General features: G+C 35.2%; 3 protein-coding genes and 1 pseudogene across 30 annotated transcripts; 1 reads left to right on the forward strand and 3 right to left on the reverse strand.

Moving 5' to 3' along the window:
• Positions 1 to 7,697: 7,697 nt before the first annotated feature.
• On the forward strand, positions 7,698 to 29,069 carry LOC147391537 (uncharacterized). Of its 28 annotated transcripts, none has more exons than XR_015182676.1 (14): positions 7,698 to 7,968; positions 8,834 to 8,945; positions 9,067 to 9,306; positions 10,211 to 10,368; positions 10,492 to 10,667; positions 10,872 to 11,440; positions 11,548 to 13,392; positions 25,343 to 25,402; positions 25,616 to 25,734; positions 26,685 to 26,828; positions 27,635 to 27,732; positions 28,040 to 28,160; positions 28,286 to 28,357; positions 28,722 to 29,030. XR_015182676.1 is itself a non-coding variant. In XM_086458099.1 (14 exons), the coding sequence occupies exons 5-9, from the start codon at positions 11,573 to 11,575 to the stop codon at positions 25,694 to 25,696; spliced, it is 327 nt and encodes a 108-aa protein (XP_086314225.1). In that variant the 5' UTR covers positions 9,846 to 10,368; positions 10,492 to 10,667; positions 10,872 to 10,961; positions 11,368 to 11,440; positions 11,548 to 11,572; the 3' UTR covers positions 25,697 to 25,734; positions 26,685 to 26,828; positions 27,635 to 27,732; positions 28,040 to 28,160; positions 28,286 to 28,357; positions 28,722 to 29,069. The 28 variants fall into 28 exon arrangements, 11 of the variants coding, with proteins under 11 accessions (XP_086314225.1, XP_086314227.1, XP_086314228.1 ...); XR_015182677.1 differs by having other exon boundaries at positions 8,894 to 8,945; XM_086458099.1 differs by lacking the exons at positions 7,698 to 7,968; positions 8,834 to 8,945; positions 9,067 to 9,306 and having other exon boundaries at positions 9,846 to 10,368; positions 10,872 to 10,961; positions 11,368 to 11,440; ... (2 more) ...; positions 13,288 to 13,392; positions 28,722 to 29,069.
• Positions 29,070 to 29,401: 332 nt separating this feature from the next.
• On the reverse strand, positions 29,402 to 33,243 carry LOC147391538 (condensin complex subunit 2-like). The gene is made up of 6 exons (XM_086459078.1): positions 32,677 to 33,243; positions 32,522 to 32,577; positions 31,282 to 31,347; positions 30,743 to 30,882; positions 30,330 to 30,440; positions 29,402 to 29,467 (listed from the first exon to the last, which is right to left on the reverse strand). Exons 3-6 carry the CDS (start codon positions 31,325 to 31,327, stop codon positions 29,402 to 29,404), a joined length of 363 nt encoding a protein of 120 aa, XP_086315204.1. The 5' UTR covers positions 31,328 to 31,347; positions 32,522 to 32,577; positions 32,677 to 33,243.
• Positions 33,244 to 34,560: 1,317 nt separating this feature from the next.
• On the reverse strand, positions 34,561 to 37,228 carry LOC147391539 (G-type lectin S-receptor-like serine/threonine-protein kinase LECRK2; annotated as a pseudogene).
• Positions 37,229 to 40,943: 3,715 nt separating this feature from the next.
• LOC147391540 (G-type lectin S-receptor-like serine/threonine-protein kinase LECRK3) lies at positions 40,944 to 43,791 on the reverse strand. Its single transcript, XM_086458687.1, has one exon. It carries the CDS (start codon positions 43,419 to 43,421, stop codon positions 41,052 to 41,054), a length of 2,370 nt encoding a protein of 789 aa, XP_086314813.1. The 5' UTR covers positions 43,422 to 43,791; the 3' UTR covers positions 40,944 to 41,051.
• Between the last annotated feature and the right edge of the window lie 15,897 nt (positions 43,792 to 59,688).

The raw sequence follows: 59,688 nt of genomic DNA on the forward strand, positions 1-59,688 counted from the left end.
TTCTGTTATTTAGGTTCAATTATACAATATATATTAGTTGGTGGGAGAGTTTAGAACTAGTGCTGAGTAGATGAAACACTTTTATCCAATCGAGCTAATGGAGGAAGGATCAGGGGGCATGGAAACTTCAATAGGTCCTTTTAGCATTTGTGTCACCTTTCTCATTGAAGGCCTTAAAGATGGATCCTCCTGAATACACCAAATGGCCACCATGATAATGCTTTCCAACCTCTTACAATCATTATTTGCTTCTTCAACATTCTCCACAACAAATGGAGCTTCCTTTCTACAAAAAAAATCATGAGCCCATTTTTTTTGCTTATCGTGGGAGAATCCGAGACTCTCCAATCTCGAGATGTGCAATTTTGGGGTGTCCACAGTGGGTATCCTCAGCCTTCGGGTGAGACTATCCCACTATCACACACACCGCCCCCTTGGAAAGTCCTACGTGCAACTGGTTGAGTTGAGCGTCAACCAAACCCTGGAGGGTAGCCCTAAGGAATTTTTTGCTTTGTGGGGTTTCGAACACTTGACCTAAGGCAAGGCTTGCCACTAGGCCAACCCTTTGGGGTTAATTATAAGCCCAATTTGATAGTACCTCTTCATCTTCCTTTCCCACATTTCTCCTACAACAAATGATCTCCACTAACACGATTCCAAAATGGTAAACATCTACCTTTGCCATGATCTTAGTTGTTGTCACCGTTCTCTTGAATTACTCAGGTGCCACAAACCCTCTAGTCCCTCTGATACCTGTACTAGTTCGAGTTTAGCCAATCGTCAAAGTCGAAAGTTCTCGCAACAAAAATTCATCTAGAAGTATGCTTTGAGGTTTTATGTCACAATGTATTATTTGGGAGCTGCATTCTTCATGAAGGTATGTAAGCCCTCGAGCAATCAGAAAGGCCATTTAAATTCTTTGGTGCCAGGCCAGGCCTTAAATTTCTTCCCAAAAGGAAACTTGCCAAGGAGTCATTTCACATGAACTCGTATACCAACATCCTGTAAAGGTCAATTTTGTGATAAATCGGCTTTGATCACGATTCCATTATTGAACTCACAAAATAATTGGAAATAAAAAATAAACACAAAGATTTTTACGTGGTTCAACAAACATGCCTACTTCCACGGGTTCGGGGAGTCATTCCAATATAAATTTGAATTTATTAGGTGACCTCCTCACCTCGGTGTCCCCCCTTCCTCCTCTCTGTCCCCCCTTTTACAATGGCCTTTAACCTTTTAAATAAAAAAACTTTAAAAAGAATTTTAATCCTAATTAAATTACAATTGACCATATTAACCATTGTCCAAATTAATAATTATCTAAAAGGGGAAGAATCCTCTTAAATTGGGATTTTTCTCTAATAAAATAGAGTCATCTTCAAACAATACCATGTGTCTGCCTCAGGATGTGTGTTGATGGTACGAATGAATGGTCCATATGAAAGATAATTTTATCACTCCACACATCCTATTAGTGCCCTCGTCATAGAATCCAAGCAGTTGGACTTAAGTTCCTATGATTGGTCCAACTGATGGCACTTATTTCGATTTTGAATTCCTTGTCGACTTCTTGTGCCACTTTTTCCAACTTCTTAACAGCAACAACACTTCCTGTATCTGATTCTAGAACTCCTTTATAAACTGTTGAACAAATACCCCTACCCTATTCTTCTTTGAACCATCAGTAGCTTCTTCAAGCTCTTTGTAAGTAAAATCCCTTAGGTTCGCTCCAATCGTGCTGGGATTTGGCTGTGTTTTTAGTTGCTTCTTTTGGTATGAGCCATAATAAATAGCCACCAAAGAGAGTAGTAAGTTCAGAAACCTAGAGCGGCCTAAAAGAATTGATCCTGAAAGGATCCGACTGTCTCTATTATTGTTCTTATTTCCATCCAAGCCTTGAGGAGGAAGATCAAGTTGAGGTAATGGAGCAAAAGGATTAGAATTGACTACCTTGGTGAGAGCCTTTCCTTCAATACTATCGTCTATCATCCCATTCGATAGTGGGAACCTCTTTGACCAGCAAGTGTTGGTTATTTTAATAAATAAAATAAAAAATATATTTTTCTAAAAGTTTTATTTTTTTATTTTGAATGAGTTCTCTCTATATTTATTGTTTATCTAAAGTAAAACTTGTACCTGAGAGAGAAATATTGATGGTGCATGTCTTTGTTAAACTATCTCTCGTCTTTTTACTCTTGAATCTTCTTAGATATTTTTGTCCCACATTGCTTAGAAGTAGAAGTGTACTAAACTTTATAAAGGGTGGTTTTGGAACTTGGGTTGGGCACTAAGGGGCACCCAAGTATTTTCTCCAAGTGGGGAATGCTACAGCGAGTTAACTCAATAAAATACGTGCCAAGTCGGGATGTGCGGCGAGGTGAGGTGTCTAGTGCACTCAACCCAACCTTTCGTATGTAGTAACAATTATATAACGTTATGTTATTACTCTATTTTAATATTTATTTAATTTTATTTATGCAGATACACTAGATTTCCTTCATAAATATTTCATTCCTTCTAAGAGAAATACACAAGAAGAAGAAACAGATACTTTTATTTTACAGAAAAACGATTGCTTGCTCTCTCATCCTCTTTATTAAATTTTTGTTTTCTACATAATATTTAACTTTATATATTGGGTTTTTTGGGAAAAAGTTTGTACTGTGAATTGGTAGATTCCTACCTTTGTGCGAAAGGTAAATGATTATAAATTGAGATCAATTTGTTGTATCTTGGGGAGTCTTGCCACAAATTTAGTTGCAAATATTCCAAATTGTTGCAGAGGCGTGAAATGTTTTAAAGAGAATGACATTGTACGTGCCTCAACTCGATATCAATCCGGAAAACTTTTTGGTATAGGTCAGAACATATTTACACGAATTGGGGATTGGGATTTTTTGCTTCAGGTATTATCCAAAAAAATGTTATTTACCTATTTTTAAATTTCATAATCTCTGAATTTTTTTTCTTATATCATAACAATTTTAAGACTATTTTGCAAATTTGAGATAATGGACTCAACTGGACAAAATAACTCCTTTGACAACAACAAACCCTTTCAGTTTGAAGGACTTCATTACAAAAGGTGGAAACAAAAAATGTTCTTCTATCTGACAACCATAGAGTTGCTTATGTTTTAGAAGATGAACCTGTAAAAAATTGTGAGTATGAACCTACTAGATCGTCGATCTCTCGATGTTGGAGAGAAGCTGATTTTTAGTGCAAAAATTACCTTTCGGATGGGTTACCTGATGATCTTTATGATTATTATGCTTCATACTGGATTGCTAGGGATAATTGGGATGTTTTACATAGAAAAACATGGCTTGGAAGAGGCTAGATCAAAGAAATATGAGGTAAGCCACTATTTGAAATTTCAGATGGTGGATGAAAAATCCATAGTCTCATAGTCCCATGACCTACAAATAATTACTCATAAAATCCTACTAGAAGAAATAGTTATCGATGAACAATTTCAAGTTGTTGTGCTCATCGATAAATTACCACCTTCTTGAAAAGACTTTAGGAATACTCTTAGCTACAAGTTGAAAGGGTTTTCCATGGAGAGTCTTATTATTTGTCTTTGAATTGAAGAAAAGGCACGTTGTCAAGACCAAAAAAAAAAATTGGTTCTTCTATGAAGATTAACCAATTGTCAGAGAAGTAGATTAAATCCAAGGTATAGCTTAAACCAGTTAAGAAAAAACTGAAAAGTAAAAAAAGACACATAATAAGAAGTCTAACCATGTTCATTACAAGAACAAAAACCCTTCAAGATGAGGTAAGGACTATGGTGATGCTCTACTATGTTTGTAACAAAACCGGACATCTAGGCCAGAAATGTCGGACACGTAAGCTTGCTAAGTAGGTAAATATGGTGGAAGAGCCGCTAGTAGCTATGATTGCTGAAATACATATGTTCGGTGGTTCCGAAGGGTGGCGGGCAGACACTAGAGCTTCTCGACACGTCTATTTTGATCGAAACTAGTTCAAGTCCTATTCCTCGTTCGGCGACAAGTAGGTACTATTGGGAGATTCATATACAGCCAAGGTACAAGGCATTGGGGACATTGAACTAAAGTTACCTCTGGGAAGACTGTTGTTCTAAAAGATGTTCTTCATACCCCAGAGATGAGGAAGAACTTAGTTCAGGTTTTTCACTTAATAAGAACAATCCATTGGGGCTGATCAATATATAATCACAAAGAACGGGGTCTTTGTGGGTAAGGGATATGCTTGTGCTGGTATGTTTAAATTGAATATAGAAAATCCTAATCAAGCTTCTACTTCTTATATTTATACCTTGTCTTCCATTAATGTGTGGCATGCTAGGTATTGTCATGTTAACAAAAAATATGTTAAAAATATGAACACACTTGATCTAATTCCATCCTTAGGCAATGATAGTTTTTATAAGTGCGAATCATGTAGTCAAGCAACTAGAGCACCTCATAGGAGTGTCCAAAGAGAGTCTAAGCTTCTAGAATTAGACCACTTGGATATTTAGGAAATGGAAGGAATTCTCACTAGAGGAGGTAAAATTTATTTCATAACTTTTGTAGACGATCATTCTAAATATACTTGTGTATATTTAATGAAACACAAAAGTAATGCATTTCAAATTATGAAATTATTTTTCTTAGAAATAGAAAATCAAAAAGACACAAAAATTAATAGACTTAGAACTAATAGAGGTATGGAATATGATTCCATAGGTTTTATAAAGTTTTTGGAGTCTTTAGATATTATACATGAAACTTCAGCTCCGTATTCCCTAAGAAATGAATGGAATGGCTGAGTTTAAAATCGAACTTATACTAAGTTAGTAAATGCCTTGCTAATTAGTTCAGGAGCACCTAATAACTTATGGGGGGAAGCACTTTTAATAATTTGTTACGTTCTTAACAGAGTTCCACATTTTAAGACTAAAATAACTAATTACAAATTTTGGAAAGGTAGAAAACTGAATATAGGTTATTATGGAGTTTGGGGGTGTTTAGCCTATGTAAGGTTGACTAATCGAAAGAGGCCTAAACTTGTAAATAGAACTTCTAAGTGTGTATTTATAGGGTATGCGTTTAATAGAAAGGCATGTAGATTTCTTGATTTATCCAACAATATTATAAGTGAATCCTTAGATCCTAACTACTTTGAAGATAGGTTTCCTTTTAAATACAAAAATAATGGGGGTGGGTTCTCAATCTCTTAGATTAGAAGGGCCATCTCATCATAGGATAGAAGAACTTAGGATTGAAGATTCTAGAGATTATAAGATGGAACCTAGGAGGCGCAAAAGAGAAAGAGTAGCTAAAGACTTTAGTCTAGATTTTTATGTTTTTACTGTAGAAGGGGATCATTCAACTATAAAAGAAGTCGTGTCCTCTTCAGATGTTCATTTCTTGAGAGAAACCATCAATGATGAGATAGAATCTATAATGACCAATAGTATTAGTTGATTTACCATCAGGGTGCAAATCCCCCCATAGGATGTAAATGGATTCTTAGAAGGAAATTAAAGCTTAATAGGTCTGTAGATAAATTTAAAGCTAGGTTGGTAGCTAAAGGAATCAAGTCGAGAGAAAATATTGATTTATTTGATACGTATTCTCTAGTTTCCAGGATTACATCCATTAGAGTCTTGATCAATATAGTTGCCATCTATAATTTGGTTATACACCAAATGGATGTTAAAACAACTTTTCTAAATGGGTATCTTGAAGAAGATATCTACATGGACCAACTTGAAGGGTTTAAAATTTTCGGTCAAGAACAGAAAGTGTGTAAACTCGTAAAGTCGTTGTATGGGGTTAAAACAAGTTCCCAAACAATAGCATGAGAAATATGACCAGGTAGTTCTATCAAATATTTAAAATTAATGAAAATGATAAATGTGTCTATTTTAAATATTAAAATAATTTTATGTGTTTTGGTTTGTTTTTATGTATATGACCTTTTGATTTTTGTTCAAATTTAGTAGTTAAAGAGACTAAAAATTTATTGTCTCAAAATTTTGTTATGAAAGACCTTGGAGAGATCAGTATGATGGTTAGGTTGAGTCATTTAAACTCTTAATGATGATATAGCTCACTATAGAATAGAGTGGCTAACTGCAAGACATTCTTCATAGTCTCATCGAATATATCTTGTAGTGTCGAATAGGATGAGTTTTTAAACTCTTAATGAGTTCTAAAACTATGTTGTAATCTTATTTAGAGATGGACCAAGCAGAACAAGACCCAAATCTTGTAGCATTGTCTCGCCAATTCAAAGCTACTGCCTTGGAGCTAATCTCTGTTCTTGAGCAGGTAAAACATTTGAAATGCCCATAATTTCCATGCAAAGTGTTCTTTATCATTTTACCTTTTGACTTACTAAGGGGGATTATCATCTATCATCCTACATCAACGGTCTTTTCTAGGCTTTCTCAATGTGTCCAGCTTACTCATTGGAGATGCCATTCCTGCTATTAGGATTTTATTACCACTCCAGGGCTTTGTTTTCTCCGTTGTTTCCTTGACTCCAATAACTTGACCTTTATTACCCAGTTTTGTGTATTTTTATTTTTATTTTTTTGTGATTGATATATTTTGGGGGATTTAAATATACCCTCCACATTTTGGTGAATATTTGAGATACTCCCTTATGTTTTCACCAAAATGTGGAGGGGGTATCTCTAAATCACCCATATATTTTTAGGGTAAATAATGAATTTGTACTGTGTTATATTATATGAAAGAAATTACATAACTTAAGGAATAGTCAATCCATGCTTATAAAAAGTTTCTATCTACCTTTGTTTTTTTCCTTTTGAAAAAATTCTTGTTGAGTTTTCCATGGGGGCAACAACCTCTGACAGGGCAACAGCCTGGAGGAAATAATGAAAACATTCAGGAATTTTTTTTTGATTTGAACATTAATATTTTTTTTTAGATGGATACAAGATATATTATTAAAAGAAAGGAGGTTGAGAAAATCTACCAGCAAGATAAACCAAAACAAATGAGGGCATGAAACACACAAAAGCAAAAACACAAAAAAGGCCAAATATGGCTTAGTTATGCTCATTACAAACAAGATGTCACTTAAAGAACAAAATTCTCAAAACAAAATAGTCCCAGTCCTCAAATTGCTTGCACCAAAAGTTCATCTCAAGATTGTTCTTGTACACAGACTAGTGGATATTTTTGTTGCTAGCTTTGAAATAAGCTTCGAGGAGAAGCTATCTATGTTGGAATCAGTAGATTTGAAAATAAGGCTTTCAAAAGCCACTGAGTTAGTTGACAGACATTTACAGGTAAATATTGGGTTAAATTACAATCGTGAATTAGTGCACCTGTGACTTTTACAGATAGAGATACTTTGCATGCATATAATAGTTTCCTTGTAACAGTCAATTTGTGTAGCTAAGAAGATAACACAAAAGGTTGAAGGACAATTGTCATAATCATAGAAGGAACTTCTTCTGAGACAGCAGGTTTGCTCACTCACTTAAGCTTTTTAAGTGATTTCCATTTTCTTGAAAATAGGTGGCCAATGAAAATAGCTCTGAACAAACATGTTACATTCACTACGTCAAAATCCCGAATTTATATAAAATTTTTTTGTTGGGCTTGGCCCGTGGAATTTTAAAATCCAAAATCCGCGGCCCGTGGATCACATTTTCGTCTTCTGTTTCTCTGACGTTTTCATCGATCTCTTCGTCTTTCTCATCGAACGACTGCATCGCCTCTTTCTCATTATCTCTGCCTCTCTCACTGTCATCGATCTCTTCGTCTTTCTCATCAATCGACTGCATCATCTCTTTATCTTCGTCTCTTTCTTATTCTCTCTGCCCTCTCTCACTGTCATCTATCGATCGATCAACCTCTCACAGTCTCTGTCTTGGTCGACCTTGCCCTCTCTCACTGTCATCGATCGATCGATCGACCTCTCACAGTCTCTATCTCGGCCGATAGATCGACGCAGGTACTTCTCTCTCTCTCCTCTTTTTTCAATTGCAGAGTGCAGATCTGCATCTCCATAGACGATCTCTTAAATTATTTTTTTTCCTAAAATTCATCGTCCTCAACGAGGGTTTCTTCCCCAATCTCTTTCTTTTTTTCCCTCTCAAAACTTAACTGTAGGTGTTATTTTCACCAAACATGATTACTTTAAAAAAAAAAAACGATTGGATTGAATCGGATTAGGATTGATGAAATTTTAACCGGATCAAATCTGGATTGTAGGCTGAAATTTTCAAATCGGATTTGGATTGTAGGGTGAAATTTTCGGATCAGATCTAGATTATATGGTGAACTGATCCGTTGCCAGCCCTACTCTTGTGCAAATTATTTTAATTTTTTTATTTCTGGGAAATGCTCACATTCTTTGCAAGCATGTGCATGCGGTGATCTTCATTACATCTTTCATCAATTAACAACACAACTATGTTGATTAATGGAGCTTGAAATATGTACTCTTGCGTGGATTGATCGTAAGGAAGTGAATTCATAATCTCAATTGGCTATGTGTGATTGAGTAAATATAAAGTTTTACAATTGTGAACATGTAGTAAACATTCAATAAAGAACCCAGCAGTATTAATAGTAGTTATGTTCAAAGGAATGGTCAATTGGTTTATTAGAGGTGTTAATCGTTTGATGGAATTTATGTGGAAGGGGTATACTGGGTTTGGTTGGTGCAAAGGACTGTATGTGTAGGGGTTTTGGGAAGTATGGATGCCTTAAAATTAGATTTTTGGGTTAGCATGCCTTACAATTAGATTTTAGTGTTAAAAAGGATGGGTATTTGGGTATGTGAGGACTGCTAGTATGTGATTTTGGGACAGCAGGGTTTTAGGACTGAAATTGGGGGATCGGCTGGGATGGTTAACAAAAGTCACTTTCTGCAGCAATATGGTGCAGCAAGGTCAATTTTCAGCTGCAAGAATCTTGGGCAGCAAGGTATGATTGATGTTTAGAAACATAAAAAGATCATCTTAATTAAATTCTTTCAAGCTTTTTTTTAAGATACCAAGATCAAATGGCTATAAATCATCAATCAGGATGATTTTTTTGTGTTTAGGTCCAACATCAGAACACGTGGCATTTTTTTATTGGAATCTACACATCAAAAAGTTTCCAAGTTTTCTTACCAAATAGAGAGAGAATCCAACGCCAGCTCAGGATTCTTGAGCAACCCAGCAATCAAAACTAGAATCTGAAAATACCAAGTCTCCAAACAGAGCATAACAGCTGAAGCTTTAGATAACTTCAAGAACTCTGGCAACCCAGAAAAGGCTTGTATAGAGAATCCAGACCACGTGTACTTACATCGTTCACTCTTTATTCATAATTTCTATATACTATTCTTACTTTGCATGTTATTTGCCATTTTTGGATTGGTTGTGGTTAGATTCCTATCACTAACATTATTATTCAAATCTTATCCTATTACAAAATTAGATAGTTTGTCACTATAAGAGATTATGGCAAGATACATTTTGTTTTCAATTTGTTGAAAGTTTCATTAAACTATGTCGTTCGATTCATTCAACTTGTAGATGTCTTCGACGCCGATGATTCCAAGTAAAGAGTGGATAACGGATATATGAAATGTGTTGTCATTGAATCTTACGAGTCATTTAAACTTGTCTTGAATGCTTTGGTTGTTGGTGAAAATGAGAAAAGTTTGTTTTTCTTCCTTTTTCCTCCCATGATTATTTAATCATTTCTATACGAAATATATTTTCCATGGTTATTTATTTTTCATAATAGTTTCTTTCAAAATTTCAGACTTCAGATATATATATATATATATATATATATATATATATATATATATATATATATATATATATATATATATATATATATATATTCAGTTATATGTCATTCTTGTATTTTAAAATGTCAAATAAGCATTGTCCTGAGAAAAATGGTTGCTTTGCAGTTTATGTTTCTTATAAATTCAATTTTTCTGCACAGTTTTATGTCTGGATGTTGCTATTGCCACTGATATTTTTTGGTTTGGCCACGGACATTGCATTACCTATTTCAGCAAATTAGTATCGAAATGATTCTTTCCCTGCAACTGGTCTAGAGTATTGAAAGAACATTGAAAATATCATGATGTGTTTTAAAGATTTTGAGTTAGATATATATTTTAAGTTCAAGAGAATAGTTCCATTTTGAAATCTGAACAGATCCCCTTGTAAAATGAATTTCAGGAGTCTTAGAGACTACACATTTTATGGAGGATTTCACTGATAACTTGGCATGCATGAGTGCTTGTCTAGTATATTAAAATGGATTATTTGTTCGTGCTTTTCCTTCTCGCTTGCTTTTCTTCCAAACTTGGCTAAGAGGGTGTTCCACCAGACTGCAGGTTAGTTGGGTCAACTACTTTCAAATTTAGTTTGATTTTTATGTATTTGGGACATTTGAGCTGCAGAAATATGGAAAACTCCATGACAATTTTTTTTTCTTATTCTTTCTCCTCTATTCCCAGTGTATGCTTGAAGATATGTCACTCCATGCTTCCTTGTCGAAGGTTGGAGGAGAATTCCAGTAAATGGCAGATGGAATATCACCACATTTCATCTTTTCCTTTGTGAATTAACATTCGTTCAGCTGATCCCAAATTTTCAACACGCCTTTGTTGGAACATAATTTGTTTAGCTGAAGGTAAAGTATTTTTAGTTGTCATCAAGTTATCAATTGAGTGAAATTAATTACTTTATGCATTATGGATGAGTAGTTGGCATGAGAGTGTGGTTTAGGATTAGAATTTTCAACCTTGAATTTTACTATTTTTCAACTCACGGATGTTCTAGAAGATCATATACTTACCAATTTTTTTTTGGGTCTGTTGTTTTTTGAACTTGCCAGGCGAGTAATGATCGCTAGAGTTGTTAAATTGAATAATTTGCTTCTCAGCTTACTCCAACAAGTTGACACGAATCAGAATTCTGGCTTGGGGTAGGTTGTTCTAATGTCAAGAAAGATAAGATCTAAAGGAAGAATTGCGAGTTCCATTTCTTTCCCCTGACCTTACCGAGCCCTCCTCTTCTCAAACTGCAAGAATTGATATAAAAGGGCCTGAAAATCATCTCAATCAGGGATTTGGTTATTCGAGCCTAAAAAAAAAGAGGCCATGGAGGTCGTTCTTGGATACGGATCGAACAGGATGGGAATTCAAAGGTTTTAGAGGCCACTGACATTGTTCCCTAAATCCCAGAGATTTTCGGCTTTTGGATCCTATGTTCAATTATCCTTCTACAATATTAGGCCGAGAGATGGCAATTGTGGTCAGTTTTGAACAAATAAGGTGTATAATCACAGCCGACAAGGTTATTTTGATGAATTCCTCTTGTTTTCACCTCAGGCATTCTAGCTATTGGAATGGGTTTTCAGGTCCACCACGAAATAGAACAGCAATCAATAACGCATATTTAAAGGTCATCTCCTTGCATTAACTCGACAAGTTGTCATCCATCTTCCATCAATTTCCCTCTCAGCTACGTTTTGTTTTGCTCTCGTTCTAACTATTTGAATGGCTCTTCAGGTCTACGACTGACGATGATGGAGACATGGCTGGGGTCACTATCAAGTATCAAGTCGAGATATGGGTAAGAATTGGCCCAAAACTGTGAACCACTTGGCTACATTTGGTTGGTCATAACAATTGACTAAGTATTTATGACCAACACATCAAGTTTTCTCATTTATAATTAGGCAACTAAGTATTCAGATTGATATTCTGAATTTTCTAACTTATTTTTCACTTGCTTTCCAACACTATCTAGTCTCCACAACCCACATCAAGTAAGTGCTTCATCTTAAATTTATTCAAATGAAATATCTCAAGGATTTAGAATTTTAACAATGAAAAACATGATTGGAACAATTGACATTTTTGCTTAATTGCCTATTTGGAGATATTCCTAGCTATTTTCATTATGTACACTATTCTTATGTATTGTATTCGTGAGGTCCTTTCTTCAATTATATATTAATGTGAATGAACCATAACTTTGTAGACTTATTCCCAATAAACTTGCACCACACTAGTATATATTCCTTTTCAGTTTTAGGCTATGGAGTACAAGTTTACATGTTGAATTTTTTGGACCACAAATTTTCGTAAGGTCACTGTTTTTACGATATTAGTTCAGAGGAAGAGTACCTTTCACCCACTAAGACGGGTGGTGGAGGAAGGGGGAGAGGAGGCCGAGTGATCAAAAGTGACAGTTTGTAAATCTGTTGGAAGGTTTGAATCCTACCTCTTTCAATACCAATCGATTTCGTTTTTCTCAGTTTTTAAGAAATTCCTTGATTGACAGTCGGAATGTTTTAGAAGGGACCTTTTTTGGTACATATTTGTAAAAGAAATAGTTTTTACCGTCATTGTCCTAAGATTTTACTGACTGGGGTGTTATGATACTACCCCAAAATTCATGGTGCATTTATAAAGACACCCCTCTTGTAGGATCTATTAAATAATTTTTTTCACTAATCTGAAGTTTAAGTCACTAATCTGTTATGGACAGAATATGATGGACAATTTATTTTCTCTAATCCCCTTATGGGATTATTGAAAATTAGTAGGTGACATGGAATTATGAAATTATTCTGGAATACTATTGGCCTTATGAAATTCTTATGGAAAGTTGTTAAAAATGAGACCTTGTGGTCAACATGGGTGAGAGCTAGATACATAAAAAAAAATGGAGATCTATGGAGATGTATTCCTCCTAGAGATGCTTCTTGGGCTTGGAGAGGTATAATAAGGGCGAGAAATCTGGCTGGGAGGCACATAAAATTCATAATTGGAGATGGTACAACAAGAGATTTTTTAAAATATCGTTGGCTGGAAAGAGGGTCTTTGATTGAGCAATTTGGTAGACGACCAATCTTTTGTATGGGCAACAATGTTAATGCTTGGGTTTCAAAATTTGTTCTATCCGGATAACTTAAAAGACTGAATGAGATGTGGAGGCTCACCCTTTATTGAGGCTGAATGAGAAGTAGGATTAAACACTATTTGGAAGCTTAATGCAAAAGGCACATTTACTTATAAATCTGCATGGCATTCCATTGCATTCAGTAAAATCTGTTTGATTTTTCATTAGCAGATCCAACAAAATTGGCTAGTGGAAGTGATGATGGTGCTGGTAAGCTATGGAATATCAATCAGGGAATTTCTCTTTTAGAAACATTTTGATTATTAGGATCATTGTCAAGAAAACTTCCGAATGATTGAAAACAAGCCTTGATAAGCTTTTTTGTGGATGCTTAAGTGCAGGTGGTTCAAGCTGTTGGAGGAAGAGTTCCTGTCCTCCTTGATGGAGGAGTCCAACGTGAAACAGATGTTTTCAAAGCCTTAGCTCTTGGTGCCCAAGTTGTTCTTGTAAGTTATCTTCAACTTCACCTAAGAAAAGTTGTTATAGTTCCGTATATTTTTTTGGGCAATTTAGACATACCCTTTTGGATATTGGTGAATATTTGAGATGCCCCTGCACTTTCAAACTGATTTTCCCCTCTTGACCCATAGTTTTCTACGAGTAACTAATCGAAAATGACCATATTACTCTCTCTCCCCCCGTGGCGCCCCCACCACGTCTCCAACCTCTTGTGAAAAATCCTTGAATTTTTAGCACTGTGAACATCATACAAGAAAAGGAAGTACAGGGGAAAATATCCCTCTTATTGTATGAACAGAGCTTTGATAGTTGTAAGCATGTGTAATGGTTTGCAGTGAACAAGTGACAGTGAGATGTTCCATATCAACAGGACGCTAGTTTTCTTTCCTTTATATGCAGTTTGTTCATATTATAGAACTGATGATCTTTCTTCTTAGGTAAAATTCTACATATAAACATTGGTTCAAGCAATCTTCTATTTCTATGTTAAGAGTTGCCTTTGGTTGTATAGGCAACCCATGTTGATGTTTTGGAGAAACAATTGCTCCACTATCTTTCAAGGAAATGCGTTGTCGAGACCCGTGAATTACTGTATTTGTGATTTTATCTTTAATAACCTTCTTATTCGGGTCCATGAAATTTGGCATGGCGAAGGTCTTTTTCTTTACCTGAGTTTGAAGCTGAAGTTCAGGAAATGATTAGACATGGTAAGAGGATACGATAGAGCAGAGAGAGCTAGAAGAGATCAAAGGCAATATTGTGTTTTAATTGTGTTTTATTTCTAAGCAATATTTGACTCAATGTCATATGTAAGTGCCCAATTGCTTCAATTAGAGCTTGTTTAGTAATGAAATTTCAATATATAAAATGAATTTTGAGTTGTTTAATTTAATTTGGAACTTGTTTTATGATTTTTGTTTTGTTTTTTATTTTTCTGATTTTTTTTATTCATGTGATTGGTGAATTAGAGAACCGTGCTATTGTTTGTTAAACCTCCAAATTCAATGGTCATACTCTATGGATTTTTTTTTGAACCCATTCTCCAATAATTTGATAGTCTAAGGCTGTCCAAAAAAAAAATTCTACAAGAGAATATTTGACAGGAGGGTCCGTCAAATATGGGCTTTTTTCATATAGTGATTGTTGGCAACTGCTTCATTAGAAAAGTTTGTTTTTGTTTAGCATCATTGTTACTTCATGTGGGGCTGGAGCCTTATGCAGCATGCCCTAGAAGTTGGACAATACATAAAGTTTGCTTATAGATCGTTTGGTTCTTAAGGATTTTACTGGGTTGCTTAATATTTCAAATGGAGATTATTAGTTTGAAGTTCTATACCTGTATTTTTTGAGTACTCATGCATTCTCTATCTCAAATATACCATGCTTTGGGCAATCTTATTCACTGTCCCTTTATAAGAGAAGCTTTAGCCATTTTCTATCGCTCTTCAAATTTCATTGGTGCTTTCCGTCCTCAGCCCTGGATCTTTTTCAATGTTGGCACCTGAAAGTTATTTTTATATAAAAAGAATCCTATAGTCTATAACTCTCTTTGCTATCTGTTGGGGCATTTTGGCTGGAGCGAAATTTTAGGATCTTTGATGGAGAGGTGCATCCTCATCATGAGGTCATTGCATCAATTTTGGGATTATTCTTCTCTTGGAGCAATATTTTTAAGGAGTTTAAAGGATTTTTTTTTTTTTCTGAGGACTTCATGTTAATCGGGATTCTCTATGTGATGCATGAGAGTATTATAGTTTTGGTCTTTTTGATGTTTAGTCTATTTCTCTTGTCCCCTCTTTTGTACTGTTGGGTGACTGCCTTCGCCTCCTCTTTTTCAATAAAAATTTTGCTTATAAAAAAAAATATTTCATGTTTTGTGATTATTTTATCATATTTCATAATTTTAGTTTAAAAAATTTGCTTCATTCATTATGTTTTTCTCAGCGTGCTTGTGTTGTTTCTCAGGATACTTTGAAAATTTCTTTTAGTCTAGCTTGACTACTAAAAAAATTATAGTTTTATATTCTCTGAAATTGTTCTTTAACTTTGCCAAATTTTTCTTTAAATAATATTTTTCAGATGAGGGCTATAAAAGAAGAGTTTGGTGATAATGATGATTGTGGAGGTCATTTTTGTGATTGACCTCGAGATCTAATTTTTAACATGATCATTCACTAATAAATCATAGAAATCATGAAAAAATAATGAAAGAGAGAAAGAACACAAAAAAAGATTTTTACGTGGTTCGGCAAACGTGCCTACGTCAACGGGCTCGGGGAGCCGTTTCATTATAGATCTCAAATTTACATAACCTCATCTCCCCCTCTCCATCTTTCGTCTTTCCTCATTTACAATAGCCTCCAGGTTTTTAAATAGATAAATCCTAAGTAGAGTCTTAACCCTAATTAATTATAATTGACCACCTTGCTTCTTATCCAAATTAACAATTATATAACAAGGAGAATAATCCTTTTAAATTTGAAATCTTCCCTAATAAGATAGGATTCTCTTTAAATGATGTCACGTGTCCACCTCGAGATGTGCATTGATGATGTGAATGGACGATTTAGATAGGAGACGATTTTATCCTTCCACATATCCCCCTCTCGAGGGTGGAAATCGATGTATTGAGATCCGCCTTCGAGAAATACTTCTAACCTGAGTGAACTCCATCCCTGATTTTTGAATTAATATGATTCTTGATCCCCTAAGCCTATTTTTTGCAAACTTGATATCCAACTCGATTGAGTTCCCATAATTAGTAAATGCTTCAATAATATAATTGACCGCAAGCTGGTCTTGATTTTCATAATGAGTCAAAACTTTGGCAAGTGATAGAAGAACCTATCAAAATCCCAGATCTGGTTTGGATTCCAGAATGATCCAAGACTTTGATAAATAAGAAAAGAACCGACCGAAATCCTAGATCGGGCTTGGATCCTAAAATGATCCAAGACTTTGATAAATAACCACAGAACCAACCGAAATCCCAGATCGGGTTTGGATCCCAAAACGATCCAAGACTTTGATAATAGAAGATCCGACCGTATTGGATTTCGCATCACTCACCTCATAGAGTAACGCTCGAGTCCAGGAGGAATCAAAGTCCCAGATCGGGCTTGGATCCCAAAACGATCAAAGACTTTGATAATAGAAGAATCGACCGTATTGGATTTCGCATCACTCACCTCATAGAGTGACGCTCGAGTTCGGGAGGAATCGACCTTATTAGAGTTTCGTGTCACTCACCTCATAGAGTGACACACGGGTCCACAGAGGGAACTGACCTTATTAGAGTTTCGTGCCACTCACCTCATAGAGTGACACACGGGTCCATAGAGGAAACCGGCCTTATTAGAGTTCGTGCCACTCATCTCATAGAGTAACACACAAGTCCGTAGAAGGAACCAACCTTATTAGAGTTTTGTGTATCTCACATCATAGAGTGATACACGGGTCCGCAGAGGGAACCAACCTTATTAGAGTTTCATGCCACTCACCTTATAGAGTGACACACGGGTCCACAGAGGGAACTGACCTTATTAGAGTTTCGTGCCACTCACCTCATAGAGTGACACACGGGTCCATAGAGGGAACCGGCCTTATTAGAGTTCGTGCCACTCATCTCATAGAGTAACACACAGGTCCGTAGAAGGAACCAACCTTATTAGAGTTTTGTGTATCTCACATCATAGAGTGACACACGGGTCCACAGAGGGAACTGACCTTCTTGCCTTATAAAAATTTGTTGAATCGACCTGAAAAACTTGAACCTACAGAGATCACAACATTCATAGAATATAATCATTTTATCTTGGTGGATTAGAATTATGGGCTGAATCTCCCACCTCAATGGAGTCTTTAAATTCAATCAAATTGGGTACGAGGTTAGCCCCCATATTACTTTTAAATCGAGTCTCCTCAAGTAACAAATTGGGTCACATAGGACCCTTATTACGAGCTCGAACTAATCCCCCAATCATACAACAATAAATTGAATTATAAATTAAGTTACTTAATTCAACGAAATCTGTAGACTCGACCGAATTAGGCATAGAATTATCCTCCAAATTTATTTGTCAATCCCACCTTTCTAATAAGAATTTGGCTCGACATAAATAAGCCTCAAAGTACAGTATTTAACCAAATTTCCTAATGAATTGGACTTAAACTAAGTCCCCAAGCATTAGCCCCCACACTAATTTCATGATGAGTTAACTCGTATAACAAATTAGGTCACGTGGGACCTTCAATTATGGGCACGACCTGAGCCCCTAGGCAACACAATTGTTCGACGCAATTCAATGAGAATTGGAAATCCCAATGCATAAACTTGTACTCAAGTCCTTTATACCTTTATACAACAATGTTGATTTTAATGTACATCACAATTGATGTGTAGGTCAAGCATTGAGTAATATTATCCTTTCAATGTTATTAATTACTTGAGTTTAACAAGAAAAAGGGTCTTATACATCAAAATTGATGTGTATGCCATGCACTAAATTTCAGCCTTTGAAAATATCTTTCATCATTTTTAAATATCATTTATACATCAAGATTGATGTATAAGTCATGCATCAAAGTTTAGTCTTTTACCCCTCTACTTTTTATCTATCGATTTGAAGTTCTTTTTAACATCATACTTGATGTCCATAGATACAAAAATCAAGTCCCACTTTTATCATCAAAATTGATGCACGTAGGATACATTTAACTCGTTTTCCCTTATTACTATCTACTGGGAAAGAAAAATGTAAGGTTAAAAAAGTACCTGACATGGGTTGATTTCATTAACGCCATTAATACCTTTTTGTATATGGTTCCTAGGATTCCTTCATATTCAAGAGAACTCGAAGCCTTGTTGTGTTCCTCCATTGTTCAATCGAACCCATGTGTCCAACGAAAATGAAAAGATAAGTCGGTAGCGCTCCCAACTCATAAATCCGATCGATCTTCACCTTTCCTACAACCAGAGCTACCATTAATGGTTGCCTTGCACCTCTCCTCTCTGTTTTCCTCCTAGACGCAATAAGTAGTTCTTGAAACCACCATTAAAGGCATATTGTTGTACCATGCCACAACCCCTACCAGCCCACGACTCCATCAACACAACAACCAATCCATCCTCCACCATCTCTCCGATTTTTCTTCTTTATCTGATTGTCCGACAACCACTTTCAAAAGGATCCCTTCAAGAGGTTCACTTCGATTCGAACTCCTTCTGCAAATTGAGGAAATAGTAGAACCATATACGAGGGAAGCTTGAGAGAGAAACACCATTGAAAACCCATAAAAGTTCTAGGGGAGCTCTCGAATCCCTCGATCAAACGTCCATCGAATCAGATGAATCAGCTTGTAAGAATGAGTTTAGGGTTTTAAATTTTGGGCAGAAGAACCCTAATATGGTATCCTCCATGAATATGGCGCCGCCACTGATCCTCCGGCATTGAAGTCCCTTCTATCTCTCTCCTATCACTAACGCCCATACGAACTTCCCCTTGAACACGGTTCTTTTGTTTTTATTTTTTATTTTTTATTTATTTTTATTATTGTTAAAATCAAATAACATCCTCTTGCAATAGTAGACTTGCCATTTTTGTGCGATTTTCCTTGACCTACTTTGGGTTCCAACGATGCATCCATCGGCAAACTCAAATATTCAATCTATGAAAATCCTAGATCCGATCATAAATAAAAAAATCCTAAACACAAAAATGCCAATATTCACGATAACCTCCTACTTCTGATTGAGACTCTTGACCGAACTATGTGGTTTTTCGTGGTTCATTATTCGTTCCCACGAACGGCGTCAATTGTGGAGGTCATTTTTGTGATTGACCTCGAGATCTAATTTTTAACATGATCATTCACCAATAAATCATAGAAATCATGAAAAAATAATGAAAGAGAGAAAGAACACAAAAAAGATATTTACGTGGTTCGGCAAACGTGCTTACGTCCACGGGCTCGGAGAGTCGTTTCACTATAGATCTCAGATTTACATAGCCTCATCTCCCCCTCTCCATCTTTCCTCCTTCCTCCTTTACAATAGCTTCTAGGTTTTTAAATAGAGAAACCCTAATTAGAGTTTTAACTAATTAATTACAATTGATCACCTTGCCCCTTATTCAAATTAACAATTACATAACAAGGAGAATAATCCTTTTAAATTTGAAATCTTCCCTAATAAGATAGACCTCTCTTTAAATGATGCCATGTGTCCACCTCGAGATACGCATTGATGGTGTGAATGGACGATCCTGATAGGAGACGATTTTATCCCTCCACAATGATGATGAGGATGATGTTGTTGCCCTGGAAAGAAAGATGCAGAGTGCAAGAATGCCCCCAAATGTTTGGAAGCATGCACAGAGGGAGTTACAATATGCTATAATACAAATACAAAAATAAAGAGCAAAAGGGACATGTATGATCATTGTGAACTAATGTAACTCAACGTATTTACGCAAATGTGCCATACTACACCTCTGGTTTACCCAAACCAATCTAACTGCACTATACTGTTGATTACACAAGTCAACCATACTACTGTTTTTCACAAATCAACTCAACTAATTTTGTTAGCAATGACTCTATTGTTGAAGCCATGTTGAAAGTTGAATACGAGGGGCATTTGGGTATTTTCATGTTGGTAGTTGGGGTCAAGGTCATCAATTTCAGAACATTGGGGTATCACCAATATTCAGCAACACATGAGGGGGCGAGGGTATGTGTAAAATCAATTTTTTTTTCAGAAGTTCTTATAGCGACAACCAATAACAGCTGTCACTATAAGTCATGTGCTTAACGACGGTTTTGGGAATAGTTGGTCGTCGATAATACATACAGCAATGGGGCTTTTAGCAATGACCACCAACGGCCAGCATGGCCGTTGCTATATGATTTTGCAACAGTGTTTTTCCCTAGAACGACAGTCACAGCCATCACTATAGTCCTATTTTTCTGTAGTGATTGAACCTTCGAACAACCATCATCAGAGCCCCTCACGATGATGATTATTACTCACCAGTTAGAAGACCGATTTCTACTATCCGTATGAGAGAACATTTCTTGTTTAATGGATGGAATGTTTAATTCATCCTAAGACCTTGCTAAGTGACTTCAAAATTTTAATATAAATTGGACCAAGTTAGAATATAGTCAATGATGAAACACTTGTTAATTATTATACAAAAAGATGGAATAATTGGTGGGAATGTGACCTATAGAATTAATGTTGGGTGGAAAAGTGGAAGAGTGCTTCTAGAGTATTATGTGATCAAGATCAGCCATTATATATGTAACTGAATATTTGGTTATCAACAAACAACATGTTTGTATTGACAACCAACATGTTCGTATAAGAAGCGTAGCAGAGGACGTTGACCTATAAAACTAGGAAAAACAAAATCAGAAACGAGTATACTTAGAGGATTTGGAAATATCTCCAATTGGAGATAAAATTAAGCATAGTGGTTGGAGAATTTGCATAGCAAACCAATAACAACATCGTTGAAGAGTGTTTGGCTGCAACTTGAGGATTCTAAAACGGCAAGAGAACCAAAATGACATGGATAGAGATAGTAAGAGAATATATGAAGGAACATTGACATTACAACAAATATGGTAATTAGGAATGGTGTATGACCGTTCCTAAGCCAGTATGAAACGGTTTATCGACCGTCTTTAATCGAGGCGTCGTTAATGAATTTAAACGGTTGGAAGCCGTTCTATATCCCAGGGTTTGGAACGGTTAAAAACCGTTCTATAACACAGAATTTGGAACGGCTAAAAACCGCCAAATCTGAGTTTATATAACCCAAAAAAATAGTTTAGACATCAGATTTTATAAGACTAATGTCCTAAGTCTGAGACTTTAGACGACGGTTACAAATCGATATCTAAAATTATCAGAAATTGATATCTGAACTTTTAAAAAACATTTAATTTTTAATTTTTTTCTTCTGCGCACCTATTAGCCACATTCAAAATAGAGGACATCGAGGTTCTCTATCAAATTAATTTATACACAAAAAGAGTTACAATGAGTCATAATTTACAAATTCAAAATTACAATGCATCGATAAACCTTTCACAATCGTTACACAAGTACAAGTGCCTACAAAGAAGCAATGCCTTCACTTGCATCCCTCCCTATCTTCTTTAAGATCCCCACAATGCCCACAACTGTCAATCGAGCAGCCTTTCGTATCACCACATTGCATACTCTCCCGATGAACTTCCGCACCTTTAAAGGAGTGTCCGAGAAGCAAGTGCTCCAGATCAACCAAAGAACCAAGGACTATGAGGTGAGAAACCTTCATGTCCACTATTCAGCTCCAAAGACAGTCCAATCAGAAGCATAAATAAGTTGAATACAAATGAAAGTGCCTAATATAAAGGACCTAGAAATATTTACTAATGTATAGAACACTAGTTCATAAAAGTCACCGATTTAGAATGAGTGTACTAGGGAGTTGTATGTAAAAACTAAAGCAACAATGCATAAACAATAAAAATAAAACAAAAAAGATAAATTTATTAGGCATTTTCCCCTACAACTTTCTCAAGATGTCTGACATGGGAATTTTTTGTTCTCATTTTAGTGTTCGTGATACATGGTGCAATATATCCTACTTAAAGATTTGGTGAAGAATAAGAAAGTTGAAGAAGAACAATCTAACCTGCATATCTGAAGAAAAATGAGGACAAATCCCCCTGAGCTGCATTGTTTAATATCAAAAGCATGGTAGCTTTCGAGTGTCCTTGAAAGATATCAAAGCTATCAGGCCCTAGAACAATCAAGATAAAATCAATTATGAATATGAATTGTGACATACAAAAAAAAAAAAATACTAACAACATTTTTCACATGGATTTATTGACAAAGAGGAATCATACAATGGAGTTCCTAGAGATCTAATATGATGATTATTAAGAAAGAAATAAGAACACATGAGAAGTTGTAGCTAGCATGAAAATAATTGGAGGTTACGCAAACAATTTACCTACTATAGTAGGTTTTACAACAACGGTTGAACATACATACATCTCTATGGGATAAATGCAGAACTAGAACAATGGATTGATGCCTTGCAATCTGAAAAGGTTAAAATAAGTCAGACCAAACAGAACATTGAGTGCAACTGCAATCTGAAAAGGTTAAAATAAGTCAGACCAAACAGAACATTGAGTGCAACTTCTATAAACAACTGTATCCAGCATGTTAATCTTAACATATTCAATTTCACCTAGTCACCAATGATTGTTACTCATACCTGATTATCCAGCATCCTTGAGAATTCCTTGAGAACATGGGGTTTGTTCAACACCATTCCAACCAAAAAGACCAGTGCAGCTGGGATACTTAGCAGGCCAAACACCCCTTTCCAATAATTTATTTGGACAATGTTATTTGCATAAAGATAATGCTTACCTTGTATACACAATCATGAGGATATAAGTCCATCAAATTTGGATCAATGCATTCTTTCAAGCTTGACATCACAACAAAAATGCTTACATTTAGCGGCAGATGTTTAGCGGCGGCCAAAATAGGCGCCACTATAGAACACGGTCAAATAGAAATTAAAACCTATCTGCGCGCGAAAACTAACAAATTTCGCGAAAAACCTCTCTCCCTGTATCATCGAAATTTTGTAAAACTTCGTCTCATCTCCTCTACATCTAGGGTTTCGATGTATGGAGGAAATCTTTCCCTCTTAAGGGTATTTCTCTCTCTCTCTCTAGTTCGTCTCATCTCCTCTTCACATTCTCTGAGGTTTTGATAATCGAAATCGCAAATTTCGTAGATCTTTGAGGTTTTGAGAATCCAAATCGCAGAACCATGTATGATTCCTATAACAATGAATGTTTCCTTTATTTTTTCTGTAAGTTATCATGTATTGTATTCGATTTTGATTATGAGATGGGTTCAGCTAACCAATTTAAAGTTCTTTGAATGAAAATTATGCAATTTTTGGGGTTTCTCATGTAATTAGGTGATGTTCTTTTTATAGAAACCAGTCTGACTCATCATTTTCCTAATAACAAGTCAATCCAAGGTCAAATACTTCAATTATCTTAAATATGACATCGGTTTGGGTGCTTATCGACCTGATTCTAGGTATGAGACCCTTAGAAGTTGGAACCACAAGTGATCCTCCAAATGCTTGATAAGTAGGGTACTGGATATGAAGAAATATTTTAGTTTTTGGTGATTGTCTTCTTATTGTGAATTACATCCACATTGCTAACCAGGTAAGATTGATGATTTTAAGCCAAAGTGAAAAATTCACACAGTGTTGCTAAGTATTCACACAGTGTTGCTCTCTATATTCTTGAAGAAAGTAAAAACAGATTTTACATTAACCTTGGATTCTACTTTTAGTTAATAGTACATTTATACCTAAGTATCTTCTTGATTAATATTTAATTAGACCATTTAGTAACCTTAGAAACAAGTTATAAGTGAAACAACACTCCACTATCCAAAAACCACATAATTGGTTCCAACTACGTTTGAGTACCCTTTGACACCCTTGGGGCATGCCACAGATTGGATTAATTTGAAGGAAAAGGTTGAAGTAACATTGAAATTGACATCGTTTCATACATTGCTGATATGGATGTGTACAGAACCATAAATACTTTTCATTGAAATACGAGGTGAGAAGCATCTATGGTTCTGTGCGAAACAATATCAATTTCAATGTTACTCCAGCATGACTCTAATTTCAATACTTGTTACTCCAGCATAATGTCTTATTTTCTAAAACAAAAATAGAGAATTTCTAAGCACATCAACTTTTCTTACAATGCCCAAAGTATCAAATTTAATTGGGTGGTTAGGTTGGGTGCAACCATCCTTCTCTTTTTTTTTTCTCTTTTTTTTGTTGATTTTGACATAGCCCTGTATAAATATTTGAGAATTGACAAAGATATAATACCTCATGTGTCTATTGCGATGCATCTTATTCTCTTAACACTTTGCAATTGCATGGTCTTTTAAATAATTTAGTGAAATAGCCTGTTTCACAGTATTAGATGTTGAGGTGACAAACCTCTATATAAAATAAATGGCATCAAAATCATTGAAATCTGTGTTTGGATGTTAAGCAAGCAAAATTTGTAAGGTTTATAGAACCACAATGCAATCATATTCCAATAAGTATGTGTCTTGTGAATTTGGTGTATGATGTCCTTCTTGAAATATCTATGATAACAAAAGTTTGTGTCAAAACTTGTTCTGGCACATGGTATGTATATCTGATGGATTTGCCATGCCACAAAGGTATTCTACAGGAAAATTTCATTTTGGGATTCCCATTCTTATGGCAATATATACTTTTGCCTCTAGTCATGCAATACTAGCAGCAGCTCTTGGCAAAGCAATTGTAGTTGCCACTACCTCTCATTCTAGTCCCTAAAATGATAGTTGATATTGAGTACTGATATGTGGAATGGGACTTATATTTATTCTCATATGATTAGTCTATTCTTTAAAAGATCTATTGGACTATGGAATGACTAATTTGCTAGGCAAGCAAGGTGAGGTTAGTAATTGACATGAAGGTGGTACATGACGACAATTCTGTTATTCAATTTCTGCATATACTTGTGAGATCATGTGCATCCAGTTTAGAACAGAACCTTAATATTGCTCCTATAACCTATTAGACTCTGATCCTCTTAAAACCAATTAAGAGTCTCTTTTTTTACTACAACAAACCTAGAAACAACACAAACATTTGTAAACACAATCGCTTAATAAAAACAGTATAGAAGCATAGATTTCCAATTCTTGGTACACCATATGTGGACTTTGGGCATTAAACTTTGATACTGAAATTCCCACAAGTTTCATAAGTGTAAAATCAGCTATATGATTAAAAATCTGGTAGGGAACTTTTCTCACTAAGTTTCATTTTGTAGACTGATGAAGCAGAGCTTAAGGTATTAAGTTTTGGGGAAATGCTTGAAAAGATGAGATTGGTAAGAGTAAAGAAAACTTGTTTCTGTAACGTTGGTTACTTGATATAAATATTTTTTTCTTTGGTGTCTGATTGTTTGATTCCCTACTCAGTGCTGCCCTTTGCTTCTTAATCACTTGCATATTTCTTGAAATGCTTGGTATCCTAGACCTACTGGAATATAGAGGCTTCATTGCTGAAGTTTTTATTTTTTATCATCCAACTTGTTTTACAGGTGTTCCTTTTTCAACCTCTGCTGGTGCATCCACCAATGGTGCAACAAAACTCAGTTTTACTAGTTCCAAGCCAATTGTAGCACAGGAATCATCTTCCCTTGCTTTAGCTACAACGCGGGTTTGTATCCTTTCCTCATATTTTGGTTCCTAGTTGGTATTGGTACTTTCTTAGTTTCCATAGGATCTAATCATTTGATCTGAAACTTCATAGATCCCTTGACGTTGTATAAATTTTTTAAATAAATATTCACATTTTAGTTCTTTCTGAAAATTTTGTGTTTTGCAGAAATTTATTTTCTTTTTAATTTGTACAATATCAGTATTGCCAAAATCAATTTGGTTCATTATTGCCAAATTTTCTCTGTTTTTAGTTCTTGATTCTAGGTTCTGTTAGATAATTTTTTGTGTCATCTTTTTTGTTTTGATGTGGTTAAGTTGGCATAATCTTTTTGTAGGAATTGGATTTAGTTCATTATGGGTTGATGATGCTTTTGAATCTTTGAATTGGGAGGTTTAGTGGGTAGAATTTTGAACCAGAATAGTACTAAATTCATAATTAATTTGAATGATTTGTTTATGTTGGCTTCCATCATCTGTTAATTCTTTGAATACTTTTGAGTTTTTTGTGGAAATCTAATAAGTCGACATTAGTTGAGTTCTGTTTTGGAGAAAATAGGATTGGTGATGCTTGAGATCTGGGTTTTCTGTTGTTTTGCTGTGAACATTCTTTCTCTTAATAAAATTTTCAGTTATCAAGACCCTATGACCTTACAAGCCATCTGAAAGCAAAATCTTTGAACCAATAGAAAACAAGTTGCGTTGTGCTTCAAAGTTTATGGAATTCTTGTGCCTCATCTTGTTTCAAAATGAATCCATTTCTTTCTTTCTTTCTTTCCTTCTAAAATCTTCTTGGACTTGGATCAAATGGATTTAATATTTATAATTGTAGTACCACGCAACTAAGAATTGTGATTTGGGATTACAATGTTGTTACCCAGTACACTATAGGTTCATAACTTCCAACACAATTTAGAGCTAATTTTCTTTCTTCTTTTTTTCTCCTTTTAGGGGACACTTTCTCTAATCCAGTTAGAAGTTCCTATTATGATGCACCGGAGGTGTTGAAAAAGAATTATGGACCTGAATCTGATGTATGGAGTGCTGGAATTACCTTATACCATTTACTAAGTGGTGTAACTCCTTTTACAGCAGGTACTTCATCCCTTAAAGAATATTACTTCTTTCTATCTATGCCATGTATTTTTACCAACTTTTTATTGTACCACTTTTGCAATATTAAATGCTTATGATTGGTATAGCATACATGATGGTGAATGTGATTATCTTCACATGTCTTGTTTTAGTGATTTTGGAAATGTGGGTTTGTCTGGTCAACTGAGTGCACAACTTGGTGTATTTACTTATCTCTACTTGCTTTTCCATGTTAATACATGCTTTGCCACAAGTACTGACTCCCCACTAGGTTTTCGAAAGACTTGTACGCTTAAGTTGGTATCGATTACTTCTTAGATGAAGTGCTCCTTGTCAACAAAATTGACTTAATTTCTCTTCTATGACTTTTGAATGGGATTGAGCTAATAGCTTAATCGGGGACGGTTCATGGTGTCATAATAACTTGCATGTTATTTGGGTAATCAGAGACATGGTCAAGGTGCCATCAAAATGGTATTTACAGATAAAACTGAATTATCGGACTCATGTAAGCCCATTTTGAAGTATTTTATATTAGTTTAATATTCTATTTGAATTATTATACCTATAATTGGTTTAATATTCTGTTAAACAAGAACCTATCCAATATGTATTCTTTTAAACATGAGGGGCTACAGCTTTCATTTTTTTTTTTAGAAAAAAGAATTTCTTTTGTATGGGCCTGTAGAAATCATTATTGGTTGAAATGATTTTGTTTTTTAGAATTGGTTATATGCCAAAAGCAATTGTAATAGAAGTATTTTTTGAAGAATGTTTACCAACCAATCAAATACAATGATTTTCAGGATGTTTATTCGACCAATGGACCGAACAATCCATGCCTCACTACTTGCTCTTATGCTCCAACTCTCGGCTGTAATGGTGGTGACTGACATGTCGGATGGTATGTAGTATCATTGTCGTCTATAGTTTGTCATCAATTATCCATTAGAGAATTCAAATATGGTATGTTTTGTGTTATTAGATCATACTTTGTATACTGTTGAGAACGAATTTGACACAGAGAAAAACTTGCCAATTTGATTAAGTATATGTAATTGTTATGCCAGACATTTTGCTGACTCTGAAGACAATCCCATGGGCATTTATCTTAAGATCTAATCAGTGATCCATACTTGGTTTTGATTGATCCAATTCAGTTTTATGTGACTAGGCTTATAGTGTACACTCTTTTGCTTCTCCTTGTGTAGTTGCTGCTCTAAACTCCTTGAAGGATGTATAGGAGAACACTCCACCAAATTGGGTGGGTTCAGATCCTTGTGGTGATAATTGGGTGGGAATCCACTGCAACGAATCACGTGTTATCTCCATGTAAGTGCTTGTTATATTTAAGTCCTTGACCACGTTGTATCTCTCTCCCTCTACATCTCACAAGATCTCTTACAAAAAAGAAGGTTTCAATCTATTTTCCTGATGTTACAAATCTTGTCATGTAGGGCCATGGAAGACACTCAACTTCGAGGAGAAGTACCGCATCACCTGTTCAGTTCCCCTCAATTACAAACAGTGTAAGTATCTGCCGACTCTCAAAATAATATGAAATAGTTCACAAATGAATCTAAGTGCAATGCATATGTTATTACATGTTGTGGGCTAGATTTTCCATGATCTTTGGCACAAGTTGGAACATGTGCCAAAGATCTTATGAGGCTTTGAACAATCCCCAAAATTTTTGCAAATTTTTTTTCTTGATTTGTCCAAATTAAACTGAATTGAACCCCATTGCATAACTATCGAATCCGAACTTGGTTGTTATAATTACCATACAAGGAAAAAAAAAAGAAATTGCAAATCTACTTAAATGAACTATATGTATCCTCATAATATATAGATAAATGTTTGGAAGTTGATAGTTTGAAAATGTGATGGCAGGAATTTAAAGCATAACGATTTAAACGGCACCTGGGAACCATTTGAAGGTCCTGATAAAAGAACTTGTGTTCTTATTCACATTTGCTTTTATGCTTTTACTAGGTTTTATGTTGTAAGTTAAAATTAATGTTGTAATCTAAGAGTCTACAAAGAGGAGAGGGTTTTTTATTTTTATAGAGTTGTTGTAATGAGGTGGTTGCTTTGTTTGGTTGAGACTTGAGATGTATCAAAAGTTACTTACTGTGTACTCCTTTGTAATTTATGAGAATTTCTAAAGTTAATTAGTTCGGGTTGATTATAAGTGCATTGTATCCAAAGATTGTTAAGTAATTGTGTTTAATTAATAGGTTGTATAAATAGGTATTTAATTACAAATAATTTTAAAATAAAAGAAATTAAAAATTAAAAAAATCTTATTAGCGACGGTCATTACCGCTATTATAGGCGTTCAAATGTACATGGTTTACATCTATAGCGACGGTAATACAATTAATTAACCGTCACTATAAGCCTCATTTACATTTATAGCGACGGTAATACAATAATTAGCGGCGGTTTTTGACCGTCACTATAGGCCTTGATATGGTTTTTAGCGATGCCACCTATAGTGGCGTTACACGTGGCCATCACTATTAGGAATAGCGGCGGATTTTTGGTATTTGCGACGGTTTTTTACCCCGCTAAAAACCTAAAATTTTATAGTGCATGCTCATTGAATTGGGGGAGTTTTTAAGTGCGGCTAACATCTGAAAATATGCCAACAATAAAAAAGGCAATTAGATGATCTGCCAATTGTATATTGTGAGAATATGTGGTGTAAGGATTAAGAATTGACACTTCCATAACAATAGAAAACACATAATCAGCATTATCTTCAAAAAACAAGTAACCACCCATTAGGAATTAATTTCTCTTGACAACTAGAATCACCCTTCATAGTTAGATTATAATTTCCACTTATGTGAGTGAAGAACAGAAATAGAAGGGTAAATTATGCAATGTGTGAGTTCGTAAAGTATAATGTTTGTAATGCAAGTAAATCAGCATATCAACACATAAGATAAAGAAGTCTCAGTAACTTCCTTGAACTCATTGCAAGAATCCAAAGTCAAAATACCATTTGTACAAATAATCATCGCCTAACATTGTTACTTATCCTGAAATGCCATATTAGAACAATCGGCCCAAAAGCCGATAGAACTGATGAAGATTAGGTGTCTAAGATGTATGTACAGGACAACGCCATTGAGAATGCTACAAAAACTTCAAATATTACATATTTAAAAAATATGCATGAAAAGGCTAAATAAGAAACCTTTTTGTGAAAAGTACGTAAAAGTATGATCCTACCATTGGTAGGAATATAGTTTGGTACTATAGTTTTGCTTCGGGGGGGATGAAATGCTTCCTGTTGTTGAATTCATATTAACCAATAAAAAAATAATATTTCAAATTCCTCTTGTAAATCTTCCAAAAAATTTGGTTTGCTTATTTATTTGGCTCTCAAGTTAAAACATAAAAGATGAGTCCATCACTTAAATAGTTTGGTAGAGTGAATAATTATAGAAGCAATATCCAGACAAACTGTAGAGAAACAAATCACCTTACCATTCCAGGCATGTTAGCAGATTCTTGCATATGATTCCAAAGTGTTTCTTTCAATACATGAACATCAACTTGCTTAGAGGTTCTGTCATACTTGACTTCGATTTTATTTACCTGGATAGTTCAGAAAAGAGAACAAGAATCACATGAATTGCAAAGAACTTCAATTTGATAAGGATAAAAAAAACGAGGAAGGTAACATTAGGTAATTGATACCAACAGATTATTTTATTTAATGGAGTATAATATTCTGTACATAGTCACCTTGTCACTATAACAAACTAATCAATTATAGAGACAAAAAACAGATTGCTAAAATAGAACCCTTGATACTGAATGGCTGATACCTCAAAATTAAGGGTGCTGCTAGTGACTGAACCTGTGAACAGAAGTAGCACTAATAAGTTAAAACAAACCTGACGAGGCTGAGAGACAAGTGTGTTGGAGTCATCCCCATCACTATGGAAATTTCCATCATCGAACGGGTCATTAAAAGCACTTCCATCATCCCATGATGGCAACAGTATAAAGTCTTGGCCTTGACACCTTGATTCATCTGGAAAGAAAGAAAGAAAAAAAGAGTAAACCCCTTAATCATGAATTTCACATATCATTCATGACATTTAGAAATTATAATGGAGGCTGAGGTATCAAAGCACTGCCAAACTCATTAAACTAATGGGAAGATGGTAGCATAACAACACCTCATTCCAATTGGAAAGCTCACAATAGAGTTTTTTCTGAATAAGTGTTTTAGATCAAAGCATGGTATCAAAGTTTGACATATTTCCACACAATATACCAAATTGTTTCCACTTCCACAAGACTCAATATGAGATTTAATCGATATGATCATTACGTGTGAGACTTTTATTAGGTAAAAGAATAAAGATAGCACATCAAATTATCAACAAGTCGCAAAAAGTTTACAATTTCAAGATATAAGATTTCTTACCACAACAACCATCAAGTTTCCAAGGGATAATGCTAGACCAAAGCATGAATCAAATACATGAGGACACTGAAAAAAAAAATACGTTTTATCAAAGGAAGAGAAGGGCAAACTTTGGGCAAAGAAGTATCCTAATGAGGTGAAATGCCATTGAGGAAACTTGAGTTTTTTTTTATATCAGAATATGGCCAATTTCAACCCATTCATCTTGTTTTCCTGAAAAAATATAGCCTAAAAGAATAACTGAATAAACAATACAATTGTATCATTGGTGACTGTTTCTAGAAATAGAACAAGACCTTTTGCATCATCCACACACTCTAATATGCCACTAACCTAGACATGTTGGTTTCCATTCTATTCAGAAACTTATGAAACACATATGTATCTAAAATAAGAAGCAATACAAAAAACATTGCAGGAAAACTTTAGTCCCAAAGGCACCAAGAATATGACAAACCTCTATGGAAGAACACTTCTTTAAAACAAAAGCATGAGCAAGTGGCTACTTCTGCAACTAACAGTCTTCTTGAAAATCAAACACAACCACCACTTCCTTTTTCCTTGTTTTCACCATAGGATAATTGGTTTCCCAAAGTTCCAATGTCAATGGAGCAAAAACTCTCAAGAAAACAGTTTTGAAAGAGAAGATACAATTACAAGTTGCAAACAAACAACAATCAAAAGGGAGAAATCCAATGAATTAACACATTTAGAAATACCTGAAGAAGCTAATTGAACACACCAAAAAGACATTTTTATGAAAAAAATGGAACATTAAAAACCCATGAATATACAAGAACAAACATAAAACCAAATGGAATAAAGCATGAACCATAAAGTACACATCCAATAACTTTATTTTAAAAAGAATGATAATTATATAAACAAAGTACGGCAAACAAGAATATGAGTTTCAGAAGAGAAGAAAAGGAAGTTCATAGAAGAATTCCCATTTCAAGTGGAAACCCGCATTTAAAACCAACCCCAACAAATTAAAAATCTATCCAAACTAACACGAGGTTTATCAAGTAGAACATATTAAATATCTAACTCCTTTTATGCATCCATAGATCTAATGTGACTACTATTAAAGAAACCAAACAATACAATAGAAGAAATTACGTGCAACTTCAGATTTGGTAGACTTCCAAATGTCCGAAGATCAATCTGTGTGTATAAGAACCTTGTAGTAGTTACCTAAAGGCAAAAAAAAATATGCACATAAATATTTTGTACATACCTAAGCCAAGTGACTCGGAAGTGTTGATACCTCAAGGCCTAGCATGTACAGCAAACCTTGAATCATATTATGACCATTCTAAGATTTCAGTAAGATATCTTAAGGGGGAACTCATGCATATAAATATTTTAAGTATTTATGGACATAAGAAATACCTCAAGTGGCTTCAACTTGATCCTTAGTGAAAGAGAGACTAATCAGAATGGAGGACCGTGAAAGAGTTAGACCTTGAGAAAGAAGCAATACATGAGTCTGCAAACCCATAGCATAAATGCCTCTTAAGAGGTTCTCTTGCAAAATCCATAAGAACAAAAATAAATATTAAATATAGTATTCAAACATAGTCAATGCTTCAATAGAAAATGGAGAAAGAACAAATCAATGCAAAAGAACTCACAATTCCCTCATCTTGGAATCATATTGACAAGCCTCAACATGTGATCCTTTTGGTGCCAATCCAACCACAACTACACAAAGTGGGTTAAGTTTAGACAAAATTTAGCTTATACAAACATATTATCCTAGTAGTTATGATGTATCTAAAATTATAAATGAGCCATGCAAATTCATTATCCAATATCCAAAACCAAGAAAGATAACAACGATTTAAAACAATCAAAGGATAGACTAGAATCAAGGGATTAGAAAGGATACAATGGCCTGAACTTCATCAAGGACATCAACTGCAACCCAAGTTTCTTGGTCAAGAATTGCCTTGATCTTTGTCATCTACAATACCCAATCAAGTTGTTACAACACAATAACAGCAAGCAGAACTCTTGCATGAACTGAAAAACATTTAATCTCAGTATTTTGAATCATCTCCGCAACCACCGAGACCAAGATGACTCTGACAGTATGTAAACTAATATTAGATGCTAAAATCACAAAATCTCATTTTATATGACTCACAAATATTTAAATTCTTAAAAATCAATTAAATATAGAACTGTTCTATACTGGTCGACTTGGTCGAGTTTTTCAAATTCTTGGACAAGATAACTAGTGTTTTGGACCAGTCATTAGGATGGCTGATTCATAGTGGAAATCTCAGTCGGATGCCTCAAAGTCAAAGATCACTCGTCTAAGTTGTCTCCAAAAAGTTGGATCATGGATTATGACCTATACTAAGTCCTCTATAGAATTGTACCAACCACACATAACGAAATTCTTCAAAAATTAAAATAAAATTCAGATCGAAGAAGAATCTGAATTAAAATAAATATATATGACTTTAAAAATTAAATTAAAATTTAGATCGAATAATAGAATTACATACCTTTCAATTTGAATAATCCCAAATGTTGTCAAAGAAAGATCGAAAGAGATGTTTCAGATTTTGGGGGAGTTTTTCTCCGATTGATAGAGAGGGAGAAGTTTCAGATTTTGGGGGTTTTCGAGTTCTCCGACTGTGAGAGAGAGAGAGATATGAAGCCAACGAATTAAATAGGGAAGAGATTGAGAGGTCGATCGAGAGAGAGAGTTCGATCGAGAGATGAGATCGACTAAGAAAGAGATCGATAGAGATGAGATCGAGACAGAGAGATCGAGACAGATGAGATCGAGACAGAGAGATCGAGAGAGATGAGACCGAGAGAGAGAGTTCGATCGAGAGATGAGATTGACTGAGGGAGCGATCGAGAGGGAGCAGCTGTGAAAGAGAGAGAGATCGAGAGGGAGCATTCGTGATCGAGAGAGAGATCGAGAGGGAGCGTTCGTTCCAATCAAATGGAACGGCGATTGAGGCGTTTAATCTACGAATAGAACGGCTTTACAATGTAAAACGGTTTAATACCGTTTTTAAATAAAAACGGCTTAACGCCGTTTTAGACGTCTGTTCCTAAGCTTGGGACTCAGTTTGTTTAAAGTTGATAAACAAATCAAATCTACTTCCAATTCAATTTTAGTATTGATGAGATGGAAATAATAGATTTAGTGGGGTTCTAGGTTAGGATTCTGATCCAAATCACTAGCTTTGCTGTATTATTGAAGTACTCATGTGCAAATCAATACTAATAACCCAACAAAGAAACTAAATCAACATTTTTTAATCTAAAGTCATAGGCTTTGTATAAAACATATGAGACTAGTACACATGCTTAGATTTGTGGAGGATCGTGATTCCATTTATTGAATGAGAATAGGCTTTATACAATTGAGCTAATGAAGGACTAAGGATCAGGGGGCATGGAAACTTCAACAGCTCCTTCTAACATCTGTGTCACCTTTCTCATGGTAGGCCTTAACGAGGGATCCTCTTGAATACACCAAATAGCCACCATGATCAGCTTCTGCAACCTCCTGCCATCATTCTTTGCTTCTTCATCAGTTTCCACTAACAAGTGGAGATTCCTTTCCACACAGCAATCATAAGCCCATTCTGACAGTATCACTGCATCTTTGTTCTCCAGTTCAAATTAAGCATTTCTTCTACAACAAATGATCTCCAGTAACATGATGCCAAAACTGTAGACATCCACCTTAGCTGTGATCGCCATGTTCTTGTACCACTCAGGTGCGACATACCCTCTTGTCCCTCTGATACCCGTACTTGTTCGAGTTTGGTCATTCTTCAAAAGTTTTGCTAATCCAAAGTCCGAAATTCGTGCAACAAAAGTGTCATCTAAAAGTATATTTTGGGGCTTTACGTCACAATGGATGATCTGGGTGCTACATTCTTCATGAAGATATGTGAGCCCTCGAGCAATCCCAAAGGCTATTTGAATCCTTCTATACTACTCAGGCCTTGAACCTCCAAAGAGGAAGCTTGCCAAGGAACCATTTCTCATGAACTCATATACCAGTAACCTGTTGTTGCCCTCATCACAGAATCCGACTAGTTTGGCTAGATTCTTGTGATTGGTCTGGCCAATTGAATCCACTTCGTTTTTTAATTCCTTGTCGATTTCTTGTGCCAATATGTTTAACTTCTTAACTGCAACAAGACTTCCAGTATATGATTCTAGAACCCCTTTATAAACTGTCGAAATAGCACCCCTACCTAATTCTTCCTTGAACCCATCTGCAGCTTCTTCAAGTTCTTTGTAAGTGAAAGACCTTAGGTTCACTCCAAGTTTGCTGGGATATATCTTTGTTTTTAGTTTCTTCTTGTGGTATGAGCCATAATAAATAGCCAAAGAAATTATCAATAAGAGTAGTAAGTTGAGAAACCCAGAGCTTCCCAAAAGAATCGATCCAGGTAGGATCAAATTCTCTCTGTTCTTCTTATTTCCACCCAAGTCTGGAGGAGGAAAACCAGGTTGAGGTTGAAGAGAAGAATTAGAATTTCCTACCTTGATGAGAGCCTTCACGTTAACAGTATCGTCTATCACCCCATTTGATGAGAGCCTTTCCGAGAGCATTATTGTCTTTCACCCCATTTGATAGTGGGAACCTCTTCAAACAGCAGGTCGTCCCCCCAATGATGGCAGCTGCACAAAAACAATCATTCAGGCAAGTGTTTTTGCACCAATCTTCATCCACATTTTGAAACGATTCATAATCACCGAACGGCCAGTTAGATTTAATATACTCCCTCATTTCAAATCCGTCTGCATGCTTGATACTTCTTTATCACAACTCTGTGGAGCAAAAGTTTGTTTGCATCCTCTGAATGTATTGTTTGGATCCATGTAGGTATACCCAATTGGGCATTTACACTCAGGCCTCTGGTCCTGGTTTAGCATGCAGTAGCTGTTATATCCGCAAAATCCGCTACCGAGATCTCCGACTGGTGCTGTGCAGATATTTGAAGGTATAAATGATTCCAAAGACCATGCCTCAGTCCCATTGTTTGGGGTGGTTTTTGGGTATGTGTATGTCCTGAGAACTCCAAAATCAACGGTGGCTCTATGATAGAAGTCCCTTGTTGAAATTGGCGTCTCTAACGACCCCCAGCTGAATTGGCTCCCATCTTTTAGATTTAGATAAATATGCCCAGATTGGTTGAAGACCACCGCTGCACCATTACTCACAGTATTGCTTTCCCAGTAAGCTGTGTAATTGTTTTCCTTAGGCCAGCTAAGGGATACATAACAAGATTACCATCACCTTGTAGAATAAACTCGAATCTTCCCATTGAGTAGTCGTCCTTGGTTCTTCGAGAAACGAGTTTACTCCCAAGGCCTAGTGTCTGGTTAAGCAAGATTGTGTCTGTTGGTGCATCAAAGCTTTGCCAATTGTTTACCGATTGTGCGTTTCTCAGCACGAAGTTTCCTGTGTCAAGCATGGCAGCAGAGGTGGCTTGGGTACCGTCTGTGGGTTCGGCCTTCCAAAGTTCTGTACCATTTGGAGCATTGAGGACAAGAACACCATTGGATGTTAATTCAATTTTGGAACCTTTCTGCACTGGGTTGCCTCCATTCGCTGTCCAAACAATGTTTTCTACTTGTATTTTAGCAAACCAGATTGCTAACAAGAAGTGATCTCCTCCTTGAATGGGATGGAATTCGCCCGAAGGCGAAGAGCAGTATGGGTTTGCATCAAGAGTTGTTAAAGTTCTTAAATTGCAGGAAGTTTGAGAAAAAGTGGAGATAGGGAGCAGTAGAAGTAAGAAAGAGAGAAGATGAGGAAACAAATAAGCCATTGAAGGAAATATGGGATTGTTACTAAAGCTGAATTTGAAACCAAGAGAAGAATCAGATGAACATTGTTTTTTTTTTTTCTTTTTGTGCCAAATTTAGCTCTTCTTACTAAATTAGAGGTGAGAATTCTTGATCAAACTATTGCCAATTATAGTGTAGAAGATAGAATCATTTCCTTTTGATTGACTTCAGGTCAACTTCAAACTAAGGTATTAAAAGTCTGCAGTCCATAGGATTTGATTAATTGGATTTCAACAATTAATTACTAATAGGTTTCATGATGTGTCACCAGAAGAGTCTTTGCTGGGGTGGCAGGTTTTGTCTTGTAATCTGACTGGTTTTGATGGAGACAAAATTTTGGTCCACAGGTTTAAAATGTCAATATCTTTAATAAAGTTCAGACGCGTTTTTGGGTCACCTTTTATAGATAAAATTTTATGCAAAAGAAGCAAAAGTCAAACACATGGGCATGGCTGATATATAAGTTCAGGATCCGTAAACAATTAAAAAATTACTCATAAAACTACAATGTGTTTTCTCTTAAATGAAGCAAAACAATTTGGAATGGGTTTATTTTTTGTGAGGATGATCTCTATGGTGAGGGGATCATCCTTGCAAAAATGTTGCCCATTCTGAAACTTCGAACCCTATCAAAAGTGATTTACAAAAAATGAATAATCTAAAAATTTTCAACTTGTAAACATGGGGTTAAAAATTTCAAAATGGCTGATTTTTTGTGAGGATGATCTCCTCATTATTAATATGATCCTCACAAAAAATCAGCTCATTCCTAACTTTTGTACCCATATAAGACAAAAGGCATTGTAACTTTATGAGTAACTTTATGTATCTACATATCCTGACCCATATATATAGATAAAGGGCGGTTCATGGGAGAATAATTGTGACAAAATCTATAATAATATTTTTTTGTAAACCACTTTTGACGGGATTAGAAGTTTCATAATGAGTTGATTTTTTGTGAGGATGATCTCCATGGTGAGATCATCCTCACTAAAATCAACCCAATCCAAAACTTCTAACCCCAATTTATAAATTGACGAATTGTGGATCATCATTTCTTTTGTAAACCACTTTTTATGGGGTTAGAAGTTTTGGAATGATCTAAGTTTTGGTGAGCATGACATTTATGGTGAGGAAATCATCTTCACCATAAAAATCACTCCATTTGAAAATTTCTAACTCATATAAGGCAAATACCATTGACATAAATTTTGTCATAATCATTGCCCCATAAATTATCCCCATATATATAGATATATATCAACATCAAGAGAATTAAAAAAAAAAAAAGATCAACATCAAGATTCAATTTCTATATGTATATATATCAACATCAAGGAGTCAATTTCTTTTGGGTGAGGATTTAATTTTGCAGTTGAACATCCACATCCCTTTTTTTAAGTGCAACTTTTGTTTTGCTAATTTAGCTGTTAAGCAAATCACACATGGACATCTGTGAGTCTTTTTTACTGTGTGGTGCACAAAGAGGTGGAGCAAATGATCAAGAGATAATGGTCTGAAATTATTCCACGTGGCAGATTTTTGTATGGAATGTGATCAAACTTTGCTCCTCCAATTGTGTGGCAAACTTCTCTCCAGTACCAATTAATTTTTCTAACATCATGAAGGGGTCAAACTAGTTTTAGTTGTAGAGTCCACAAGGAGGTTAATTCGCTACACAACAGTTGAAACTTCAACCCTTACGAAAATTCATCCCTTCCTAATTTAATGGCAACTTCTTCTAGAAGAGTGCTAATATTGTAATTACTTGAATTACACAACTGCAAATCCCATAAAAAATGTGCAGTTTTGTATCTAGAAGAAATAGATCTATGATTCAAACAACTTCAAAACACGATTTTGAAATCTTGAAAGGTCGAAGAATCATTATACCGTTATACAAATGACAACTAAAAGAAGTTACGATAAGATTTTGGCACGAAATCAAATCTGAAATCCAAATCTTGGGCCATAACATTCCCTACTCCCTAAAGAAATGCTTGACCTCAAGGGTTGAAATCAGGGAACCTTTGTTGCAACAAATGCCACTTTTACCAAGTGGAGTCTTTAGACGATGAATGGGCCGGGCCCAATGGACCAAAAACTTTGGTAACTGCCTGATTATGACGTTTTACTATTTGTCGTTCAAGACAAAATATGAGATATATGAGATTTTTTAGAATAAGATAAAATAGAGATTGTCCTGGTTTTTTTTTTTTTTGAAACTTTTATTTCTTTAGTCATTCTTTCAACTTGTACCATAATTGCTCCTCCATCCTTTTGTAAATTTTCTTCACCAAAAATCCAAATTTAACCTTTTTTCTCCCCATGGAACTTTCAACACATACAAAAAATGAAAATTCAATTAATTATGTTTAATTAATATTTTAATTAATCACCATAAATTGAGGGTAAATAATAATAATGCATGTATTTATCAGGTGTTATTCAGTCCATTGGTTTGGCTTGGTCCCTACAAAACATCTTAGGCAGGTTTCAATGCATCAATTAACAACCTTCGTTTGATAGTCTGTTTGTGGGTGGAAGGAAGTACTCATTTTACACGTAATACCATTCAAACACCAAATTTCCTTCCAAAAGTTACTAGTGAAAATGGGGTTTCGATCACTAAAAATAGATGATGGTGCATAATGTAGTTTGAGTACATTTTCAATGAATACTTAAGCCACTTTTGAAGTGTGCATATTTGGAGAGACGGTCTACAACAAAATAACACTTTTACCTTTTGATTAAGGAAGCCCATCAATGAAATCCAGGGAGATATCTGCCAGTACCAATTAGGTAAATGTTGGAGGATTCCTAGTGGTCGTAGAGAGTAGAGTTTGTGTCTTATTTCTTTGGCACACCTCACACTCAGCTACATATTTTTAAATATCACTCTTCATGCAACTCTAATAAAAAGTGCGTTGGATTCATTTATAGGTCTTATTAAACCCTGAATGTCTCGCTGATGCTGTGTTATGTGACTCATACATGAGTTGTTGGCAAATAGGAGATATGGGGGTTAGAACTACACAATGGTTGTAACGTAGGAGACCCTTGATGAGGGAATATTTGGAATTCATGGACTCATTATTTTCAAGCTTCTGATGTATCGCTTGCAGTGATGGGTCTTGGCTGTAAGATGCTCATATATGGTCTGTGCCATCCCATACAGCTCTTGATATTGCTGAAACAATTGGTTATTTAAATTGACGTGACAACGCATCCGCAACTTAGTTTTCTCGATCCCTTTTGTAGACAATAAGTGAAATTCCTAGCAGGATGAGGCGTTGAGTGGTAATTAAAACTAGGAAAGGAAAAAAAATGAATATATTTGTGGAAATTCAGAAATATCTCCAATAGGATTAGGCTTAGTAGTTTGAGATGCTTTGGGAATGAGCAAAGCAAACCGGCAACAATACTGATGAGGAGTGTTTCAGGGTAACTTGGAGATCCTAAAATGGCAAGAGGACTAACGTGACATGGATGAAAATAGTAAGATAATATATGAAGGAACATGCTTTGACTAAAGGGATAGTTCATGATATAGTTAAATGGTGAAATACGACTAGTTGTTTGAATAGGATGTAAACAATGATAATGATCAAATGTTTTAAGCTTACGACTCACTTCGCGGTAAAGTTGATTACAAATCAAATCTAATTCCACCTCAATAGGTAAAGTTCATCTTAAGTATAGATCAGATGCAAATGATAGATTTAATGGGGACCTAGGTTAGGATTGTGATCCAAATCACCAACTTCATTATGTTATTTAGGTACTTATGTGCAAGCCAATACAAACTCCATAAAGAAACTAAATTATAAACCATTCAACATATTTACTCAAACATCATAGGCTTCGTAGAAAACATATGAGAGTAGTAGAGATGCTTAAATTTGTGGAGGATCTTATAGATTTTATCCGATTGAGCTAATGAAGGACAAAGGATCAGGTGGCATGGAAACTTCAACAGCTCCTTCTAGCATCTGTGTCACCTTTCTCATGGTAGGCCTTAAGGAGGGATCCTCTTGAATACACCAAATAGCCACCATGATCAGCCTTTGCAACCTCCTGCCATCATTCTTTGCTCCTTCATCATTCTCCACTAACAAGTGGAGATTCCCTTCAACACAGCAATCATAAGCCCATTCTGACAGTATCACTGCATCTTCATTCCCCAGTTCAAATTCAGCATTTCTTCTACAACAAATGATCTCCAGTAACATGATGCCAAAACTGTAGACATCCACCTTAGCTGTGATCGCCATGTTCTTGTACCACTCAGGTGCGACATACCCTCGTGTCCCTCTGATACCCGTACTTGTTCGAGTTTGGTCATTCTTCAAAAGTTTCGCTAATCCAAAATCTGAAATTCGTGCAACAAAAGCGTCATCTAAAAGTACGTTTTGAGGCTTTATGTCACAATGGATGATCTGGGTGCTGCATTCTTCATGAAGATATGTGAGCCCTCGAGCAATCCCAAAGGCTATTTGAATCCTTCGATACCACTCAGGCCTTGAACCTCCAAAGAGGAAGCTTGCCAAGGAACCATTTCTCATGAACTCATATACCAGTATCCTGTTGGTGCCCTCGTCACAGAATCCGACTAGTTTGGCTAGATTCTTGTGATTGGTCTGGCCGATTGAACTCACTTCGTTTTTAAATTCCTTGTCGATTTCTTGCGCCAATCTGTCTAACTTCTTAACCGCAACATGACTTCCAGTATATGATTCTAGAACCCCTTTATAAACTGTCGAAAAAGCACCCCTGCCCAATTCTTCCTTGAACCCATCTGTTGCGTCTTCAAGCTCTTTGTAAGTAAAAGACCTTAGGTTCACTCCAATCATGCTTTGATTTGGCTGTACTCTCAGTTGTTTCTTTTGGTATGATCCATGGAAAATAGCCAAACAAATTACCAATATGAGTAATAAGTTCAGAAACCCAGAGCTTCCTAAAAGAATCGATCCGAGCATGATCCGATTGTCTTTATCTTCCTTCTGAAAAATACATTTTGAAGAACTTGAATTGCCAACCTTAATGAGAGCCTTTCCTCTATCATTGGCATCCATCTTCCCTTTCGACAGCGGTAACTTCTTAAACCAGCAGTCCCCTCCACGGATGATCGCGACTGCACAGAGACAATCATTCAAGCAAGTTTCACTGCACCAATCTTCGTTTGCTTCTTTAAACCATTCGTAGTCAGAGGTCGGCCAGTCAGTGTTAAGTATTCCCTGCATAACAAAACCTTCTGTTATCCCTGATCCATCTATTCTACAACTTTGTGGATCAAAGTTTTGTTTGCATCCTTTGAATGTATTGTTTGGATCCAAATAAGTATACCCAAATGGGCAAATACACTCAGGCCGGTCCTGATCTAATTTGCAGTAGCTGTTAAATCCGCAAACTCCGCTCCCAACATCCCCGAAACTTGCTGTGCAGATGTTTTCAGGTTCAAACCATGCCACAGACCATGACGCAGTCCCAGCGCTTGGGGACGTTTTTGGGTATGTGTATTTCCTTAAAACTCCATCAAAATCAAGGGTGACCCTATGGTAGAAGTCCCTTGTTGAAACTGGCCTCTCTGATGTCCAGCTGAATTGGCTCCCATTTTTTAGATTTAGATAAATATAGCCAGATTGGTTGAAGACCACCGCTGAACCATTACTCACAGTATTGCTTTCCCAGTAAGCATCGTAAGTGTTTTCCTTAGGCCGAGCTAAGGGATACATAACAAGATTACCATCATCTTGTAGAATAAACTCGAATCTTCCAATCGAGTAGTCGTCTTTGGTTCGTCGAGACACGAGTTTACTACCAAGGCCTAGTGTCTGGTTAAGCAAGATTGTGTCTGTTGGTACAGCAAAGCTTTGCCAATTGATATCGGATTGTGAGCTCCTCAGCACCAAGTTTCCTGTGTCGAGCATAGCAGCGGAGGTAGCTCGGGTACCATCTGTGGGTTCGGCCTTCCAAAGTTCTGTACCATTTGGAGCATTGAGGACAAGAACACCATTGGCTGTTAATCCAATTTTGGAACCTTTCTGCACTGGTTTACCTCCATTTGCTGTCCAAACAATGTTTTCTACTTGAATTTTAGCAAACCAGATAGCTACCAAGAAGTGATCTGCTCCTTGAATAGGATGGAACCCAAAAGCGAATTCGCCGGAAGGCGAAGAGCAGTATAGGTTTGCATCAAGAGTTGATAGAGAATTGCAGGAAGTTTGAGAAAAAGTGGAGAGAGGGAGCAGTAGAAGTAAGAGACCAAGAAGATGAGGAAACAGAGAAGTCATTGAAGGAATTATGGGGTTGTTACTAAATCTGAATTTGAAACCAAGAGAAGAATCAGATGAACATTTTTCTGCCAAATTTAGCTGCTCTTGCTAAATTATAGGTGAGAAATAGAGAATTATCTCTCTAGAATCTTAATGGGAAATGCAAAACAAAGAAGCCTATGGGGTGATTGTTACTAAAGGTGAATTGTAATCCTGAAATGCCAAGAGAACAATTCAGACACAAAAAAATTCTGCCAAATTTAGCTGATTTGCTAAATTAGGGATGAGAATTGTATCTCTAGATTATGAATGGGAAATGAAAATCAAAGAGAAACCCAGATAAGAATCTCAGCTCGTCTTTGAAAGGGTAATGGAGTTCTTGATCAAACTATGGCCATTAATTGTGTAGAAGATAGGATTTGAATACTTCTCTGCTCTTACTATATTCCAAGTTGGTATTGGATTTCCACAATTATCCAGTCATTTCATGGTGTGTCATATACGTCTCTTTTCTGGGCCAGAATTTTCTTGTAATCGAGATTAGTCAAGTCAATCTCCTTGTCCCAGCATTTGCTCCACATGTCAATGTCTTATTAAAACTCAGACGCGTTTTCGGTCAACTTTTTTTACTATCTTCCCATCTCTACATCATGGAATCAAGTTTTGTTGGTTGGGTGGGTGGGGATTAAAGGGCAAAACAACTATGGTTTTAAAGCTCAGTATTTCTTCTGATCACCCCCACCAATCTAAATAACTCTTGTTTATAATTATTTATTAATATATATTTTTATATGTAATAATTATAAATTTTTCAGTAACGTAAAGTGGATTAGAAGATTAGTAGTCACAAGTTTATATTTTCATTTAAATGAAAAATATTTAAATTATAAAGATATTTGTTTTAATTTAAAAAAAAAAAAAAAAAAAAAAGCTTGACTCAGTCAAGTTTTACCAATTTAACCAAGATTTTCAAAATATTGTCCAAGTCATCTATTATTGTCAAGTAAGACATTGTGCGAGATGATTCATATACACTATCTCAATTGTTATTGAACAAATACCGAGAGAGAGTCATCTTAGTCATGGATGAGATTTGAAAACATGCCCACAAATAAATACCTCATATATGCTTAATTTTTTTTTGCTATTTCATTGTTAAGCAAATCACAAGTAGATACCTCTCAATTTTTGTTTTTGTTTTATTTATTTATTTTTAGAGTCTGGTTACTAGTACCCACCCTATATGCTCTTCTTACCCACTTAAGTTTAAAAAATAAACAAAATAAAAAATAAAATTACACTAATACCCTCATCAAATTACTCCACACACCCTCTATCTTCTCCATCTATCTATCTATCTACAAAATAAAAATCCCAATCATCTTCTCTATTCATTATCTCATTCTTCTCCACCATCTACATCCCTCTCAATCTTCTTGTTCTTGTTCTTCTTCATTATATTTATCTTTTTTTGAGTTTCGTGAGAGGTTGAATCAATGGAGTAACAGTTTTAAGGTTGTTTTTTTAATAATCTTATTTCTTTGATTTTTCTTCTGTTTTTTTTACATTAAATCATCAAAGATGAAAAAATTACTATTAAAACCTTTAAAACGACGATTTCGAATCGAAGAACTCAGAGTTTTTTGATATATTTTGTTCGATAAGTTTAGGTCAAATTTATTTTATTCGATTCAATAAGTATCTTACCGAACATAAGTTCTTATTGAACATTACAAAATTGAATCCGTGGGAACCTACCGAAGCATTCATAGATTTCTTTTATTATTATAAATATTGTTCAGTAAGTTCAGACAAAACTTATTTTAGAATATTCGATAAGTATCCTACCTGACTTAACTTACTATCGAACATTACAAAATAAATTCGGTAGAGGCGATTGAAAGTGTTAGGCTTACACGAAAAAGAAAAAAAAAATCGATAGGTGTCCACTGAATTGGTTAAAACAAGTTTGATCTAAACTTACCAAATAAAATCTGTTAAAAAATTCTGAGTTCTTCAATTCAAAATCGTCGTTGTGAATATTTTAATAGTAATTTTTTCATCTTCTTTGATGATTAAATACAAAAATAAAATAAAATAAAAAATAAGATTTTTGAAAGAAAAAAATATCCTAAAAACTAATCTTCATTGATTCAACCTCTCACAAAATTCAAAAATTGATGAATATGAGAATAAGAAGATTGAGGGAGAGAGAGAAGTAGTGGTGGAGAAGAATGAGAGAATGGATAGAGAAGATGGATCGGATTTTTTAATCAATAGATGGAGAAGATGGTTGGTGTATGAAGAAGGATAAAACTGTTTGTTGTCGTAATCATCTTTTTGAGGAATTTCATGTAAAAGAGCCAATGAGATTGGATAAATCTAAGGAAAGAACTTTCCTTCAAAGGTGGAGCAGCAAAGTTAAATCCCTCATAGAATTACCACGTGGCACTCTGTCCTAGTGGACCCATAAATTCAAAACCTGCCTGATTGATGATTCACAAAGAGGTAGAGCAAATGATCTACAGATAGGGGTCTGAAAGTATTCCACGTGGCTTTTTTTTTCTTTTGGAGGGAGTCTGTGCTGCAAACTTCTCTCCAATGTCCTTTATTAATTTTTCCCCACGATGATGGGGTCAATGTCACTGCACGGCACTTCAAACTTCGAACGGTGGGGACTACCTTTTGAAAATTCGGCCCTTCTTTATTTTCCTTGTTTTAATGGAAACTTCATCTAAAATTGAAAATTCTGGATATTTAATTAAGTGAGATTCTATTGTCACACCAACTTTTGCTAATGCCACCTCAATTCATATTAAATCATCAAAGAATTAGCTCACCTCTTGGGTGGCATTAGCAAAAGTTAGTGCTGCAATAGAAGCTCTCTTAATTAAACTTGGTTTTATTTATTAGGACTAATATTAGCGCAGAAACTTGGGCCGGCGAAACCTAAACCCCATGGGTTGAATCGAACCTTGGGTCAGATTTGAGCACAGTTAGTTAGGATTTGGGTAAAACAAATTTTTGACCAAATTAAATTGAGTTGGGTTCAGGTATAGACATCAGGTAATCAGATTTGCGTGAACCTGAACTTAATATGATTCTAATTTAAAAATATTTTTGTTTCTTTCTCATTCACAATTCACATTTCCAAACTTTAGATGATCATCATCATCTTTTTCTTTACATGTACTTATGATTTTATATATATGAACATTGAAATATATTTCTATGACAAATAATTGCAAATTTTATATAATTTTATATACCACCTATTTTTATATATGTCATTATTATTATCAAATTATCTAGTAGTAATGAGGAATGAATCAACCCGACTTGGGTAAGGATTGGGTTGAATATTTCATGCCCAAGGTGGTGTTGGGCGTGGGCGCACGGGTTGGTGTTTGTTAAGTATGAGTTGGGTACAGGTTGATCCCCAACCCATCTGAGTTGCAACTCTAACTATTAAATATTAATAGATGAAATATGAAAATGTCTCTCAAAAGAAATTACAAAATTATTTTTAAAACCTAAAAGTACCTAAAAATAAACTAAATGGAAAATTGTGACATAAATGACAATCAAAGGAAGGGATAATCTTGACAATCAACCTTTCGTTTTTAGAAAAGGGTCTGTTGACAATAAATTTTACAAATCTACCTCAAGATTTTTAGAATAAGATCGCAAATGATTTTATTGATTTTAATGAAATAGATATACAAATATCAGTATTTTCCTCTGATTAACAATCAAGTACAAAAATAATGGTGACACATGTGTAACTTTATTCTCTCCAAGCTTCATGCATGATCGACTAATAAGGTTGCTTTGACGGTGATTTTGTTTGTACTTGATCTTCTGTAGAGGTTTTTCTTGATTTTTCTTATCTCTGAATTTCTTGTTTTATCGACTGAGAATGATTTATTGATTTCTGAAGAAGGACTTTTAAGCTTGATCTTTTGTAGAGGTTTATATTATTTTTTTTCTCTCTCTTCGAACTTCATCCTGTATTGGTTGAGAATAATTTTTTAACTTTTGAAGAAGGATTTTTGAACTTAATCTTTTATAGAGGTTTATATAGATTTTTTTTCTATTTGGACTTTGCGTTTTACAGTTGAAAATGATTTCTTGACTTCTGAAGGACTTTGAGCTTGATCTTCTCTTGAATCAGAATCCAAGTCTCTCTTGAAGAGCTTTACTTCATCTTTAGAGGAGGGCTTGAAAGTTTTTACTTCTCTAGAAAGAGAACTACTGTCTTCTAAGAGAAAGTGATCCAGATCCCCCTTTTAATTGAGGGAGACATTGGTATTTATAGACTTAAGTATAATTTAGCTTTCTAATTATGACACGACTTAAAAAGATTTGATTGGTTCATCTAAAGGAAAAATTCGTCCAAATCTAATTTTAAGAATTCTATGGATTGTTGGTGAGTCAACTCCATTTATTTGGGTGTAGGTCTCAATACTTAATGTAGATCACTTGACTTTGTTTAGATCATGGGCTTTATTTGTGAAAACTCAAATCATAACCATACGAGACTCATTATAAATAAGGACTCTATTGGATGTGTGAGTCCATTTTTTATGTAGGGACTTTCAATTGATTTGTAAAAATTTATGAAAACTTCCTCAAAATTTTGATGCATACAGAGTCCAATCTTAAAACAAACATGTATGATAATACATCGGATTAAATCTAATTACTATTGCATCATTTCAAAATTCCTCATGATTTGATCTGAACTTGATATGCTCATGTCCCTAAACTCAAAGTGGACAGAAAGTTTGCTATGTTGATCATTTTACGATAATGTATAATAGTATAATAGATTGTCCAATATGATTTTCTTGTAATTCTATTGATCCAAGTAAAAGTTAAATTCAGACGTACCTCACATCTGATTCATGATTTAATATGATCCAAGAATTAAAGATTCAAATCAAGTTTTGGGGTTCCAAAATTTTTTTGATCTGATTATATATATAAATATATATTTACATTAATTATAAGACTTTTAGTGTAAATATTCCATAGGTTTAAGGCAACGCAAAAAAAATGACCACTTTTATATTTTTAATACTCAAAATAGGACTATTTGCTATAGTAACCTATGTTTTTTTATAGAAATGCCCTCACCTGCAATTTTTTTTAATAAACTCTTGAAAAATAATCTTCTAAATTGTAACTTCCTCCCTCCCAACATTTTACAGCAAAGAGAGAGAGAGAGAGAGAGAATCATTCTCTCTACCAAAACCTATCAAAAAGTCATTGGAGGCTTTATATTTGAGGAGCAATAAGAAACCCGGTAGATCTACGAAGATTTCTACCAAAGGTATCAATCTCTCCTTTATTTCTTTCATTTTTTTAAAATCGTTTATATATTCTTATAATCCTTATATATATTTCTTCCACAATTATATAAATAAAAAATGGTAGCAAAAAAATAAAAAAAATATTGATTTCACAAAAATTTTATGATTTTGTTCATAAGGTTCACCTAATGTCGAACCTCGACGTGGGAACATCTTATATCATTGAGGCTCAACAGTACCTTCTGTCAAACCTCAATGAAATTGTCTAATAGAAGTTTCTGTAAGTGAAAAATATTCACAACGTCAAACCTTGACAATAGGTATCGTTGAGTCTTGATGCTATAATACATTTCAACACCAATGGTTGACATAGGGTAAATTTTATGAACAAAACCATAAAAATTTTGTAAATCTTTTTTTTGTTTTCTTGTGCTACCATTTTTCATTTATATAACTATGGATGAGAAATGTATTGAGCTTATAAGAATATATAAATAATTAAAAAAATAAATAAAAGAAATAGAGAAGAGATTGATAATCTTTGGTGGAAATCTTCAATAGATCGTAGATCGAACACAAGAGTGCGTAGATCTACAAAGTTCATTATTGTTCCTCAAATCTATAGCATCTTTGATGTATTTCAATGACATTTTGGTTGGTTTTGGTAGAGAGAATGAATATCTCTTTGTATTTCGATGGTATTAAATGTTGGGAGGAAGGAAGTTACAACTTAGAAGATTAATTTTTAAGGGTTTATTAGAGAAATTATTGGTGAGGGCATTTCTATCCAAAAACATGAGTTATTATAGCAAATAATCCTATTTTGAATATTAAAAAAAAAAAAGAAAAAAAAAAAAAGATGGCCAATTTCTATCATTGTCTTATGGAATTTTTATGCTAAAAGTCTTCAATTATATGTTTACATTTGTTGTGCACTTTTTCCTTTATTAGATAAGATTTAAATTGATTTGAAACCAGTATTCCATAATAAATAAATTAAAAAAATTATTTGGAGGACCCTGATGAAGGGATTTATTTCTAATTAATCCTTAAGTTGCAGGGCTTCTCTTAATAGTTCGTTTAGTAAAAAATTCTTTCCAGTTAGTCCTTGAACCTCACTTCTCACGATTGAAATGTCGAATGTGCCTTAATCACACCATTTTCATCTAAAAAGTGGATTTTTGGTATCCCAATTGAGTTTCAGAGACTCCAATTAGACGTAAAGGATTTGAGAAGGAAGAACAAGTCATTTCCAAGCATTTTGTAGACGTAAGTAAAAAATTAGGAATTTTTCAAAAATTTTGTTCATTTTTGGATGAAAATCGATCAAAGGTATTTTAGTCATTATGCAAAGTTTCGGCTTGTCACTAATCAACAATCCCCAACACCTCGTCCTCAAGGCTCTCAGGCATATCGCCCCTCCACACCATGGCAACCACGAGCCAATCATGTTGTTCTTGGCAACAACACTACTCCTACTTGGCTGTTGGATAGTGGAGCATTTCACCACGTTACATCTGACTTGAGCAATCTCTCTCTTTATAGCCCGTATCAAGGATCTGACGATGTCATGATCGGCGATGTATCAGCCCTTCACATCACCTATACCGGTTCTACCACCATACCTACTTCTTTTCGCACCTTTACTTTACAAAACGTCCTTTGTGTCCCTTCCATGAAAAAGAACTTAATTTCAATTTATCAATTTTGCACTAATAACCATGTTTTGATTGAATTCTTACCCTCTGCTTTTCAGGTGAAGGATCTACACACAGGGGCAATCCTTTTGATGGGTGAACCTAAGGATGGCGTATATGAGTGGCCGACTTCATCCCCTTCAATTACCTCTTCACTGCTGCTTGCTTTTTCCAGTGTCAAGACAACTTCGTCCGAGTGGCACTCTAGACTAGGTCATCCATCATTTACTACTATGAAAAATATTGTTTCCAAGTTTTCTTTTCCATTGTCTAGTTCGTTATCCTCTTCCACACATTGTAATGCTTGTTCATGTAATAAAAGTCATAAAATTCCATTTTCTTCTTCTACCTTAACCTCATCCCATCCGCTTGAACTTATCTTTTCTGATGTATGGACCTCTCTTGTTTATTCTGTTGATGGTTTTCAGTACTATGTTATTTTTGTTGATCATTATACACGGTGTATTTTGTATTATCCACTTAAACGGAAATCCCATGTGTATGATGTCTTTATGCGCTTCAAGGCATTAGTTGAAACCCAATTTAAACATCGAATTGTTACCTTCTATTCAGATAATGGTGGTGAATATCAAGCCCTTGATAGTTTTCTCTCCACCAATGGTATATCCCATCTTACTACACCACCTCATACACTAGAACACAATGGTCTTTTCGAATGATGTCATCACCGTATTATTGAAACCAGTCTATCTCTTCCCACTCATGCATCGATGCCTTTAACTTATTGGACTTATGCCTTTGCCACTGCTGTATATCTTATCAACCGTATGCCCACACCCACATTACATCTTTCATCTCCTTTTGAAAAACTCCTGGAGTCTCAACCCAACTACACTAAACTTCGGGTGTTCAGTTGCTTATGCTATTCGTGGCTTCGTCCTTATTCTCAACATAAACTTGACTCTCGTTCCACTCATTGTGTGTTTCTTGGTTACTCTTCAACACAAAGTGCCTATATCTGTCTTGATCTGTCCACTTCTACAATATATATATATCCCGTCATGTCAAATTTCTTGAAAACTCATTTCCCTTTACCACTCACAAATCCCATCTATCTCATCCCACCCCCAGAAATCATTTCCAAATGGCTTCCCCAGGTCCAAATTCTACCCATCTCAAGTGGCTCACTCAATCCGCCTCCACAAAGGGATCCCTTGTGTCAACATCCGTCACAAAATGCCCAAACGGTCGACCGTTTACCACCAGAACCACACAATGTTGAGACCTCTTCTGCTTCACCCACAGCTCAACCCACCCATCAAAATACCCATCTCATGACCACTATAGCGAAAAACAACATCCACAAACCCTTAACCAAGATGAATCTCACTGTTGTCCTTTCACAACCATCAAACATTGAGCCTCATACTGTTAACCAAGCCCTAAAAGATCCCAAATGGAGACAAGCTATAAATGATGAATTTGATGCTCTTGTTCGGAATGGAACCTGGGAGCTTGTTCCATCCACTTCTCTACAAAATCTTGCTGGATGTAAGTGGGTTTTTCATATTAAACGGCTTCCTGATGGTTCTGTTGATAGGTACAAAGCCAGATTAATTGCCAAAGGTTTTCATCAGTGACCTGGAGTGGATTATCATGACACCTTTAGTCCGGTTGTCAAGTTGACAACAATACGCCTTGTTCTAAGCCTGGCAATCAGTAGAGGTTGGTAGTTGCGCCAATTGGATGTTAATAATGCCTTTCTTCAAGGCCATCTCTCCGAAGATGTCTATATGGCCCAGCCTCCGGGATTTGTTGATCGAGATAATCCAACACATGTATGCAAATTAAAGAAGGCTATATGTGGACTCAAGCAGGCCCCACGAGCTTGGTACCTTGAACTTCGCTAGTTCCTCATTGAGTCTGGGTTCATAAACTCTCATGCAGACACTTCTCTATTCATTCTCCACTCAGGTGACATTACTATATATCTACTTGTTTATGTAGATGACATTATTATCACTGGCACCAACACCAATATTATTCAACGTTACATTGACCTCTTAGTACAAAGATTTTCAATCAAGGATCTTGGTGCCTTGTTTTATTTTCTCGGCATTGAGGTTCTCACCACTCCATCTGGTCTGTTGCTTACTCAAAGGCGCTACATCACTGATCTTCTTGCTCGGACAAAAATGTTTGGTGCAAAACCTGGTGCTACACCACTTGTTACAGATGGAAATCTCACACTTCATTCAGGTACAGCTCTGAATGACTATAGAGAATATAGAACAATTGTTTGCAGTCTACAGTATCTTTGTCTCACTCGCCCAGACATAGCATATGTTGTCAACAAGCTTTCCCAATTCATGGATTGCCCGACGTCTGAACATTGGAATGCTGCAAAACGACTACTTCGATATCTGTGTGGCACATTGACCCATGGATTATTTTTTCATAAGGAAAATCCACTTTCTCTTCATGCCTTCTCAGATGCAGATTGGGCTGGCAACAAAGATGACTATACCTCTACGAGTGCCTATATTGTCTATCTTGGTCGTCACCCTATTTCTTGGTCATCCAAGAAACAACGTACAGTTGCTTGATCATCCACAAAAGTTGAGTATCGATTAGTTGCTGTTACTACTTCAGAAATTAATTGGATTTGTTCCCTTCTCATAGAGCTTGGCGTCACTCTTTCTACACCGCCTGTTATCTATTGTGACAATGTTGGTGCCACCTATCTCTGTTCTAATCCAATCTTTCATTCGCACATGAAACATGTGGCAATTGACTATCACTTTATTCGGGATCAAGTTCAATCAGGTGCTCTTCGTGTTACTCATGTTTCCTCAGCAGATCAACTTGCAGACGCTCTTACCAAACCTCTTCCACGAAGCTGCTTTCAAGAATTAAGAGTCAAGATTGGCATCTCCTCCGGAGCTCCATCTTGAGGGGGCATATTAGAGAATAAATTACAACAGATTTTCTTTATCTTTTAAATCCTTGTAATTAGTTGTAATCCCCTAATTTTAGGATAGTTTCCTATTTCTGTGTTTTCTGTAATTAGTTGTAATATCCTTGTAATTAGTTGTAATCCCCTAATTCTAGGATAGTTTCCTATTTCTGTGTTTTGGATAACTCATGGCAATGCCCAACTTTTCTGTATATATATTCATTCTTGATCAATAGAAAAGTTAAGCTATTGTCTCTCAACATTCCTCTTTCTATTTCAACACGTAGATATATTGTTCCTCAAATCTATAGCATCTTTGATGTATTTCAATGACATTTTGGTTGGTTTTGGTAGAGAAAATGAATATCTATTTGTATTTCGATGGTATTAAATGTTGGGAGGAAGGAAGTTACAACTTAGAAAATTATTTTTCAAGGGTTTATTAGAGAAATTATTGGTGAGGGCATTTCTATCCAAAAACATGAGTTATTATAGCAAATAGTCCTATTTTGAATATTAAAAAAAAAAAAAAAAAAAAAGACGGCCATTTTTTACCATTGTCATAAACCTATGGAATTTTCATGCTAAAAGTCTTCAATTATATGTTTACATTTGTTGTGCACTTTTTCCTTTATTAGATAAGATTTAAATTGATTTGAAACCTGAATTCCATAATAAATAAATTGAAAAATTTACTTGGAGGACCCTGACGAAGGGATTTCTTTCTAATTAATCCTTTTGTTGTAGGGCTTCTCTTAATAATCTGTTTAGTAAAAAGATTCTTTCTAGTCAGTCCTTGAACCTCATTTCTCACAATTGAAATGTCGAATGTGCCATAATCGTTCGAATTCATCATTTTCATCTAAAAAATGGATTTTTGGTATCCCAATTGAGTTTTAGAGACTCCATTTGGACGTAAAGGATTTGAGAAGGAAGAAAAAGTCATTTTCAATCATTTTGTAGACAAATGTAAAAAATTAAGAATTTTTCAAAAATTTTATTCATTTTTAGATGAAAATCGATCAAAGGTGGTTCTTTTGTTTTGAAATCATCTAGACAAGTCATTATACAAAGTTTTTAGTCAATTTTCCCGTATATTTTAGTCGAAAATTTTCAAAATGGGTGAATTTTACAGAGTCGAGTTAGATAATTTTTAAAAATTGTCAAGTTCAACAATAAAAAAAATGTCAAACTCAACAATAATAAGTGGTGAGTTCGGCAATAAAATTATTAACTTCGACAATAACACTTTGTTTGGATTAAGAGAAGAGAAGATATTCTCTCCATTTCTCTTGTTTGGGAAGTTAAGTGAGGAGAGAATAGAAAGTTTATAGAGAAAAAAAATATTCAATTTTGTTCTCCCCAAATTGGAGAGAAAGTGAGAAAATAGAAAAAAATTACTTCATATTCTATTATTTTCTCTTCTATCTATCCAAACAGAGCGGAGAGAAAATTGCATTTTGTTCTCTTCTCTCTATTTATTTCGATCTAAATCTATGTTACTTGATTCATGGGTTGCTTGGTTTGAATTTGGGTTCGTGGTTTGCCACTCGAAAATGAACCCGATTTATTAGGATAGACATAAGTGAGGGAATTTGAAGGTTGAAGTGATTTGTAAGGTGAAAAAGAGATTGAAGATGACAGATTTTGGGAAGAAAAGAAAAATCAAGTTTTTATATTTTATAGGTTGAAGATGAGGGTATTTGGTCATTTTTCATTATTCTATTAAATAAGGACCATAATCAAAGGGACATGCTATCAATTTAAGATTTTTGAGGAATGTCTCAAATATTAGCAACATGTGGAGGGGCATCTAACAAATTTATGAAAAATACAGTTCACTGAGTTTGTTGCATTTCACAAATTGAGAGCGAACCGTATTGCGAACTAGATTGGTTCGAATCGATTCACGCTTCGGTAACTCACCAATGAATTAGGTAACCATAATCCGAATGGATTGTAAATAAAAATTAGTGAGCTCCACAATAAAAGAGGTGATCTCACAATTATGAGAGTTTATTAAAAATAAAGATTTACCCAACAGACCCAATTGTTGCACTTTTATTACAAAATCTCCCTTGGAGTTCTGACAACTCCATGGGAACCTAACTTTATAAAGTTTGTTACCCAGCAAACCTTTGAATCCATATCCACGTCATAAAATTCAAATTTATGGGGTTAATTTGTTACTTAACATACCTTAGAGTGGATTCTAATTGCATCAATTTGTGGCACCTAAAAATATGATGTGATAGCCCTTGGTTATAAAGGATAATATTTTAAGAATTTTAAAAATATATATAATTGTTTCTTTTTTATTTTCACCATAGAATTTTAATTTTAAATTTGGGAGTTTGATAATCATCCATTTTCAACGCCTACGATCAAGCTCAAAAAGTTTTTTTTTTTTTTTTTTAATATTTTCCTTTAAATCTGATTTTTTTCCATGAAATTTAAAAGGTTGTGGTGTTGGATTGTTAATTTGATAATCCATGTGGGCCCAACTACTCTTAGTAAGATTTTAAGAAATCTTACTAAATTAGTCATTCTAATATGTTTCATAAAGTAAGGTTTGGTCAGGTAACAAACTTGATACAGTAAGGGAGTTTTTTTTAATAAAATTGCAACAGTTGGGTCTGCCAGTAAATCTCTCTGTAGTAAATTAAAAAAGTTTACTAAATGGACCGTCAACCTATCGATTATAATTCAAGGACCATTTAAAAACAAATTCCTTGAGGATCCTCCAAGTAATTATCCCTAATAAATCCGTACCTAATTCTATAGTCTCAATTGAAAAAGTCAATGTAGACGTGACAAAAGTCAAAGTACAAGAAAGTCTTGAAAAGAGAGCAGCAACATGAAACTGCGGTCGCGATCGAGAACGGTGTCCCGCGTCTAAAACAATACTACGTGTTTACGTGGCATGTTTTTATTGGGGTTCAACATTTTTGCGTGAACGGCTTGATTAGGAGTCCAAGGTGTTTTAAACACCAACAAATGCATGCCACGTAGACACCGAACTTATTTTGTTGGAATGGAATACCGTATTAGATCTTGAGTCTAAACTGAAACCTAAAACTAAGTCTTAACGTATCCCAAGGGAAAAGGTAATTTAGTAGGCTAGGCTGACCCAAAAGACTTCTTTCCTTGCAAAGAGTGTTGTAAACGTTGCAGTCAAGGTACTGGACGTAAGGGTCCACTTGCTGGACTTCTACACCTCTTTAACCTCTTTATTATAAGAGTCGTGATATTGTTAGCAATTTGGTCAAATATTCGATAAATGAAAAATATACTGCGTATGCTTTATGTGTCTATTATCCATTTCATTTCACAAATTCAAAAATCAAATATTTGGCCATATGTAATAGTGATGGTGATGATGAAGGTGATGGTAATAATGATGATGGTGATAATGAGGACATTAAGGTTATTGTTCCATTGATTTTTTTTAAAAGACCAAAGTCAAAGGATAAATCATCAATTTAAAAAATTAAGGTGTAATCTCAAATAAATGTAAAGGGTTAGGTCATTATTTATTTAAAGATAAAATAAACATTTGTCATGTAAAAATGTGGATTCCTCCAAAATTTTGAAACATGCCCACTTCAAAGTCAATTTGTATTACACGTCACAATTTACAAGTTTACACTTTGCAACATACAACAAGTTATAGGAGCATTTTTTTTTTTTACAATGAGTAATAAAAATTCATAAAAATCATGTTTATTCTTTTCAAACTTAAAACTGTGAATTATTCATAATAGTGCAATAATCTAGAGAATAATACTTTCATTGAAAAAAAAAATGAAAAATTAATGAATTAAATGAGAAATTGCTAACAAGGGTTGTGATAATATGATGCCCCCCTCTGACATACCCCAATCTATGCCCCCCTTCACAAAACTAACAGGAAAAGATCCCCAAACATCAGTATACACAATATCAAAAATACAATTACTTTTATTACCTCTAGTGCTAAAAGACACATGGCAATGTTATTTCACAATGAAGATCTGATGGAAACAAATAAGAAAATACAATTGGAAATATGAACTTTAAATATTGAAACGATACATTACCAAGATGTGGATGCCAACACATAACATGTTCCTTATTGACTACTACTACTAGTAGCTTGAAGTTGTTGTGGCTTGTGGAGCCTAATAATACTAGTCAACAAGGAGGTATTTTAAATCAAGTCACGCCTTCACGTTGGTCTTCAAAGAGAAAGAAAGAAATGATGTGATTTGTGGAGCTTGATAGTATTGATCAACAAGAAATTTTCCCAAAGAGTATTTTTCGTAATTTCAATATTATGTAAAACCCTAGTTTGGTTTCGTGGGGTGTTATTGTATTTCTCATTTTCATGAAAGGGTGCAATCTGTAACTGCGAGTTTTCTCTTCATAGTGGAATCGGTATGATCTGTGAGCGTACCTCAATCTTGAGAGAACCATGTAAAATCTCTATATTTCTTTGTGTGATTGCATCTTGTATTTGTTTTCAACTCGTTTTCTTGTTTCGATTGCACGTGTTTTCTTAATAGAAGTGTTGTTGAAGGAGTGGAAGTCTTGTCAAGGAGATAAAGACCACTAGTTTTGTGCCTAGTGCCAATAGTTCTCCCTCATACCCAAAGTCTTGAAACACCCAATATAACTAAAAAATGATGCTGCAATTCAATTTTTTTGTGAGTGAGAATAAGTTAATAGAAAAATTGGGAACATGGAGGGCTGAGGATGAAGAAAATTTTGGTGAAATATTAATATTCCCTTTTCCGGACTTGGAAGAAAGGGTACCATCTACAATCCTAACTTTATCTCTACTTAAACAAACCGAATTAGAGGAGACATGGATGACATACCCGTCATGCATGCGAAAGTACCAGGATTAAGAATCCAGGAAGGAGTAGGAGAAGAATTGAACACATGATGAGCATAACCAATGATACCTGACTGTGCAAAGGAAGAGGTAGCTAATGGTTGATCCAACTAAGTCAAGGCTTGGAGAAGTTACTCCAATTCTTCATTGGGAATAGTGACCATATCATTGGAGGAAGGCTGTGATGAAACTCCTGCTCCCAATGTAGAGGTATCCATGGTAGCAGCGTGAGTTATGGGGATCTTGACCGATTAAATTTTTGTGGGCAGTCAATCAAATCCCAATACTTCTCCTTAGTATGCCCTTTCCTGCCAAAGTGCTCACATTTGAGCTTATCTCGATCACCGGAATTTATGTTTCCTTTACCTCTGAATTTCTGGCCCCTACTTCTAATATTCGATCCATTGAGGAGCTGAGTGCGAAATCAATACAAATCTTTTAGTGGTTGGAACATGATTCATAGCATGCCTTTTACTCTCTACTCTGGACATAGGAGTATACTTGATTAAGGGTTAGCATATCATCCCTGATGAGGATTTGGACCCAGCCAACTCAAACTCCGAGTTGAGTCCTGCAAGAAACTCAAATATTCTATTTTGCTTTACTAACTTATTGTATTGTTTTCCATCCCCATGACCCAAAGACTAGAACATCTTATAATGGTTTACCTTCTCCTACATGCTTCTGAGAGAAACAAAATACTCAGCCAAGGTACTCTCTCCTTGGCGCATATGAGATATATCCAAACTCATACAATGTTTTTTATTTTTTTTTTTTGCTGAGAGTATGTCTAGGCTGCGGAATCCCAAATTTCCTTTGTTTGTCCAAGAGGAACAAGAAACCAAGACTAATGTTTGGTTGCATGAAATGTAGTAACCAAGACATGACAGTGAGATTTTTAGTTTCCGACTTGTCATAGAGAACATCCATCTAATCTGGCTTAGTAACTTTTCCAATGACATATCAGTTTGCCTCTGCCTCTGACTCCGATATACACCAGTAGTTTTTTCCATCCAATTTAACCATATTAATCATCAATATTTGGATTCTATATGGGAACATACAGCTGTTTTAGAAAGTTGGAAGCAACTGACATGACTTCGGAGCTTCGGGAAGTCGCCATCAATCTTCTCACCAACTATGAGACTGCAAGAGCCAACAATACATACTAGGGCGATAACAAAAACTTACCACAATAAGATCTGCTTTGTACCAAACAGGCCAAAGAAGGCAATCACACAACAGATATAGGTCACCCGACCACAGAATATAGTCAAAACAAAGCCAGGGATACACACAAGTCCCAATAGGAGCAGCATAGCCACTGAAATGTGTTGTACAACCCAAAAGTCAACTAATAAACTAAAACTGGGAGCAGTATAGCCATTAAATTGGGTTTCACAACCCAAAAAACCAATTAATAAACCAAAATTCATAGTAGCACAACCCCAAAAAAAAAGCACAGGAGCTAGAGAAAAAC

The sequence above is a fragment of the Akebia trifoliata genome, chromosome 11 (genome assembly GCF_017979445.1).
Source record: "Akebia trifoliata isolate Shusen 1 chromosome 11, ASM1797944v1, whole genome shotgun sequence".
Taxonomy (NCBI): Eukaryota; Viridiplantae; Streptophyta; class Magnoliopsida; order Ranunculales; family Lardizabalaceae; genus Akebia; species Akebia trifoliata.

Bases quoted from the DNA above. Each gene is read 5' to 3' on its own strand.
- LOC147391537 (XM_086458099.1), top strand. From the start codon at position 11,573: ATGGCTGGGGTCACTATCAAGTATCAAGTCGAGATATGG. The intron at 13,157-13,287 runs GTAAGCTATGGA...GCTTAAGTGCAG, and splicing joins TGGAAGTGATGATGGTGCTG to GTGGTTCAAGCTGTTGGAGG. The intron at 25,403-25,615 runs GTAAGAGTAAAG...CTTGTTTTACAG, and splicing joins TGCTTGAAAAGATGAGATTG to GTGTTCCTTTTTCAACCTCT.
- LOC147391538 (XM_086459078.1), bottom strand. From the start codon at position 31,327: ATGCTTTGGTCTAGCATTATCCCTTGGAAACTTGATGGTTGTTGTG. The intron at 30,883-31,281 runs GTAAGAAATCTT...CTTTCTTTCCAG, and splicing joins GAAACTTGATGGTTGTTGTG to ATGAATCAAGGTGTCAAGGC. The intron at 30,441-30,742 runs GTTTGTTTTAAC...TGAACTATCCAG, and splicing joins TTGTCTCTCAGCCTCGTCAG to GTAAATAAAATCGAAGTCAA.
- LOC147391540 (XM_086458687.1), bottom strand. From the start codon at position 43,421: ATGACTTCTCTGTTTCCTCATCTTCTTGGTCTCTTACTTCTACTGCTC.